Genomic DNA, 60,948 nt, shown 5'->3' with positions numbered 1-60,948 from the left:
TTCATGTTCCTTGATTCGTGTTTGGGCAATGCTGCTGCATTTCGTGGTCCCTATGTAGACTTGTCCACAGCTGCATGGTATCCGGTAGACTCCTGCAGAAGTGAGAGGATCCCTCTTGTCCTTTGCTGAACGTAGCATTTGTTGGATTTTCTTGGAGGGTCTGTAGATAGTTTGTAGTTTGTCAACTACACCCAAGAGTATTGAAGGAACTAGCGGAAGTCATTTCGGAACCATTGGCAATCATCTTTGAGAGTTCTTGGAGAGCGGGAGAAGTTCCAGCAGATTGGAGGAGGGCCAATGTGGTCCCAATCTTCAAAAGGAAAAAAAGGATGACCCAAACAACTACCGTCCGGTCAGCCTCACGTCGATACCAGGCAAGATTCTGGAAAAGATTATTAAGGGAGTGGTCTTCAAATACTTAGGAACAAATGCGGTCATCGCTAATAGTCAACATGGATTTATCAAAAACAAGTCATGCCAGACTAATGGGATCTCTTTTTTCAATAGAGTTACGAGCTGGGTAGATGCGGGGAATGCCGTGGATATAGCGTACCTGGATTTCAGTAAGGCCTTCAACAAGGTCCCCCATGACCTTCTGGCAAGGAAACTAGTCCAATGTGGGCTAGGCAAAACTACGGTGAGGTGGATCTGTAAATGGTTAAATGGACGAACCCAGAGGGTGCTCACTAATGCTTTCTCTTCATCCTGGAAAGAAGTGATGAGCGGAGTGCCACAAGCAGGGTTCCATCCTGGGCCCAATCCTGTTCAAGGGTTAGAAGACAGGATCATCAAGTTTGCAGACGACACCAAATTGGGAGGGATAGCCAATACTCCAGAGGACAGGAGCAGGATTCAAAACGATCTTGACAGATTAGAGATGGGCCAAAACTAACAAAATGAAGTTCAACGGGGACAAATGCAAGATACTCCACTTAGGCAGAAAAAACGAAATGCAAAGATACAGAATGGGGGACAATGCCTGGCTCAAGACCAGTACGTGTGAAAAAGATCTTGGAGTCTTCGTGGACAACAAGTTAAACATGAGCAAACAATGTGATGTGGTGGCAAAAAAAGCCAATGGGATTTTGGCCTGCATCAATAGGAGCATAGTGTCTAGATCTAGGGAAGTCATGCTAGCCCTCTATTCTGCTTTGGTTAGACCACACCTGGAATATTGTGTCCAATTCTGGGCACCACAATTCAAGAGAGATATTGACAAGCTGGAATGTGTCCAGAGGAGGGCGACTGAAATGATCAAGAGTCTGGAGAACAAGCCCTATGAGGAGCGGCTTAAGGAGCTGGGCATGTTTAGCCTGAAGAAGAGAAGGCTGAGAGGAGATATGATAGCCATGTATAAATATGTGAGAGGAAGCCACAGGGAGGAGGGAGCAAGCTTGTTTTCTGCTTCCGTGGAGACTAGGACACGGAACAATGGCTTCAAACTACAAGAGAGGAGATTCCATCTGAACTTCCTGACTGTGAGAGCTGTTCAGCAGTGGAACTCTCTGCCCCGGAGTGTGGTGGAGGCTTCTTCTTTGGAAGCTTTTAAACAGAGGCTGGATGGCCATCTGTTAGGGGTGATTTGAATGCAATATTCCTGCTTCTTGGCAGAAAGGGATTGGACTGGATGGCCCATGAGGTCTCTTCCAACTCTATGATTCTATGACTTCAAAGATACCATCCATTTATCTTGCCCATGGTCGGCCCCTCTTTCTTTTTCCTTCCATTTCCCCCTGCATCATTGGCTTCTCTAAGCTTTCCTTTCTTCCCATGATGTGGCCAAATGCCCTTTCAGAGAGATTTGAAATGGTATTTCTTTGTCCATATGAAGAAACCTTTCAGCAGCCAAGAAGCATATCAGTCTGTCTGTCTCTTCTTCTCTCTCCATCTCTCTGCACCTGCATAGCTTGAGCCTGAACAAAACTGCAACAGTATCCAAAAGTTCTTGGCTCTGCCATTACCCCATGCATTGCACAACCAATCGGCTTCATGCATTTTATTTTGCAGTTAACACACACACATTGAGTAATTCCTTGCATGCTCCAACATAGATGATCCTTGTGGTCTTTTCCAACTCCTGTTGCTCAGGAACCGTCACAGAGAGTGTGTGTCAGTTCCCTGGAGATGGAAGGGAAATCACCAGAGGCTGCTCAGGGGCACATCGATGAGGAAGCCAAGCCGGTGAAGGATGCCGAGATCCCTTTGCAAGGTAAGGCTTCACGGGTCTGTGAGAATGAATGTGCCACACGTAGGCTACACCTACCTTGGAGTATTCATGTAGCCTGGCACCCCTTTAACTGATATGGCTCAGTACTCTGGGATCATGGGAGCTGCAACTTATGGAGGCAGCAGTTCTCTTTGGCAGAGAAGGCTAAAGACCTCATAAAACCACAAACATGGCCCATGGGGAGAAAAGGGGATTGAGCCATTTCTTTTAGAAAACCATATTTTTTGGGGGGGGGGGGAATGGGGTGGAGGGAAGGTTACACTTGCCCAGCATCTGCTTTTGACTCTATCCAACCCATTCGCCTTCTTAAAAAAATATTTCCCATTTATTTTTTGCAGGTGGTGGAATCAAATACCCAGATCTTTCCATTACCGTGTTCCCTGCTGAAGGCCAAGCTGAGGCAGAAGATGAGCTCATTAAAGTATGCCATCTCATTTAGTTCTTCCCTAATCCAAAGTATTGGTCTGCAATAACAATAACAACTGATAGGCTGTTGGGAATTGTGGGAGTTGAAGTCCAAAACATCTGGAGGGCCCAAATGTGCCCATGCCTGCTCTAGATGGAAAATGCAAGAGGAACAGCAGCCTATTTAAGGATGCATCTACACCAGGGGTCCTCAAACTAAGGCCCGAGGGCCGGAGATGGCCCTCCAAGGTCATTTACCCGGCCCTCGCTGAGGATCAACCTAAGTCTGAAATGCCTTGAAAGCACACAACAACAACAACAACAACAACAACAACAATCTTATCTCATCAGCCAAAAGCAGACCCACACTTCCCATTGAAATACTAATAAGTTTATATTTCTTAAATTTATTCATTTAATTATTGTAAGTGTTTTTTGCACTACAAATATATGTGCAGTGTGCAGAGGAATTCATTCTTTTTTCCAAATTATAATCCGGCCCTCCAACAGTTTGAGGGACTGTGACCTGGCCCTCTGTTTAAAAAGTTTGAGGACCCCTGATCTACACTGTAGAGTTAATGCAGCAGAAGCATAAACAGATGAGTTGTTGTGACTCAGTCTGAGCCTGAATCTGAGTCTGAACTTTCTGAGCCTCCTGGGTTTTCTGAGCCTGTCTATTTGCAGGATGACAAGGAGGCTAATGGGTTACAGATTTCTGTACATGTTACAGACGGGGCTGATAGTTCATTGGAGAAACAGCAAGTCTGTTCCCTGGGGAACGGAATATGCCTTTAGATAAGGATAGTGAAACAACTCCACAAGTTCAGGTGGATCCTTTCGGTTCCCAGACTGGCCGGAGATAATGAGTTGCTTGGCCTTGATGATAAGACTGAATTAATGACTAGACAAGATCGTTTACAATTAAGAGTCCATAGAAGTTCATGTCTGGCCAGCAAGCGTGAAGCCAAAGGTCAACGCAATGCTCTTATGTTTGGGAAAACTATTTATTGATGCAGCCGACAGGCAATCCCTGTCAGTCCAACGTTACTCATGTTAACGTCTGTGGATTTACCTTGGCTTTTGGCAGCACGCCTCTGGCTTCTTGAGACTTGGATCTTGTTCCTGTTTGTACCTGTTTACCATGGACTCTTGTTTGACCGTTGCTAAGGGATTATGCTTCATGGTTTTGCTTTTGAATCTTAGGAAGTTTGCCTTTACATTTAAGACTCTGTTTTGCCTATGGAACTTTTGCATTTCTATTTCTCTGTTTTGATTTTGCTTTTTCTCAATAAACTACAAAATCTACAGCCTTGGTATGAGTTGGTGTCTTGAGCAAGGTGAAAACTACCCTGAGTTGCAACATGAGTCTCTATGTCAACGCTGTTGCGCATATGGAGGGCCTGACTCTTTTATTCATGGGCATGTCTTGCTTTTCCAGGCACTACTGGACCGCATGGATTCGAGCCTCTATTTGCAAGAGATTGAGCAGACAGTGTCCCAGGCAGACCAGCAGACCATCTCCTGCCAAGTCCGTCCGGAGAAGGATGGAAACACCCAACTGATAGGTAAGGGCAGCTGAGATCCATAACTTGTCACTTTATGAAATTGTGGGCCCTTCCACACAGCTGTAGAAAATCCACATTAAACTGGATTATATGGCAGTGTGGACACAGATAACCTAGTTCAAAGCAGATATTGATATTCTGGGTTATATGGCTGTGTGGAAGGGCCCTGAGAGTGGCCCTCCACATTCGCAGATTGTATTAAGTTTGGATTTAATTTAAATGTTCTCCTTAGGAATCTCTAGATCTCCCAGTACGATTCTGTGACCTTACTTAGGCGATCCCTCGTAGCCCGAGGATGAGAGTCCTCCAAATGTAGTGTCTTGGTGGTGGGTCCATAGGTGGCTGTGGAGCCCTATTCTTGATCCGTATGTTCTCCTGTAGTGAGGGCATCAGTTTCCAGGTGGAAGGCGGTCTTGGTCAGGGGTGCTTGATGTGCCTTTCTCTTGGCACGTTTCTCCCTTTCACTCTCCATTCGTGCCTCCTCAAATTCTGCAGCACTGCTGCTCACAGCTGACCTCCTGTTAGAGCGCTCAAGGGCCAGGGCCTCCCAGTTCTTGGTGTCTATGCCACAGTTTTTATGGTTGGTTTTAAGCCCATCTTGCTGGTTGTCTTTGCTTCTTCCAGCATGTTGACATTTATCCGCTTGCCTTCCCAAGAGATTTGCAGGATTTTTTGGAGGCAATGCTGATGGAATTCTTCCAGGAGTTGAGTGTGACGTCTGTAGAAGTCCACTTTTCGCAGGCATATAACCGGGTTGGGAGGACAATAGCTTTATAAACAAGCACCTTGGCAGAGGACAGAAGGAGGCCTTTCTGCTGGTGCTAGTACAGCAACTGTGCCTGGGTGAGGCGTGCAGTCACCCCAAAGGAGATTCATCAGAGAATGCAAGCTGTTTATGGTAATTGTGTTGATGTGAGTATTGTGCGTCATTGGACGAGTAAGTATAAAGATGTTGAGGTGGGAACATCTGACTTGCATGACGTCCTATGACAGCAACCACCGAGTTTCACAAGCAAAAGGTTGACAGATTGATTCAGGACGATGGTTGTATCACTCAGAGAGAAATTTCAAGCATAATCAGCATTTCTGTTCCCAATAATGAAATAAGATCTTGTCGGAGATTGACGCTGCCCAGCAGAAGGAATGCTAGATCAAACAGACATGGATTTGCAAATAAGGACTCTGCAAGCTTTGAGTTACAAAAGAAAACTAAGTTTTACTAAGCACACACAGCAAACACATCTTTCTTCAGTGAGCGATATACAGGAAGAGAACTAGTCAAAACCGAAAGCCAAAACACTTCTTCACATCTGCTTATCTTCTCTTGCTTGAAGCTGGCAACTCCCTTCAGATTCTCACCAGAACATAACTTATCTTACTTTCTCAAATTCACATAATCACAGCCTCAACTCTAAACATTTCTGCACAGTGTTTTCAATTCACAGTGGCATCCATATTTGCAATACATAGAAGCACATTTAAAACACATACATAACTCAATAAATCCTGACAGATCTGTGGGGACATAGAATCATAGAATCATAGAATCAAAGAGTTGAAAGAGACCTCATGGGCCATCCAGTCCAACCCCCTGCCAAGAAGCAGGAATATTGCATTCAAATCACCCCTGACAGATGGCCATCCAGGCTCTGCTTAAAAGCTTCCAAAGAAGGAGCCTCCACCACACTCCGGGGCAGAGAGTTCCACTGCTGAACGGCTCTCACAGTCAGGAAGTTCTTCCTAATGTTCAGGTGGAATCTCCTCTCTTGTAGTTTGAAGCCATTGTTCCGCGTCCTAGTCTCCAAGGAAGCAGAAAACAAGCTTGCTCCCTCCTCCCCGTGGCTTCCTCTCACATATTTATACATGGCTATCATATCTCCTCTCAGCCTTCTCTTCTTCAGGCTAAACATGCCCAGTTCCCTAAGCCGCTCCTCATAGGGCTTGTTCTCCAGACCCTTGATCATTTTAGTCGCCCTCCTCTGGATACATTCCAGCTTGTCAATATCTCTCTTGAATTGTGGTGCCCAGAATTGGACACAATATTCCAGATGTGGTCTAACCAAAGCAGAATAGAGGGGTAGCATTACTTCCTTAGATCTAGACACTATGCTCCTATTGATGCAGGCCAAAATCCCATTTGCTTTTTTTGCCGCCACATCATTTTTTTGCCACCACATCATTATGCTTCTGATGAAGACGTTGAGAAAATTGTGAGACGCTGGTTGTGGAAACAGAGTGTTGACTTCTTCCGTGACGGCTTCAGAAAACTTGTTCATCGTTGGCAGAAATGTCTCCAATTGTTTGGTGATTATGTGGAAAAGTGAATAGTGGTAGTTAAAAAGCACGTTCTAAGGATTATTTCTGCGTTTGATTTATTAAAATATTCCCATCCAAACCCATGTAAACAAAGGTGGAAGCATTACTTTTCTTTTAACCCTCGCAATTGACTCATCATCTAAAGAGCCACGCTGGAGAGTAAAGCAAAACTGATTTCATATCTGAGAACTCAGTTTCAGTTAGATTTTTTCCTGATTTGCCACACTGGCCTCTATGAACATCAGTAACAATTTGATCTCTTTGTGAGCAGATATTTTTCAAGGCTGGAGCAATGTTTGAAGACGACTCTCACTCTCTTGTTTCAGGCCTGGTCATGGCACCAAGACAGCCTTGGTCGCCTTGGTGGATGACCTCCGTAGAGAGCTGGACAGGGGGAGTGTGACTCTGTTGGTTCTCTTGGACATCTCAGCGGCTTTCGATACCATCGATCATGGTATCCTTCTGGGTCGCCTCTCTGGGATGGGCCTTGGGGGCGCGGTTTTGTCGTGGCTCCGGCCCTTCCTGGAGGGTCGATCCCAGATGGTGAAGCTGGGAGACGCCTGCTCGGACCCCTGGCCGTTGACCTGTGGGGTCCCGCAAGGCTCTATTCTGTCTCCCATGCTTTTTAACATCTACATGAAACCACTGGGAGAGGTCATCCGGAGTTTTTGAGTTAGGTGCCACCTCTATGCAGATGACACCCAACTCTACTACTCATTTCCACCAAATTCCAAGGAGGCCTCTCGGATGCTGGACGAGTGCCTGGCCGCTGTGTCTATCTGGATGAGGAGGAACAAGCTGAAGATCAATCCTGACAAGACAGAGGTCCTTCTGGTCGATCGCAAACCTGACCGGGATATAGGGTGGCAACGTGTGTTGGACGGGGTTACACTCCCCCTGAAACCACAGGTCCGCAGTTTGGGAGTCCTCCTGGACTCATCGCTTACACTTGAGGCTCAGGCGTCGGCGGTGTCTGGGAGGGCTTTCGCACAATTAAGACTCGTGTGCCAACTGCGACCGTACCTCGCGAAGGCTGATCTGGCCGGAGTGGTCCATGCCTTGGTCACCTCTAGGGTGGATTACTGTAATGCGCTCTACGTGGGGCTGCCCTTGAAAACGGCTCGGAAATTCCAACTGGTTCAACGAGCAGCAGCCAGGATGTTGACTGGCGCTCCCTACAGAGAGAGGTCAACCCACCTGTTCAGGGAGCTCCAATAGCTGCCGTTTATCTACCGAGCCCAATTTAAGGTGCAGGTGCTTACCTACAAAGCCCTGAACAGTTTGGGACCTGCCTACCTGCGTGATCGCATCTCCGTCTACGAACTCACACGCTCTCTTCGGTCATCTGGAGAGGCCCTGCTCGTAATCCCACCTGCGTCACAAGCGCACTTGGTGGGGACACAAGACAGGGCCTTTTCCGTGGTGCCCCCCGACTCTGGAACACCCTCCCCAAAGATCTTAGACAGGCCCCTACATTGGCAGTCTTCAGAAAGAACTTGAAGACCTGGCTGTTCCGATGTGCCTTTCCCGAATAGGAAACTTTCCATTACCAAGTCCCACAAGCACTTTATTAAAGCCAAGATTGCCGCACACTGCACACTGCACTTGTCCATAAGCCTCATTTCCACCTGTCACATCAGCACTTTTAACCCTTGTACCCGTACTCTGGCCCGGCCCAGTTTTATTGTGTCTTAATGGATTGTTCATTGCTTGTTGTTTTAGATTGCTTTAATTATTTTAATTTGCTTAGGTTTGTATTGTTGTATTTTTGTTGAGGCCTTGGCCTTTGTAAGCCGCATCGAGTCCTGCGGGAGATGCTAGCGGGGTACAAATAAAGTTTAATAATAATAATAATAACTGTCACTATATTCTGTTCTTACAGATGCTATTTTTATCATCCCAGTAAAAGATCCTTGAGAAGCAGCAAGGTAGCCAGTATGCATTTCTTATAGTGCTGGATTTGTTACATGACATTGCAGGGACTCAAACTTTAAGACAGTGAGAATATTGAATCGTGCCATTTTCATCTTCTTAGTAATAATAATAATAATAATAAATAATAAACTTTATTTGTACCCCGCCACCATCTCCTCAGCGGGGCCAAGCCCAACAACACAGCAATAGAATAAAATCAGAACATAAACAACAACATAATCAATTACATAAAACATACACTATAAGAATATTACAACCAATATACAGTAAAATAAAACAATTCAAGACACAAAACAATGAGCGGGCCGCATGTACAAATTAAAATACTGGGGATAAAAACAGTGGAGCAACTTATTTGTGGGGGAGGAACTCTTCCGAGATGGAGTCAAGAAAAAGGACCTTCGTATAAAGGGTGCACTGAAGACAAAATTGAGGGTAAATGGTCAAATGAGATTATCTAGTTAATCTCCAAAAGCACAGAGGAAGAGCCAGGTTTTGAGATTCCTCCTAAAACTTTCTAAGATGGGGGCTTGCCTAATCTCACCAGGCAGTGTATTCCATAGACAGGGAGCCACTGAGGAAAAGGCTCTCTCCCTTGTTCCCACAAGGTGGGGCTAAGATAATGGTAGAGGTGAAAGGATAGCCTCCCCCGAGGATCGGAGGGATTGGGCAGGTTTATGGAGGGACGAAGGCAGGCGGGTCCCAAGCCATTAAGGGCTTTATAGGTGATAACCTGTACCTTGAATTGGGCCCGGAAAATAAACGGCAGCCAATGGAGCTCCTTAAATAGGAGGTTGATTGCTCACTATAATTCGCCCCCGTTATTAATCTGGCCACCGAATGTTGAACAAGATGTAGTTTCCGGGCCGTCTTCAAGGGTAGCCCCACGTAGAGCGCATTGCAGTAATCCAATCTAGAGGTAACTAAGGCATGGACCACCGTAGTCAAGTCCAACTTCACGAGATATGGTCGCAGCTGGCGCACCAGATTTAATTATGTGAAGGCCCTCCCGGCCACTGCCGACACCTGCACACCAAGCGTCAGCACAGAGTCTGGGAGGACCCCAAACTGTGGACCTGTGTCTTCAGGGGGAGTGCAACTCCGTCCAACACAGGTTTCCACCCAATACCCCGGTCAGGCGAGCAACTGACCTGGAGGACCATGAGGCAAGACGGGAATTTCCCCTGGCCAGTCCAACAACCCCTCTCTGGCCAGTTTAACTAGCCAGGAAGGGCAAGGATCCAGCGCACATGTGGTTGCTCGCACAGACGCAAGGACCCCCCCTACATCATCCAGAAGAACAAACCAAAATCATTCCCATAAGATCGAACTGACAGGTGCCTCAGTTACCTCATCTGCTACTGCATTTAAGCTGGAGTCCAGCTCAAGACGTATCTGAGCAACTTTGCCTGCAAAATGGTGTGCAAAATCGCTGCACCAGGTTGCCGAGTTGTCAGGAAGCCCCACCACCTCAGGAGGCTGGAGGAGCTCCCCAACAACTCGGAACAACTCTGATGGTCTGTTTGCTGCAGTCGCTGTGCGGGCAGTTGAGAAAGCTTTCTTGGCTGCTCACAAAGCCACGGTAGGAGCCTTAATAGTGGCTTTAGCCCGTGCTTGGTCAGACACATCATGAGATTTCCTCCAGATGCACTCTAGACCCTTCCTCCAGCGCTTCATCACAGCCAGCTCCTCGGTGAACCAGGGAGTCGGTGCGACTCTACGCAAAGAGAGGGGACGTTCGGGAATGATCATGTCGATCACCCTGGCCAGCTCGCTATTATAGCGATCGAGCAGGGCGTCGACAGGATCGTCAGTCTCCAGGACAGTAAGATCCCCAAGGGACCTCAGGAGTCCTTCTGGATCCATAAGTCTCCTGGGACGGACCATCTTAATGGGTCCTCCACCCCTGCGGAGGTTAGAAGTCACAGCAAATCTTAAAGAAATCAGATGATGGTCGGCCCATGACACTGGAAGAATGTTTTGCTCTTCCATTCTGACCGTCCCACCATCCGCAGTGTGTCCTGCCTGATGAGTGGGGACAGATATTACTTGAGTCAGCCCCATGGTTGTCATGGCAATCATGAAATCCTGAGCTGCACTTGTTAACATGGTTTCAGCATGGATGTTAAAGTCTCCCAAAACTATAAGCTGTTGGGAGGCCAAGGCCGAATTTGAGACCACCTCTGCTAGCTCAAGCAGTGAAACTGATGGGGCGGGGAGGAGGGGTTAGGGTGATCTTTCGGCTGTCCATTCCCCGCGGGGTGGTCGGTACACCAGCAGAATCCCCAGGCTGTCTTGGGTTCCCATCTTCAAGTAGACCCACTCAAACCTCGCGGATTGCGAAACAGTGCATCTGATCAGGGCAATGGACAGCTGAAAAATCACCCTAACCCCTCCTCCCCGCCCCCTGGACCTAGCCTGCTGATGCACCCCGAAACCCGGTGGACACAGCTGGGTGAGATTTACCCCACCCAGCTCATCCAACCACGTCTCGGTGATGCATGCCAGAACCACCCTCTCATCCAGGATCAAATCCTGAATGATAGATGTCTTACCGCTGATGGATCTGGCATTCAGAAGCAGGATCTTGAGTTCAGGGGGTCTATCATTGAGACTACCACACATCCTTCTCCAGGGTCGCAAGAACTGTTGCGATTCTCTCTGCATATAGGGTGACCGATCTTAGTAAAGAGGAGACTGGCCTTAACCAGGAATACTAAGCATATATCATGAAACTGAATATGCAATTACTTTTGTAAGACTTCTTTGTGTGCAGATCTGGATTAGATTAAACCATTACAGTTACTGGATTTCTGTGAGTAATATTATTTAGGGCAGCTTTTGATGGTCTTCAAATCTTTTGTTCTTTGAAGCAAAACACTCAGAATGGGGTGATGTACATACACATACACCTAAATGATCTAAGGTGAGCAAAGATATTTTGAATCAGATGGAAAGCAAGAGATGGCATGAGAGAAGACCAAGTGGTAGAAATTAGGAAAGCAGTGCCAGAACAGAAACAAATGTCCCCTTTTTCTCTCTCTTCAGGTGATGAAATAGGGTGTTGGAAGGAGATGAAGCCACCTCAGCAGGTAGAGTCATCGCCAGCAGAAACATCTCAGAGGAGTTTGCTTATGACATCCAACATTCATAAGAAGAGATACCAGCTCAGAGGTCAGGAGTCGAAGAAGTTAGTGGAGACAGACAAGAAACACACCAAGAGCCTTATAGGTGCCAATAACAAGACCTCCACAGACACGGGGAAGCCTTTGCTCTCTAAGCATGGAAGGAAATACCATAATGTGTCCAATGAGTTTGCTGATTCAAACTCAAGAAAGAAAGATGCTGAATGTCCTGATGATGAAGAAGGAAACAAGAGCCACAGACAGTCTTTACAGAGATCTCAAAACGTTCCTACCGGAAGGAAACTGCAGAAATATGCTACTAGTAAGGATAACTTCAAATCTAGAGGGCACCTGGCATGCCACCAGCAAAGTCACACTGGACAAAAGCCACACTATAAATGCTCTCAGTGTGGCAAGCGCTTCACTCGGAGAGTCAACTTGAAGAAGCATGAAAGAATTCATACTGGTGAGAAGCCCTATGAATGTTCTCAGTGTGGCAAGTGCTTCAATCTGAGAGTTTACTTGAAGATTCATGAAAGAATTCATACTGGCGAGAAGCCTTATGAATGTTCTCAGTGTGGCAAGTGCTTCAATCAGAGAGACAGCTTGAAGAAGCATGAAAGAATTCATACTGGCGAGAAGCCTTATGAATGTTCTCAGTGTGGCAAGTGCTTCACTCAGAGAGTTAACTTGAAGAAGCATGAAAGAATTCATACTGGCGAGAAGCCCTATGAATGTTCTCAATGTGGCAAGTGCTTCAATCGGAGAGTTAACTTGAAGAATCATGAAATAATTCATACTGGCAAGAAGCCCTATGAATGTTCTCAGTGTGGCAAGTGCTTCACTCAGAGAGCCACCTTGAAGAAGCATGAAATAATTCATACTGGCGAGAAGCCCTATGAATGTTCTCAATGTGGCAAGTGCTTCAATCGGAGAGTTCACTTGAAGAGGCATCAAAGAATTCATACTGAAGGGAAACCCTTATGAATGTTCTCAATGTGGGAAATAGTTTTAACAGAGCTCAAAGTTGATTGTCCACTAGACAATCCATACTGAGAAGAAACCCTATTGTTCCCCAAATGTTGAACAGGCTTCCCTTGGCAATATCTGTTGAGTTGACACCAGACACAAGCATTTCCAATTGTTTTCATTTTCAAAACAAAAAAGAGAAGAGAAGAAGAACAAATGTTATATGCAGACAATAAAAGTTTGAGAAAAGTTGTTATAATGATATAAATAAAGAGCAGTTGCCAGAAAATACTTGCTTCATGTGTCTGTGGTTGATCTTGGTATCCAGTGTTTCTTAATGACTGTTTTATGCCACATTTCTGGTTTTGCTGACAAAACTGCATGTTTGAAACATGCCTTGTATAACAAGTGGGAGATTTTATTTTGTACAGTTAATTAGTTAGAGATGCAGACTTTCAAACAATCTTCTGGCAGGTTGGAACCCTTCATTCAGTCATCCCAAAAAAAACCCTTGGTGAAAACACACTGGCACCCCCACCCACTTAGCCTACTATTTTCCATGGCCTCTCTCAGCCTTCACTGGTAGGGAATTCACTTTTTTTTTGTGTCAGGAGCAACTTGAGAAACTGCAAGTCACTTCTGGTGTGAGAGAATTGGCTGTCTGTAAGGACGTTGCCCAGGGGATGCCTGGATGATTTGATGTTTTTATCATCTTTCTGGGAGGCTTCTCTCATATCCCCGCATGAGGAACCGGAGTTGATAGAGGGAGCTCATCCGCCTCTCCCCGGATTCGAACCTGCGACCTGTCGGTCTTCAGTCCTGCCAGCACAGGGGTTTAATCCACTGCGCCACCGGCAGCTCCATCCAAGGTATAGGGAATTCACTACACCTTGCCTTTCCAAAACATGTTTTTATTCCTGAGTATCAAGGTTTAGATTCTTTGCGCCCTCCCCTTCCTTGATGTCTTAAGTGATCCCATTTCGAGTCCAGAAGGAGAGATAATGTGCTAAGCATTACCCAAAGCGGAAAACACAGTGAAATCTTTCCCTGCTAATTTACAGCTCTTTATCGATGCCTTGGAAGTCATAGCCCTCCCTATTGTGCTTTGGTCAGACAGATGGCCATCCAGCCTCTGTTTCAAAGCCTCCAAAGGAGGAGCTTCCACCACACTCCGGGGCAGAGAGAGAGTGCCACTGCTGAACCGCTCTCACAGTCAGGAAGTTCTTCCTCGTGTTCAGGTGGAATCTCATTTCCTGTAGTTTGACGCCATTGTTCCGCATGTCTCCAGGGCTTCAGAAAACAAGCTTGATTCCTCCTCCCTATGACTTCCCCTCACATATTTATTCATGGTCCTCATCATGTCTCCTCTCAGCCTTCTCTTCTGTAGGCTAAACATGCCCCTCTCTTTAAGCCATTCCTCATAGGGCTTGTTCTTCAGGCCCTTTATTGTTTTAGTCGCCCTCTTTAGTCGACACATTCCAGCTTAGAGTCAACATCTCCCTTCAATTGGGGTGCCCAGAATGTATTTATTTACTACATTTATATACTGTTTTCCTCTCCCTAAGGGAACTCAAAGCAATTTCCAACATTATAAAGGCAACATTCAATGTCATACATACATGTGAAAATAGCAAGACAATAACATATAACTATAGACTGACATAACCAAATTAAAACATAAACATAAAATAACATATAGAGATAAAGCACAAAAACATTGGACAGATTGTGATTCCAGGTGTGATCTGACAAAGGCAGAAAAGGGATAGCAGACTCTTGATCATTTTAGTCTCCCTCCTCCGGAGACATCTCCCTTCAATTGCGGGGCCCAGAATTTGACACGGTATTCCAGGTGTGGTCTAACCAAGGCGGAATAGAGGGGTAGCATGACTTCCCTGGATCTAGACACTGTTGGTGTTCCTTCGTTCAGTTGTTTCCAACTCTTCGTGACTTCATGGACCAGTCCATGCCAGAGCTCCCTGTCGGTCGTCACCACCCCAGCTCCTTCAAGGTCAGTCCAGTCACTTCAAGGATACCATCCATCCATCTTGCCCTTGGTGGGCCCCTCTTCCTTTTTCTTTCCATTTTCCCCAGCATCATTGTCTTCTCTAAGCTTTCCTTTCTTCTCATGATGTGGCCAAAGTACTTCATCTTGGCCTCTACTATCCTTCCCTCCAGTGAGCAGTCAGGCTTTATTTCTTGAAGTATCGACTGGTTGGATCTTCTCGCTGTCCAAGGCACTCTCAGCACTTTTCTCTAACACCAGAGTTCAAAAGCATCTCTCTTCCTTTGCTCAGCCTTCCTTATGGTCCAGTTCTCACATCCATAGGTGACTACGGGGAATATCATTGCTTTAACTTCGTTGCCAGTGTGATGTCTCTATTCTTCACTATTTTATCAAGATTTGCCATTGCTCTCCTCCCAAGAAGTAAGCGTCTCCTGATTTCCTGGCTGCAGTCTGCGTCTGCAGTAATCTTTGCACCTAGAAATACAAAGTCTGTCACTGCCTCCACATTTTCTCCCTCTATTTCCCAGTTGTCAATCATTCTTGCTTCCATAATCTTGGTTTTTTTTATGTTTAACTGCAACCCAGCTTTTGTGTTTTCTTCTTTCACCTTGATTAGAAGGCTCCTCGGCTCCTCCTTGCTTTCGGCCATCAAAGTGGTGTCATCTGCATATCTAAGGTTGTTAATGTTTCTTCCAGAAATTTTCACCCCAGCCTTGCATTCCTCAAGCCCCGCACATCGCATGATGTGTTCTGCATACAAGTTGAATAGGTGGGGTGAGAGTATAAAGCCCTGCCGTACGCCTTTCCCAATCTTGAACCAGTTTGTTGTTCCACGGTCAGTTCTTACTGTTACTACTTGGTTCTTATACAGATTTTTTTCTGCCTAAGTGAAGTATCTTGCATTCGTCACTTGAACTTCATTTTGTTAGTCTTGGCTAATCATCTCTATAATCTGTTAAGATCGTTTTGAATTCTGTTCCTGTCTTCTGGGGTATTGGCACTCCCTCCCAATTTGATCTTGTCTGCAAACTTGATGATCCTGCCTTCTAACCCTTTCTCTAAGTCATTAATAAAGATCCTGAACAGGACCAGGCCCAGGACAAAATCCTGCTAATGGCACTCCACTCGTCACTGCTTTCCAGGATGAAGAGGAAGCATTGAGGAGAATCACCCTCTGGGTTTGTTCGCTTAACCAATTACAGATCAAGCTAACCGTAGTTTTGCCTAGCCCACATTTGACAAGTAAGTTTGCCAGAAGGCCATGGGGGATCTTGTCGAAGGCCTTCCTGAAATCCAGATATGCTCCATCCACAGCATTCTCTGCATCTACCCAGCTTGTAACTACTGAAAAAAGAGATCAGATTAATGTGGCATGACTTGTTTTTGAGAAATCCATGTTGACTATTACAGATGGCCACATGCCTTTCTAAGTGTTTGCAGACCACTTCCTTAATGATCTTTTCCAGGATCTTGCCATGTATCAATGTGAGGCTGACCGGACAGTAATAGTTTGAGACCTTTTTTCCCTTCTTGAAGATAGGGACCACATTTGCCATCCTCCAATCTGCTGGGATTTCTCCCGTTCTCTAAGGACTCTCAAAGATGATTACCAGTGGTTCTGAAATAACTTCTGCTAGTTCCTTCAGTACTCTTGGATGTAGTTGATCAGGTCCTGGGGACTTGAATTTGTTTAGAGTGACCAGGTATTCCTGGATTACTTGTTTCCCTGTTTGGGGGTTGGATTTTCCCCTAATCCTTCGTCCATTCCATGTTGCTGAGGTTGAGGATGGCTTTCTTTGTGTGAGAAGACTGAGGCAAAGAAAGCATTAAGTAGTTCCACCTTTTCCCTATCCCGTCAGCATTACGCCTTCTTCTCCTCCCAGAGGCCCTATCACCTCCTTGTTCTTTCTCCTACCGACGTAAGCAAATAAGCCCTTTTTATTGTTTTTAATGTCCCTGGCAAGCCTGAGCTCGTTTTGCACTTTTTAGCCTTGTGAACCTTTTCCCCACAGAAGTTGGCTCTTCGTTTGAATTTTTTCTTTAGTGATTTCTCCCTCGTTCCACTTTTTGTGAATGTCTCTTTTGAGTCTTAGCATAGTTAGAAGTTCTTTGGACATCCATTCTGGCTTCTTTGCACTTGTCTAATTTTTTATCTTTGTTGGGACTGTTTGCAATTGCGCCTTGAGTATTTGACTCTTGAAAAACTCCCATCCATCTGTAACTCCCTTGTCTTTTAGTATCACCGCTGTAGCGAATTGGTAACTCTATGTGAAATTTTAGTGCCTAGCTCTATATTTGCAGGGGTCAGATAAGGAAGAATAGAGACAGAGAGGATAGCAACAGAGGGACAGGATTTATTTGCATATGGAGGCTGATTGGTCATATGCAGATTAGCATAGCCCCAGGATTTCAACAGGTTGGGAGACAAAATGACAGTTGGGAAGAGCAGAGCTGAACATTCTAAAGGGGCGGAGTTAAGTTCAAAAAGGAGGGGAGTGAGAGGGAGAGTTTCAAAAAGGACAGTTGGTTGGGGATTGCAGTTTGTGAAGGAGAGAGAGTTAGGGATTCCTGTTCATGAGAGATAGTTAAGACACTCCTGTTAGAAAAGTAAGCAGTTAGTCAAAGAGAGTACAAGTTTTGAGAACTTAAAGAAAAGCCAGTGGTGCTTTAATCAGAAAGTAATTTTAGTCAAGTATGTGTAAAGCAAATACCATCTTGGTAAATGAGAAACATTGAAAGCCTATTTCAGGAAAGTGCACCAAGTATATTATACATGACTGTAGTTCATCTACTATCCAAGAGCATTCTGAGCCCCACCAACGATGGGATTAAATGAACCTTGGCACACAGAACTCCCATGGCCAGAAGAAAATACTGGAAGGGTTTGGTGGGCATTGACCTTGTCCCAATTATATCGTTTGTGGAGTTCATAATGTTCTTTGATTGTAGGTGAACTATAAATCCCAGCAACTACAACTCCCAAATGTAAATGTCTATTTTCTCCAAACTCCACTAGTGTTCACATGTGGGCATATTAAGTGTCCCTGCCAAGTTTGGTCCAGATCCATCGTTGTTTGAGTCCATAGTGCTCTCTTGAAGTAGGTGAACTACAACTCCCAAACTCAAGGTCAATGCCCACTAAACCCTTCCAGTATTTTCTGTTGGTCATGGGAGTTCTGTGTGCCAAGTTTGGCTCAATTCTATCATTGGTGGAGTTCAGAATGCGCTTTGATTGTAGGTGAACTATAAATCCCAGCAACTACAACTCCCACAGGACAAAATCAATACCCTCCCCCAATCCCACCAGTATTCAAATTTGGGTGTATTGAGTGTTTGTGCCAAATTTGGTCCAGTGAACTAAAATACATCCTGCATATCAGATATTTGCATTACGATTCATAACAGCAGCAAAATGACAGTTATGAAGTAGCAATGAAACTAATTTTATGGTTGGGGGTCACCATAACATGAGGAAGCGTATTAAGGGGTCGTGGCATTAGGAAGGTTGAGAACCACTGGCTTAGCCAGTATTGCACCACCTAACAAGTCTCCCAGTCCTCTGTGTGCCCAGGGGGGGAGTCTCTCATTTGGTATCAGCCATTGATTGAGGCTCTGGGTTTGAGCCTGCCACTTTTGGACTCTTGCTTGCTGAGGTGTTCCAGCGAGTATCTCTGTAGATCTTACAAAACTATTTATTGATTTAAGTCGTTGACGTGCTGGCTGATGCCCAAACAAGGGATGTGCTGGAGATGTCTCTGCCTTGGTCCTTTCACTATTGGCTGCTTCTTCCCAGCGGATGTCAGGTGGTGCAATACCAGCTAAACAGTGTAATTTCTCCAGTGGTGTAGGGCGTTGACATCCTGTGATAATGTGGCATGTCTCATTAAGAGCCACATCCCCTCTTTTAGCGTGCCCTTGCCTATACTGACACAGATATAGAAAGATTACCTAACACAGCCAACACACCAAATTTACTAGGATTAGTTCGCAGGCTGCCGTAAAACAATAGTTCACATTAAAGACCGGGGACTCAAAAGGAGGGATTTTTTAATATATATATATATATATATATATATATATATATATATATATAATTGAAAATTTCCAAATACAGTGATTATGGGAGGGACAGTTGAGGAGTGAAGGATGTTGGGAGGCAGTGTTGGAAGAGAAGGAACACAAAGGGAAAGGAAAAAAGAAAGAGAAAAAATATTTTAAAAATTATAAAATATACAGATAGATTTTTGTGTAGCACAACACCAAACATAACAACAACAAACACATGGTTCGACTTCTATTCTTCTTGGTGTTGTTCACTATTGTATATAAAAAGTTGATTTTTTTATATTGTCGAAGGCTTTCATGGCTGGAATCACTGGGTTGTTGTACGGTTTTTCGGGCTATTTCGCCATGTTCTAGAGGCATTCTCTCCTGACGTTTCGCCTGCATCTATGGGAAGCATCCTCAGAGGTAGTGAGGTCTGTTGGAACTGGGAAAAAGGTTTTATATATCTGTGGAATGACCAGGGTGGGACAAAGGACTCTTGTCTGCTGGAGCTAGGTGTGAATGTTTCAACTGACTACCTTGATTAGCATATCATGGCCTGACAGTGCTTGGAGCAAACTTTTGTTGAGAGGTGATTAGATGTCCTTGCTTATTTCCTCTCTGTTGTTGTGCTGTTGTAATTTTAGAGTTTTTTAATACTGGTAGCCAGATTTTGTTCATTTTATGTTTTCCTCCTTTCTGTTGAAAATGGTTGTAAGAGTGGTCCAGCATTTCTGTGTTCTCAAATAAAATGCTGTGTCCAGGTTGGTTCATCAGGTGCTCTGCTATGGCTGATTTCTCTGGTTGAATTAGTCTGCAGTGCCTTTCATGTTCCTTGATTCGTGTTTGGGCAAAGCTGCTGCGTTTGGTGGTCCCTCTGTAGACTTGTCCACAGCTGCATGGTATCCAGTAGACTCCTGCAGAAGTGAGAGGATCCCTCTTGTCCTTTGCTGAACGTAGCATTTGTTGGTTTTTCTTGTTGGGTCTGTAGATAGTTTGTAGTTTGATAACTACACCCAAGAGTATTGAAGGAACTAGTGGAAGTCATTTCATAGAATCATAGAATCATAGAATCAAAGAGTTGGAAGAGACCTCATGGGCCATCCAGTCCAACCCCCTGCCAAGAAGCAGGAATATTGCATTCAAATCACCCCTGACAAATGGCCATCCAGCCTCTGCTTAAAAGCTTCCAAAGAAGGAGCCTCCACCACACTCCGGGGCAGAGAGTTCCACTGCTGAACGGCTCTCACAGTCAGGAAGTTCTTCCTCGTGTTCAGATGGAATCTCCTCTCTTGTAGTTTGAAGCCATTGTTCCACGTCCTAGTCTCCAAGGAAGCAGAAATCAAGCTTGCACTCCGGGGCAGAGAGTTCCACTGCTAAAACTAACTGCCAAAACTAACAAAATGAAGTTCAACGGGGACAAATGCAAGATACTCCACTTAGGCAGAAAAAACGAAATGCAAAGATACAGAATGGGGGACAATGCCTGGCTCGAGAGCAGTACGTGTGAAAAAGATCTTGGAGTCCTCGTGGACAACAAGTTAAACATGAGCAAACAATGTGATGTGGCGGCAAAAAAAGCCAATGGGATTTTGGCCTGCATCAATAGGAGCATAGTGTCTAGATCTAGGGAAGTCATGCTAGCCCTCTATTCTGCTTTGGTTAGACCACACCTGGAATATTGTGTCCAATTCTGGGCACCACAATTCAAGAGAGATATTGACAAGCTGGAATGTGCCCAGAGGAGGGCAACTAAAATGATAAAGGGTCTGGAGAACAAGCCCTATGAGGAGCGGCTTAAGGAGCTGGGCATGTTTAGCCTGAAGAAGAGAAGGCTGAGAGGAGATGTGATAGCCATGTATAAATATGTGAGAGGAAGCCACAGGGAGGAGGGAGCAAGCTTGTTTTCTGCTTCCGTGGAGACTAGGACGCAATGGAACAATGGCTTCAAACTACAAGAGAGGAGATTCCATCTGAACATGAGGAAGAACTTCCTGACTGTGAGAGCCGTTCAGCAGTGGAACTCTCTGCCCTGGAGTATGGTGAAGGCTCCTTCTTTGGAAGCTTTTAAACAGAGGCTGGATGGCAATCTGTCAGGGGTGATTTGAATACAGTATTCCTGCTTCTTGGCAGGGGGTTGGACTGGATGGCCCATGAGGTCTCTTCCAACTCTATGACTTCAAGGATACCATCCATTTATCTTGCCCTTGGTCGGCCCCTCTTTCTTTTTCCTTCCATTTCTCCCAGCATCATTGTCTTCTCTAAGCTTTCCTTTCTTCCCATGATGTGGCCAAATGCCCTTTCAGAGAGATTTGAAATGGTATTTCTTTGTCCATATGAAGAAACCTTTCAGCAGCCAAGAAGTCTATCAGTTTGTCTGTCTCTTCTTCTCTCTCCATCTCTCTGCACCTGCATAGCTTGAGCCTGAACAAAACTGCAACAGTATCCAAAAGTTCTTGGCTCAGCCATTACCCCATGCATTGCACAACCAATCGGCTTCATGCATTTTATTTTGCAGTTAACACACACACATTGACCAATTCCTTGCATGCTCCAACATAGATGACCCTTGTGGTCTCTTCCAACTCTACGGTATTTTTTTTACCTTTGTGACCAAAACCAAAACTAAAGTAAGCACACTCACCTGAGAAAGTTCCTTTTCCTTCTTGGCGTTTCTGAAATCTTCCTTCCTGTCGCTCAGGGACCATCACAGGAAGTGTGTGTCAGTTCCCTGGAGATGGAAGGAAAATCACCAGAGGCTGCTCAGGGGCACATCGATGAGGAAGCCAAGCCGGTGAAGGATGCCAAGATCCCTTTGCAAGGTAAGGCTTCACGGGTCTGTGAGAATGAATGTGCCACACGTAGGCTACACCTACCTTGGAGTATTCATGTAGTCTGGCACCCCTTTAACTGATATGGCTCAGTACTCTGGGATCATGGGAGCTGCAACTTATGGAGGCAGCAGTTCTCTTTGGCAGAGAAGACCTCATAGAACCACAAACATGGCCCATGGGGTGAAAAGGGGTTTGAGCCATTTCTTTTAGAAAACCATATTGGGGGGGATGGGAATGGGGTGGAGGGAAGGTTACACTTGCCCAGCATCTGCTTTTGACTCTATCCAACCCATTTGCCTTCTTAAAAAAAGAATTCCCATTTATTCTTTGCAGGTGGTGGAATCAAATACCCAGATCTTTCCATTACCGTGTTCCCTGCTGAAGAACAAGCTGAGGCAGAAGATGGGATCGTTAAAGTATGCCATCTCATTTAGTTCTTCCCTAATCCAAAGTATTGGTCTGACATAACAATAACAGCTGATAGGCTGTTAGGAATTGTGGAAGTCCAAAACATCTGGAGGGCCCAAATGTGCCCATGCCTGCTCTAGATGGAAAATGCAAGAGTAATAGCAGCGTATTTAAGGATGCATCTACACCAGGGGTCCTCAAACTAAGGCCCGAGGGCCGGAGATGGCCCTCCAAGGTCATTTACCCGGCCCTCGCTCAGGGTCAACCTAAGTCTGAAATGACTTGAAAGCACACAACAAAAACATCAACAATAACAACAATCTTATCTCATCAGCCAAAAGCAGACCCACACTTCCCATTGAAATACTAATAAGATTATATTTCTTTAATTTATTCATGTAATTCATTTTAATTATTGTAAGTGTTTTTTGCACTACAAATATATGTGCGGTGTGCATAGGAATTCATTCATATTTTTTTCCAAATTATAATCCGGCCCTCCAACAGTTTGAGGGACTGTGACCTGGCCCTCTGTTTAAAAAGTTTGAGGACCCCTGATCTACACTGTAGAGTTAATGCAGCAAAAGCATAAACAGATGAGTTGTTGTGACTCAGTCTGAGCCTGAATCTGAGTCTGAACTTTCTGAGCCTCCTGGGTTTTCTGAGCCTGTCTATTTGCAGGATGACAAGGAGGCTAATGGGTTACAGATTTCTGTACATGTTACAGACGGGGCTGATAGTGTGGCTTCTGAAGGAGAAACAGCAAGCCTGTTCCCCGGGGAACGGAATATGCCTTTAGATAAGGATAGTGAAACAACTCCACAAGTTCAGGTGGATCCTTTCGGTTCCAGGACTGGCCGGAGATAATGAGTTGCTTAGCCTTGATGATAAGACTGAATTAATGACTAGACAAGCTCTTTTACAATTAAGAGTCCATAGAAGTTCACGTCTGGCCAGCAAGCGTGAAGCCAAAGGTCAACGCAATGCTCTTATGTTTGGGAAAACTGTTTAATGATGCAGCCGACAGGCAATCCCTGTCAGTCCAACGTTACTCTTCCCATGTTAAGTTCTGTGGATTTACCTTGGGTTTTGGCAGCATGCCTCTGGCTTCTTGAGACTTGGATCTTGTTCCTGTTTGTACCTGTTTACCATGGACTCTTGTTTGACCGTTGCTAAGGGATTATGCTTTATGGTTTTGTTTTTGAATCTTGGGAACTTTGCCTTTTCATTTAAGACTCTGTTTTGCCTATGGAACTTTTGCATTTCTATTTCTCTGTTTTGATTTTGCTTTTTCTCAATAAACTACAAAACCTACAGCCTTGGTATGAGTTGGTGTCTTGAGCAAGGTGAAAACTATCCTGAGTTGCAACATGAGTCTCTATGTCAATGCTGTTGCGCATATGGAGGGCCTGACTCTTTTATTGATGGGCATGTCTTGCCTTTCCAGGCACTACTGGACCGCATGGATTCAAGCCTCTATTTGCAAGAGACTGAGCAGACAGTGTCCCAGGCAGACCAACAGACCATCTTCTGCCAAGTCCGTCCGGAGAAGGATGGAAACACCCAGCTGATAGGTAAGGGCAGCTGAGATCCATGACTTGTCACTTTATGAAATTGTGGGCCCTTCCACACAGCTGTAGAAAATCTACATTAAACTGGATTATATGGCAGTGTGGACTCAGATAACCCAGTTCAAAGCAGATATTGATATTCTGGGTTATATGGCTGTGTGGAAGGGCCCTGAGAGTGGGCCCCCCACATTCGCAGATTGTATTATGTTTGGATTTAGTTTAAATGTTCTCCTTAGGAATCTCTAGATCTCCCAGTACGATTCTGTGACCTTACTTAGGCGATCCCTCGTAGCCCGAGGATGAGAGTCCTCCAAATGTAGTGTCTTGGTGGTGGGTCCGTAGGTGGCTGTGGAGCCCTATTCTTGATCTGTATGTTCTCCTGTAGTGAGGGCATCAGTTTCCAGGTGGAAGGCGGTCTTGGTCAGGGGTGCTTGATGTGCCTTTCTCTTGGCATGTTTCTCCCTTTCACTCTCCATTCGTGCCTCCTCAAATTCTGCAGCACTGCTGCTCACAGCTGACCTCCTGTTAGAGCGCTCAAGGGCCAGGGCCTCCCAGTTCTTGGTGTCTATGCCACAGTTTTTATGGTTGGTTTTAAGCCCATCTTGCTGGTTGTCTTTGCTTCTTCCAGCATGTTGACATTTATCCGCTTGCCTTCCCAAGAGATTTGCAGGATTTTTTGGAGGCAATGCTGATGGAATTCTTCCAGGAGTTGAGTGTGACGTCTGTAGAAGTCCACTTTTCGCAGGCATATAACCGGGTTGGGAGGACAATAGCTTTATAAACAAGCACCTTGGCAGAGGACAGAAGGAGGTGCTGGTGCTAGTACAGCAACTGTGCCTGGGTGAGGCGTGCAGTCACCTCAAAGGAGATTCATCAGAGAATGCAAGCTGTTTATGGTAATTGTATTGATGTGAGTACTGTGCGTCGTTGGATGAGTAAGTATAAAGATGTTGAGGTGGGAACATCTGACTTGCATGACGTCCTATGACAGCAACCACCGAGTTTCACAAGCAAAAGGTTGACAGATTGATTCAGGACGATGGTTGTATCACTCAGAGAGAAATTTCAAGCATAATCGGCATTTCTGTTCCCAATAATGAAATAAGATCTTGTCGGAGATTGACGCTGCCCAGCAGAAGGAATGCTAGATCAAACAGACATGGATTTGCAAATAAGGACTCTGCAAGCTTTGAGTTACAAAAGAAAACTAAGTTTTACTAAGCACACACAGCAAACACATCTTTCTTCAGCGAGCGACATACAGGAAGAGAACTAGTCAAAACTGAAAGCCAAAACACTTCTTCACATCTGCTTATCTTCTCTTGCTTGAAGCTGGCAACTCCCTTCAGATTCTCACCAGAACAAAACTGATCTTACTTTCTCAAGTTCACATAATCACAGCCTCAACTCTAAACATTTCTGCACAGTGTTTTCAATTCACAGTGGCATCCATATTTGCAATACATAGAAGCACATTTAAAACACATACATAACTCAATAAATCCTGACAGATCTGTGGGGAATCATTATGCTTCTGATGAAGACGTTGAGAAAATTGTGAGACGCTGGTTGTGGAAACAGAGTGTTGACTTCTTCCATGACGGCTTCAGAAAACGTGTTCATCGTTGGCAGAAATGTCTCCAATTGTTTGGTGATTATGTGAAAAAGTGAATAGTGGTAGTTAAAAAGCACGTTCTAAGGATTATTTCTGCATTTGATTTATTAAAATATTCCCATCTTTCAACCCTCATAATTGACTCATCATCTAAAGAGCCACGCTGGAGAGTAAAGCAAAACTGATTTCATATCTGAGAACTCAGTTTCAGTTAGATTTTTTCCTGATTTGCCACACTGGCATCTATGAAAATCATTGATATTTGGATCCCTTTGTCAGCAAATATTTTTCAAGGGTTGAGCAGTGTTTGAAGAGGACTCTCACTGTCATTATATTCTGTTCTTACAGATGCTATTTTTATCATCCCAGTAAAAGATCCTTGAGAAGCAGCAAGGTAGCCAGTATGCACTTCTTATAGTGCTGGATTTGTTACATGACATTGCAGGGACTCAAGCTTCAAGACAGTGAGAATATTGAATCGTGCCATTTTCATCTTCTTAGTAATAATAATAAATAATAAACTTTATTTGTACCCCACCACCATCTCCTCAGCGGGGCCAAGCCCAACAACACAGCGATAGAATAAAATCAGAACATAAACAACAACATAATCAATTACATAAAACATACACTATAAGAATATTACAACCAATATACAGTAAAATAAAACAATTCAAGACACAAAACAATGAGCATGTACAAATTAAAATACTGGGGATAAAAACAGGGAGTGAGATAGCAGTGGAGCAACTTATTTGTGGGGGAGGAACTCTTCCGAGATGGAGTCAAGAAAAAGGACCTTCGTATAAAGGGTGCACTGAAGACAAAATTGAGGGTACATGGTCAAATGAGATTATAGAGTTAATCTCCAAAAGCACAGAGGAAGAGCCAGGTTTTGAGATTCTTCTTAAAACTTTCTAAGATGGGGGCTTGCCTAATCTCACCAGGCAGTGTATTCCATAGACGGGGAGCCACTGAGGAAAAGGCTCTCTCCCTTGTTCCCACGAGGTGGGGCTAAGATAATGGTAGAGGTGAAAAGAGAGCCTCCCCCGAGGATCGGAGGGATTGGGCAGGTTTATGGAGAGAGATGCGGTCACGAAGGTAGGCAGGTCCCAAGCCATTAAGGGCTTTATAGGTGATAACCGGTACCTTGAATTGGGCCCGGAAAATAAACGGCAGCCAATGGAGCTCCTTAAATAGGGGGGTTGATTGCTCCCTATAATTCACCCTCGTTATTAATCTGGCCGCCGAATGTTGAACAAGATGTAGTTTCCGGGCCGTCTTCAAGGGTAGCCCCACGTAGAGGGCATTGCAGTAATCCAATCTAGAGGTAACTAAGGCATGGACCACCGTAGTCAAGTCCAACTTCATGAGATATGGTCGCAGCTGGCGCACAAGATTTAATTATGTGAAGGCCCTCCCGGCCACTGCCGACACCTGCGCATCAAGCGTCAGCGCAGAGTCCGGAAGGACCCCCAAAATGCGGACCTGTGTCTTCAGGGGGAGCGCAACCCCGTCCAAACACAGGTTTCCACCCAATACCCCGGTCAGGCGAGCGACTGACATGGAGGACCATGAGGCAAGATGGGAATTTCCCCTGGCTAGTCCAACAACCCCTCTCTGGCCAGTTTAACTAGCCAGGAAGGGCAAGGATCCAGCGCACATGTTGTCGCTCGCACAGACCCAAGGACCCCCTCTACATCATCCAGAAGAACAAACCAAAATCAATTCCATAAGATCGAACAGATAGGTGCCTCAGTTACCTCATCTGGTACTGCATTTAAGCTGGAGTCCAACTCAAGACATATCTGAGCAACTTTGCCTGCAAAATGGTGTGCAAAATCGCTGCACCGGGTTGCCGAGTTGTCAAGAAGCCCCACCACCTCAGGAGGCTGGAGGAGCTCCCCAACAACTCGGAACAACTCTGATGGTCTGTTTGCTGCACACGCCATGAGGGCAGTTGAGAAAGCTTCCTTGGCTGCTCACAAAGCCACGGTAGGAGCCTTAATAGTGGCTTTAGCCCGTGCTTGGTCAGACAAATCGCGTGATTTCCTCCAGATGCACTCTAGACCCTTCCTCCAGCGCTTCATCACAGCCAGCTGCTCGGTGAACCAGGGAGTCGGTGCGACTCTACGCAAAGAGAGGGGACGTTCGGGAACAATCATGTCGACCACCCTGGCCAGCTCGCTATTATAGCGATCGACCAGGGCGTCAACAGGATCGTCAGTCTCCAGGACAGTAAGATCCCCAAGGGACTCAGGAGTCCTTCTGGATCCATAAGTTTCCTGGGGCGGATCATCTTAATGGGTCCTCCACCCCTGCGGAGGTTAGAAGTCACGGCAAATCTTAAACAAATCAGATGATGGTCGGCCCATGACACTGGAAGAATGTTTTGCTCTTCCATTCTGACTGTCCCACCATCCGCAGTGTGTCCTGCCTGATGAGTGGGGACACATATTACTTGAGTCAGCCCCATGGTCGTCATGGCAACCATGAAATCCTGAGCTGCACCTGTTAATGTGGATTCAGCATGGATGTTAAAGTCTCCCAAAACTGTAAGCTGTTGGGAGGCCAAGGCCGAATTTGAGACCACCTCTGCTAGCTCAGGGGTTAGGGTGATTTTTCAGCTGTCCATTGCCCGCGGGGATTCTACGCCATCAAGGACACAATGGCTGGAGAAACTATTCATTCAAGAAATGGATGAGCTGACCTTCTGGCTGAGACAGAATAATGGAAAAGGAACTGTTATGACTGATTGGAGTATGCTTAAGAATTATATAGAGAAGGAAATGTACTGAGATGAAACCAATAGCATACTGAGATATGAGGAGAGCATAAATGTATTAGAAGTATTGAGAGAAGAAGTATTTGGAAAGTGAATGAAGAAGAGGGGAAGTCGGTTTTAGACACGGGAACTGGGGTGGGAGATCTTGGGGGAGGGGGTTGGATAGGGGGGAACTGTTTGTGTGTCTATCACCTATGCACTATGTCTCATTGTCGATATCCTTTTGTCTGAAGTTACTTGTGTGCACTTTTGTGTCGTGTCCAATTGTCTATACCCCCTTGGCCTGATGTTATCTGTGTGTTATGATTAAATGTATATTTTATAATGCAAAATCAATAAAAATTATTTTGGAAAAAGAAAAAGAACTGTCGAGGGTCAAACCCGAAGACGGGCCCTTTTTCCTTTTAAGTGGAAAGGAAAGGAAAGGAAAAAGGAACGTTCTTCCATCAATGGTGGTCCTGCAAGTTAGTTAAAAAATATTGGAAAGAGATACACAAAGCTACGCAAAAAATTATAAAATCCAGCTTCCCCCAAGCACCAGAAATATACCTATTAGGAATCACAAATATAAAATTAGATAAGAACCAAGAAAAAATACTCTTTCTTCTAAGTACAGCAGCAAAGTCTGGAAACTAAACGTAATTCCAAGTCTGGAAGAATGGTGCTTGAAAGTATTAGATATAATCCAAATGGACGCCCTCTCGCAGAGACTAAAAGGAATAAATAAATGTACAAATTGGTCGGGATTCAAAGAATATATAAAAACTAAAGAGCTCCCTTTACAGATAGATCTGTCTAGCATCTGAAGAAAAAGACCACAAAATCTCCGTCGGCTCCGAAACACAGAAACAACGGGAGATGAAGATTTCCAGAAGACTGACGAGAAGCCACCGCAGACCCCCCCCCCTTCTCCACAACCTCTCATCACCTTCAACCCCCACCCATCACAGTGTTTCACTTGTCTATCCACTCTATCCACTCACTTACCTACCCTACCCCTACCCTACCCCTACCTACCCTACCCTATCCTATCCTCCCCCAATTTGCTGTATTTATGCAAAATTTCAATAAAAAATTATTTTAAAAAAAAACCGAAGACGGGCCTAACAGAATAATATCTCATCCTGTAGGAATATAAGCAACGTTTCCTGAGGGAAGCAATGTGGGTGAGAGTGATGACCAATAGTCCGGCGAGTTTTTATGTCGTTGGAACCAGATCTCACCTTTGTAAGGCAGGGATATGGTATAGAGGTATCACCAGTGGTAATGAGGGAAGCGTGGTTGACCTAGAGAGAAAAAATATGTTGGTCTTTGCGGAAGACCACCACAGAGGTCATAGAGTGCGCCATTGAGATAGCGGCTTGATGGAAGGCCATTGGAGTGGAAACCATAGCCATTGGGGAACAAGGTGTAGTTCGAGAGCGAGAGGCACTGATATCATTGAAGAATAGGTCAGAAAAAAATGAAGTATTTGCCTAGGGAAAAGGTGATCATCCCTCATGTGATGTAGAGGGAGATAAGGATGGACCCCTCCAAACTGTCTTCATGGTGGGAGGGAGAGACACGCTAGTGTATAGTCGTAGTGTAGGAGCAGGACTGACTCCTCACGGTATCGAAGGACGGGACCGAGGAATGTCCCGAATTGTAAGAGAAAACACACCTCTTTTTAGTGGACTGGTTCATCAACTCTTTAAGTTGGAGGAAAATAGAGTCTAAATCCCAAGACAAGGACTCTTGGAAGTTTTATATATATCTCCACAATCAGAGTAGGGAACAATCAGGACCAGATAGCACCTCTCAACAATTTTTTTTGGCAGGAAGCAGGCAAGCTTTGAAGCTGCAGGACTATCCAATGCTACTAAAGGTGGCCAACTGCACCTTTATCGAGCCCTCATAGGTGTAGGGTGGGGGCGATCGTAGCCAATCCCTAGTGATCGGGTATGACGATGGCTAGTTGAGTGGTCGATACCAATAGGTTTGCACAGTGTGGAGGAAGTTGATGAGACTTGGTTGGTATCGAAGAAGTCAGGCTAGGAGTCTGACCTTTGGGTTCGGTGAGGGTTTGTCCTTAAGCCTATTGGAGAACCTGATGATTTGACTTGGCTCCTTTTGGTGGCCCATGATAAAAAATCTCTATGTCTTGGAGTCAGCATGTAGAGGAGCGTACCTGCCAGGCTCTACCCAGGGTAGTGTAACTGGCAAGGGAGGCATGATCGCCACGAAGTCTTGATCAAATCCAAATTCTTTTGGTAAGATTGGATTATCAAGGCTGGTGACGGGCCCGAGCTTCATAGCAAGGTGTCGTCGTGTTTTTATTTATTTATTTATTTATTTATAGGAGAAATAATGTGTAGTGGCAGGGGGAAGGGCCCTGTGGAGGCATTCAATCCTTAAGGCCTTTTGAAATCGTGGTCAAAAGAGAAGCAAAGTTAAGACCGTTATCCTCTCAGCATGTGGAAGTGTGGCAGAAACGAGACGAGCTGCCATTGGGGCCCGCTGTCATGCCAGTATCTATAGTTGAAGCAGGGATGGCTGCTGTTAAGCCAAATAAACCGTCCGGAGAGGTGTTGTGGCGACAAGCACCCCCCAGGAGGTGGCGCAGTGCCAAGAGGTGGCTCAGCCTGCCTGTTTAACTTTGCAGGCCATTTTTGCTCTCCTTTGTGGCAGCTTGTCTTTGGGGCGCCATTTTGTGGAAACCACATCGCATAGGGTTTCAAACTGACAAAAAAGGGCCACTCGTAGCCCCGGAGAGAAGGGACACTCTCTCGGAAGAAGGTAAGCTGATTTTGGACGGCAGCGCCCCTCTCATGAGGAGTGGGCTGAAAGTTATTGTCCCCAAGGGGAAAAGCCAGTTCCTTGGAAGGGGCGAAGTAGCCCGTCAGGAAGGAAGGCGCTGGAGACAAGCGGAGGCGAACAAGCGCATAAGGGGCAACAAGGGCCATTGGGTGAATGGCCCTGGCCTTGACCCAGGTGTTTTAGGTCGATGGAGTAGGCATCGCCATCGAACAGGTCTTTTGTTGATTTTTTGAGGGGCGGGTGGACTGAGAGTGGATCACAGCCTCACTCTTGTCGTGTTATCCAGCCCCGGAGGGTGAAACTCCATTTTTTATTTGCCATATGTCCTGATGGCAGAGAATGGAGCCCTTCCATGGTTGAGGAGGGCGGCTGGAGGATCTCACCGTTTTGATGGAGCCGGCTCTCATCCGTCTGATTAGCCAATGCGCCTGGGTAGTTAGAGCTTTTTTAACTCTAATTAGAAGGTACCGCTTTTATAGCAATATTTAAAACTGATATTGTACTATGTTAACAATATATTGTATGTATATATACCTTGTAAGCCGCTCTGAGTCCCCTTCAGGGTGAGAAGGGCGGCATATAAATGTCGTAAATAAATAAATAAACAAATAACTACTGGTGAGGTTTGGAGGCAATTTTTTTGGTCGTGTCAGGAGCGACTTGTGAAACTGCAAGTCGCTTCTGGTGTGAGAGAATTGGCTGTCTGCAAGCATGTTGCCCAGGAGAATGCCCGGATGTTTTGATGTTTTTACTATCCATGTGGGAGGCTTCTCCCATGTCCCCGCATGGGGAGCTGGAGCTGACAGAGGGAGCTCATCCATGCTCTCCCCAGATTCGAACCTGTAACCTGTCAGTCTTCAGTTATGCCGGCACAGGGGTTTAACCCACTGCGCCATTGGGGGAAATGACAGGTGATGATGGGAGTTGTAGTTTACCCACATCCTTATGCGTTTCCTAAACAATTTCTAATAAACCACACTGCAAAATAAATGCAAAATGTTTACCATGACAAAAGACTTAACCCAGCATTGACAGGCACTTAAGCTAATGCTATAGAGAAAGCTGAATTTGCAAAGAGAGAGGCAAGACCCAGCAAGAGTGAGTGTCGCAATGTAATGAAGCGAGGCCTAGAAGAGAACCCCCTTGGCCCAAATCTATGGGGAGAGAATACCTTTCTATCTACACAAAAGCTTCCTGCAAAGGCAGGCTGAATGCTCAGGAGGAAGCCAGGGAAAGGGAACAATGCCCCATTCTGGCCCCACCCAGGCTGTCCTGGCCCCACCTGCAGTGAGTGCCCTGGCTCCAGGCGAGGAGGGGAAGAACTTGGGAGTTCTGGTTTCACAAGGCCTGGAGCCTGGGCCCAGCTGAGCAGCGAGAGGGAAGAAGGCACTCCGCCGGAAGGAAAGGCCAGGCAGGAAGGAGGAAGAGGAGGAGCCTGGCCCAGGCGGAGACGCAAGGGCGCTGCTGCTGCCCCCGGTGGCCGCCCCAAGCATTGCAGCCTCTTCCCTTCCAGAGAGAGAGAGAGAGAAGCTGGTTTGGACCAAGGGAGGGAGTGGCCTTGTGGGCCTCCTCCAAGGGAAGAGACAGGGCTTCCCTTTGGGAATTATTCATTTATCCTATCAGGAGCAAACCAAGGGTACAGTTGTCATGTATTCAAGAAGCAAACAACAACAACAAAACCACAAAGTTTGCAAACTTGGCATTCTATTAAATGTCCTTTGACCAGTTGCCGGCCACTTGGAGTGCCTCTGGTGTTGCTCTGAGAAGGTCCTCCATTGTGCACGTATCTGCATTGCAGGAGGTAGTCTCTTGGTTGGTTTGTTGGTTTGTTAAAAAATGCAATACAACTGTTTGGTTTGCTCCTGACACGATAAATAAATAGTAGGTATGTACTGTCGAAGGCTTTCATGGCCGGAATCACTGGGTTGTTGTAGGTTTTTTCGGGCTTTATGGCCATGTTCTAGAGGCATTCTCTCCTGACCTTTCGCCTGCATCTATGGCAAGCATCCTCAGAGGTAGTGAGGTCTGTTGGAACTGGGAAAAAGGGTTTATATGTCTGTGGAATGACTAAGGTGGGGCAAAGGACTCTTGTCTGCTGGAGCTAGGTGTGAATGTTTCAACTGACCACCTTGATTAGCATTTGATAGCCTGGCAGTGCCTGGAGCAATCTTTTGTTGAGAAGTGATTAGATGTCCCTGGTTGTTTTCCCTCTGCTGTTTTGCTGTTTTAATTTTAGCGGGGTTTTTTTTTTTAATACTGGGAGCCAGATTTTGTTCATTTTCATGGTTTCCTCCTTTCTGTTGAAACTGTCCACCTGCTTGTGGATTTCAGTGGCTTCTCTGTGTAGTCTGACATGGTGGTTGTGAGAGTGGTCCAGCATTTCTGTGTTCTCAAATAATATGCCGTGTCCCAACCTGGTGCTCTGCTATGGCTGACTTCCCTGGTTGAAGTAGTCTGCAGTGCCTTTCATGTTCCTTGATTTGTGTTTGGGCAATGCTGCTGCGTTTGGTGGTCCCTGGCTACCAGTATTAAAAAACTCCAAAATTAAAACAGCAAAACAGCAGAGGGAAAACAATCAGACACTGCCAGGCTATCAAATGCTAATCAAGGTGGTCAGTTGAAACATTCACACCTAGCTCCAGCAGACAAGAGTCCTTTGCCCCACCTTAGTCATTCCACAGACATATAAACCCTTTTTCCCAGTTCCAACAGACCTCACTACCTCTGAGGATGCTTGCCATAGATGCAGGCGAAAGGTCAGGAGAGAATGCCTCTAGAACATGGCCATAAAGCCCGAAAAAACCTACAACAACCCACAAATAGTAGGTAGTCTGTGGTTTGCTCTTCTCCACACTCGCATGTCATGGATGCCACTTTGTGAACCCATTTTTAAGGTTGGCTCTGCATCGTGTGGTGCCAGAGCGCAGCCTGTCCAGCGCCTTCCAAGTCTCCCAGTCTTCTGTGTGCCCAGGAAGGAGTCTCTCATTTGTTATCAGCCATGGATTGAGGTTCCGGGTTTTCGCCTGCCACTTTTGGACTCTTGCTTGCTGAGGTGTTCCTGCGAATATCTCCGTAGATCTTAGAAAACTATTTCTTGATTTAAGGCCTTGGCGTGCTGACTGATATCTGAACAGGGGATGTGCCGGAGATGTCGCTGCCTTGGTCCTTTCACTGTTGGATGCTACTTCCCCAGCGGATGTCAGGTGGTGCAATACCGGCTAAGCCAGGGGTCCTCAACATTTTTAAACAGAGGGCCAGGTCACAGTCCTTCAAACTGTTGGAGGGCCGGATTATAATTTGAAAAAAAAAATTAATGAATTACAATGCACAGTGCACATATCTTTTTTGTAGTACAAAAACACCTAAAAACAATACAATAATTAAAATGAAGAACAATTTTAATAAATATAAACTTATTAGTATTTCAATGGGAAGTGTGGGCCTGCTCTTGACTGATGGCATAGGATTGTTGTTGTTCAATGTATTGTCGAAGGCTATCATGGCCGGAATCACTGGGTTGTGGTAGATTTTTTCGGGCTACGTGGCCATGGTCTAGAGCAGTGCCCAGATGTTTTTGGCCTTCAACTCCCAGAAACCCTGACAGCTGGCAAACTGGCTTTGATTTCTGGGAGTTGTAGGCCAAAAACATCTGGGGACCCCAGGTTGAGAAGCACTGGTCTAGAGGCATTCTTTCCTGACGTTTCGCCTGCATCTATGGCAAGCATCCTCAGAGGTAGTGAGGTCTGTTGGAACTGTTGCCATAGATGCAGGCGAAACGTCAGGAGATAATGCCTCTAGACCAGGGATCTTCAAACTAAGGCCCGGGGGCCGGATATGGCCCTCCAAGGTCATATGCCCGGCCCTCGCTCAGGGTCAACCTAAGTCTGAAATGACTTGAAAGCACACAACAACAACATCATCAACAACAACAATCCTATGCCATCAGTCAAGAGCAGGCCCACACTTCCCATTGAAATACTAATAAGTTTATATTTGTTAAAATTGTTCTACATTTTTAATTATTGTATTGTTTTTAAGTATTTTTTGCATTACAAATAAGATATGTGCAGTGTGCATAGAAATTATTATTTTTTTTCAAATTATAATCCGGCCCTCCAACAGTTTGAGAGACTGGGACCTGACCTGGCCCTCTGTTTAAAAAGACTAGACCATGGCCATCTGCGTGAAAAAAAACTACAACAACCCATTGTTGTTGTTGTTGTTGTTGATCTTGTGTGCTTTCAAGTGGTTTCAGAATTAGTTTGACCCTGAGCGAGGGCCGGGTAAATGACCTTAGAGGGCCATATCCGGCCCCGGGCCTTAGTTTGAGGACCCCTGCTCTAGACCATGGCTTATAGCTTGAAAAAACCTAAAACAACCCATTGTTGTTGTTGTTGTTGTGTGCTTTCAAGTGGGTTCAGAATTAGATTGACCCTGAGCGAGGGCCGGGTAAATGACCTTGGAGGGCCATATCCGGCCCCGGGCCTTAGTTTGAGGACCCCTGCTCTAGACCATGGCTTATAGCTTGAAAAAACCTAAAACAACCCATTGTTGTTGTTGTTGTTGTTGTGTGCTTTCAAGTGGGTTCAGAATTAGATTGACCCTGAGCGAGGGCCGGGTAAATGACCTTGGAGGGCCATATCCGGCCCCGGGCCTTAGTTTGAGGACCCCTGCTCTAGACCATGGCTTATAGCTTGAAAAAACCTAAAACAACCCATTGTTGTTGTTGTTGTTGTTGTGTGCTTTCAAGTGGGTTCAGAATTAGATTGACCCTGAGCGAGGGCCGGGTAAATGACCTTGGAGGGCCATATCCGGCCCCGGGCCTTAGTTTGAGGACCCCTGCTCTAGACCATGGCTTATAGCTTGAAAAAACCTACAACAACCCGTTGTTGTTGTTGTTGTTGTTGTTGTTGTGTGCTTTCAAGTGTGTTCAGAATTAGATTGACCCTGAGCGAGGGCCGGGTAAATGACCTTGGAGGGCCGTATCCGGCCCCCGGGCCATAGTTTGAGGACCCCTGGGCTTAGCAGTGCAATTTCTCCTGCGGTCTTGGGCGCAGACACCCCGTGATAATGTGGTATGTCTTGTAAAGAGCCACATCCCCTGTTTTAACGTGGTGAGAGCATTGTATGTCACCAGGGGAGAGGGGTAGTGGGGTGGGAGGAGATGAGAGAGAGGCTCAGGAGGGGCCAGGCTGGAGCCCTGATGCAGGAGCCCCTCCCTCCCTCTCTGCCTCCCTCTCTCTCTCTCTGGAAGGGAAGAGGCTGCAATGCCTGGGGCGGCCACCGGGGGCAGCAGCGCCCTTGCGGCTCCGCCTGGGCCAAGCTCCTCCTCTTCCTGCTTCCTGCCTGGCCTTTCCTTCCGGCGGAGTGCCTTCTTCCCTCTCGCTGCTCAGCTGGGCCCAGGCTCCAGGCCTTGTGAAACCAGAACTCCCAAGTCCCCCTCCTCGCCTGGAGCTAGAGCACTCACGGCAGGTGGGCCAAAACAACCATTGTGGGGGAGTGAGATATTCCCTTTCCCTGGCTTCCCCTTGAGTATTCTGTGTGCCTTTGCAGGAAGCTTTTGTGTAGATCAGTGTTTCTCAACCTGGGGGTCGGGACCCCTGGGGGGGTGTCAGAGGGGTCGCCAAAGACCATCAGAAAACACAGTATTTTCTGATAGTCATGGGGATTCCATGTGGGAAGTTTGAGCCAATTCTATGGTTGGTGGAGTTCAGAATGTTCTTTGATTGTAATGAACTATAAATCCCAGCAACTACAACTCCCAAATGTCAAGGTCTATTTTCCCCAGACTCCACTAGTGTTCGCATTTGGGCATATTGAGTATTCGTGCCAAGTTTGGTCCAGATCCACCATTGCATGAGTCCACAGTGCTCTCTGGATATAGGTGAACTACAACTCCCAAACTCAAGGTCAATGCCCATCAAACCCTTCCAGTGTTTTCCATTGGTCATGGGAGCCAAGTTTGGTTCAAATCCATCGCTGGTGGAGTTCAGAATGCTCTTTGATTATAAGTGAACTATAAATCCTAGCAACTACAACTCCCAAATTACAAAATCAATCCTCGCCCAACCCCACTAGCATTCATATTTGGGTGTATTGGGTATTTGTGCCCAGTTTGGTCCAGTGAATGAAAATGCATCCTGCATATCAGATATTTACATTATGATTTATAACTAGTAAAATGACTGTTATGAAGTAGCAATGAAAACAATATTATGGTTGGGGGTCACCACAACATATGGGACTGTATTAAGGGGTCACGCCATTAGGAAGGTTGAGAACCACTGGGTTAGGGTGATCTTTCGGCTGTCCATTGCCCGGGGGGTGGTCGGTACACCAGCAGAATCCCCAGGCGGTCTTGGGTTCCCATCTTCAAGAAGACCCACTCAAACCTTGCGGATTGCGGAACGGTGCATCTGATCAGGGCAATGGACAGTCGAAAGATCACCCGCCCCCTGGACCTAGCCTGCTGATGCACCCCGAAACCCGGTGGGCACAGCTGGGTGAGATTTACCCCACCCAGCTCATCCAACCACGTCTCAGTGATGCATGCCAGAACCACCCTCCCATCCAAGATCAAATCCTGAATGATAGATGTCTTACCGCTGACGGATCTGGCATTCAGAAGCAGGATCTTGAGTTCAGGGGGTCTATCATGGAGACTACCACACATCCTTCTCCAGGGTCGCAAGAACTGTTGCGCTTCTCCCTGGGTATAGGGTGACTGATCTTAGTAAAGAGGAGACTGGCCTTAACCAGGAATACTAAGCATATATCATGAAACTGAATATGCAATTACTTTTGTAAGACTTCTTTGTGTGCAGATCTGGATTGGATTAAACCATTACAGTTACTGGATTTCTGTGAGTAATATTATTTAGGGCAGCTTTTGATGGTCTTCAAATCCTTTGTTCTTTGAAGCAAAACACTCAGAATGGGGTGATGTACATACACATACACCTAAATGATCCAAGGGGAGCAAAGATATTTTGAATCAGATGGAAAGCAAGAGATGGCATGAGAGAAGACCAAGTGGTACAAATTAGGAAAGCAGTGCCAGAACAGAAACAAATGTCCTCTTTCTCTCTCTCTTCAGGTGACGAAATAGGGTGTTGGAAGGAGATGGAGACACCTCAGCAGGTAGAGTCATCGTCAGCAGAAACATCTCAGAGGAGTTTGCTTATGACATCCAACATTCATAAGAAGAGATACCAGCTCAGAGGTCAGGAGTCGAAGAAGTTAGTGGAGACAGACAGGAAACACACCAAGAGCCTTATAGGTGCCAATAACAAGACCTCCACAGACACGAGGAAGCCTTTGTTCTCTAAACATGGAAGAAAATACCATAATGTGTCCAATGAGTTTGCTGATCCAAACTCAAGAAAGAAAAATGCTGAATGTCCTGATGATGAAGAAGGAAGCAAGAGCCACAGACAGTCTTTACAGAGATCCCAAAACGTTCCTACCGGAAGGAAACTGCAGAAATATGCTACTAGTAAGGATAACTTCAAATCTAGAGGGCACCTGGCATGCCACCAGCAAAGTCACACTGGACACAAGCCACACTATAAATGCTCTCAGTGTGGCAAGCGCTTCACTCGGAGAGTCAACTTGAAGAAGCATGAAAGAATTCATACTGGTGAGAAGCCCTATGAATGTTCTCAGTGTGGCAAGTGCTTCAATCTGAGAGTTTACTTGAAGATTCATGAAAGAATTCATACTGGCGAGAAGCCTTATGAATGTTCTCAGTGTGGCAAGTGCTTCAATCAGAGAGACAGCTTGAAGAAGCATGAAAGAATTCATACTGGCGAGAAGCCTTATGAATGTTCTCAGTGTGGCAAGTGCTTCACTCAGAGAGTTAACTTGAAGAAGCATGAAAGAATTCATACTGGCGAGAAGCCCTATGAATGTTCTCAATGTGGCAAGTGCTTCAATCGGAGAGTTAACTTGAAGAATCATGAAATAATTCATACTGGCAAGAAGCCCTATGAATGTTCTGAGTGTGGCAAGTGCTTCACTCAGAGAGCCACCTTGAAGAAGCATGAAATAATTCATACTGGCGAGAAGCCCTATGAATGTTCTCAGTGTGGCAAGTGCTTCAATCGGAGAGTTCACTTGAAGAGGCATCAAAGAGTTCATACTGAAGAGAAACCCTTATGAAGAACAAATGTTATATGCAGTCAATAAAAGTTTGATAAAAGTTGTTATAATGATATAAATAAAGAGCAGTTGCCAGAAAATACTTGCTTCATGTGTCTGTGATTGATCTTGGTATCCAGTGTGTCTTAATGACTGTTTTATGCCACATTTCTGGTTTTGCTGACAAAACTGCATGTTTGAAACATGCCTTGTATAACAAGTGGGGGATTTTATTTTGTACAGTTAGTTAGTTAGAGATGCAGACTTTCAAACAATCTTCTGGCAGGTTGGAACCATTCATTCAGTCATCCCAAAAAAAAGCCTTGGTGAAAACACACTGGCACCCCCACCCACTTAGCCTACTATTTTCCAAGGCCTCTCTCAGCCTTCACTGGTAGGGAATTCACTTTTTTTTGTTGTGTCAGGAGCAACTTGAGAAACTGCAAGTCACTTCTGGTGTGAGAGAATTGGCTGTCTGCAAGGACGTTGCCCAGGGGACGCCTGGATGATTTGATGTTTTTATCATCCTTCTAGGAGGCTTCTCTCATGTCCCCGCATGAGGAACTGGAGTTGATAGAGGGAGCTCATCCGCCTCTCCCCGGATTCGAACCTGCGACCTGTCGGTCTTCAGTCCTGCCGGCACAGGGGTTTAACCCACTGCGCCACCGGCGGCTCCATCCAAGGTGTAGGGAATTCACTACACCTTCCCTTTCCAAAACATGTTTTTATTCCTGAGTATCAAGGTTTAGATTCTTTGCGCCCTCCCCTTCCTTGATGTCTTAAGTGATCCCATTTCGAGTCCAGAAGGAGAGATGATGTGCTAAGCATTACCCAAAGCAGAAAACACAGTGAAATCTTTCCCTGCTAATTTACAGCTGTTTATCGATGCCTTGGAAGTCATAGCCCTCCCTGTTGTGCATTGGTCAGACAGATGGCCATCCAGCCTCTGTTTCAAAGCCTCCAAAGGAGGAGCTTCCACCACACTGGGGCAGAGAGAGAGTGCCACTGCTGAACAGCTCTCACAGTCAGGAAGTTCTTCCTCATGTTCAGGTGGAATCTCATTTCCTGTAGTTTGACGCCATTGTTCCGCATGTCTCCAGGGTTTCAGAAAACAAGCTTGATTCCTCCTCCCTATGACTTCCCCTCACATATTTATCCATGGTTCTCATCATGTCTCCTCTCAGCCTTCTCTTCTGTAGGCTAAACATACCCCTCTCTTTAAGCCATTCCTCATAGGGCTTGTTCTTCAGGCCCTTGATCGTTTTAGTCGCCCTCTTTAGTCGACACATTCCAGCTTAGAGTCAACATCTCCCTTCAATTGGGGTGCCCAGAATGTATTTATTACTACATTTATATACTGATTTCTCCCCCCTAAGGGAACTCAAAGCAGTTTCCAACATTATAAAGGCAACATTCAATGTCATACATACATGTGAAAATAGCAAGACAATAACATATAACTATAGACTAACATAACCAAATTAAAACATAAACATAAAATAACATATAGAGATAAAGCACAAAGACATTGGACAGATTGTGATTCCAGGTGTGATCTGACAAAGGCAGAAAAGGGATAGCAGACTCTTGATCATTTTAGTCTCCCTCCTCCGGAGACATCTCCCTTCAATTGCGGGGCCCAGAATTTGACACGGTATTGCAGGTGTGGTCTAACCAAGGCAGAATAGAGGGGTAGCATGACTTCCCTGGATCTAGACACTGTTGTTGTTCCTTCGTTCAGTTGTTTCTGACTCTTCGTGACTTCATGGACCAGTCCATGCCAGAGCTCCCTGTCGGTCGTCACCACCCCAGCTCCTTCAAGGTCAATCCAGTCACTTCAAGGATACCATCCATCCATTTATCTTGCCCTTGGTGGGCCCCTCTTCCTTTTTCCTTCCATTTTCCCCAGCATCATTGTCTTCTCTAAGCTTTCCTTTCTTCTCATGATGTGGCCAAAGTACTTCATCTTGGCCTCTACTATCCTTCCCTCCAGTGAGCAGTCAGGCTTTATTTCTTGAAGTATCGACTGGTTGGATCTTCTCGCTGTCCAAGGCACTCTCAGCACTTTCCTCCAGCACCAGAGTTCAAAAGCATCTATCTTCCTTCGCTCAGCCTTCCTTGTGGTCCAGTTCTCACATCCATAGGTGACTACGGGGAATATCATTGCTTTAACTTCGTTGCCAGTGTGATGTCCCTATTCTTCACTATTTTATCAAGATTTGCCATTGCTCTCCTCCCAAGAAGTAAGCGTCTCCTGATTTCCTGGCTGCAGTCTGCGTCTGCAGTAATCTTTGCACCTAGAAATACAAAGTCTGTTACTGCCTCCACATTTTCTCCCTCTATTTCCCAGTTGTCAATCATTCTTGTTGCCATAATCTTGGTTTTTTTAATGTTTAACTGCAATCCAACTTTTGCGTTTTCTTCTTTCACCTTGATTAGAAGGCTCCTCGGCTCCTCCTCGCTTTCTGCCATCAAAGTGGTATCATCTGCATATCTAAGATTGTTAATGTTTCTTCCAGAAATTTTCACCCCAGCCTTGCATTCCTCAAGCCCCGCACATCGCATGATGTGTTCTGCATACAAGTTGAATAGGTGGGGTGAGAGTATAAAGCCCTGCCGTACGCCTTTCCCAATCTTGAACCAGTTTGTTATTCCACGGTCAGTTCTTACTGTTACTACTTGGTTCTTATACAGATTTTTTTCTGCCTAAGTGAAGTATCTTGCATTCATCACTTGAACTTCATTTTGTTAGTCTTGGCTAATCATCTCTATAATCTGTTAAGATCGTTTTGAATTCTGTTCCTGTCTTCTGGGGTATTGGCACTCCCTCCCAATTTGATGTTGTCTGCAAACTTGATGATCCTGCCTTCTAACCCTTTCTCTAAGTCATTAATAAAGATCCTGAACAGGACCAGGCCCAGGACAAAACCCTGCAAATGGCACTCCACTCGTCACTGCTTTCCAGGATGAAGAGGAAGCATTGGTGAGAATCACCCTCTGGGTTTGTTCACTTAACCAATTACACATCCAGCTAAGCGTAGTTTTGCCTAGCCCACATTTGACAAGTAAGTTTGCCAGAAGGCCATGGGGGACCTTGTCGAAGGCCTTCCTGAAATCCAGATATGCTCCATCCACAGCATTCTCTGCATCTACCCAGCTTGTAACTATTGAAAAAAAGAGATCAGACTAGTCTGGCATGACTTGTTTTTGAGAAATCCATGTTGACCATTACAGATGGCCACACGCCTTTCTAAGTGTTTGCAGACCACTGCCTTAATGATCTTTTCCAGGATCTTGCCACGTATCAATGTGAGACTGACCGGACAGTAATAGTTTGAGTCCTTTTTTCCCTTCTTGAAGATAGGGACCACATTTGCCCTCCTCCAATCTGCTGGGATCTGCTGGGATTTCTCCCGTTCTCTAAGGACTCTCAAAGATGATTACCAGTGGTTCTGAAATAACTTCTGCTAGTTCCTTCAGTACTCTTGGATGCAGTTGATCAGGTCCTGGGGAATTTGTTTAGAGTGACCAGGTATTCCTGGATTACTTGTTTCCCTGTTTGGGGTTGGATTTTCCCCTAATCCTTCGTCCATTCCATGTTGCTGAGGTTGAGGATGGCTTTCTTTGTGTGAGAAGACTGAGGCAAAGAAGGCATTAAGTAGTTCCACCTTTTCCCTATCCCGTCAGCATTTCCCCTTCTTCTCCTCCCAGAGGCCCTATTACCTCCTTGTTCTTTTTCCTACCTACGTAAGCAAATAAGCCCTTTTTATTGTTTTTAATGTCCCTGGCAAGCCTGAGCTCGTTTTGCACTTTTTAGCCTTGTGAACCTTTTCCCCACAGGAGTTGGCTCTTCGTTTGAATTTTTTCTTTAGTGATTTCTCCCTCGTTCCACTTTTTGTGAATGTCTCTTTTGAGTCTTAGCACAGTTAGAAGTTCTTTGGACATCCATTCTGGCTTCTTTGCACTTGTCTAATTTTTTTATCTTTGTTGGGACTGTTTGCAATTGCGCCTTGAGTATTTGACTCTTGAAAAACTCCCATCCATCTGTAACTCCCTTGTCTTTTAGTATCACCGCTGTAGCGAATTGGTAACTCTATCTGAAATTTTAGTGCATAGCTCTATGTTTGCAGGGGCAGATAAGGAAGAATAGAGACAGAGAGGATAGCAACAGAGGGACAGGATTTATTTGCATATGGAGGCTGATTGGTCATATGCAGATTAGCATAGCCCCAGGATTTCAACAGGTTGGGAGACAAAATGACAGTTGGGAAGAGCAGAGCTGAACATTCTAAAGGGGCGGAGTTAAGTTCAAAAAGGAGGGGAGTGAGAGGGAGAGTTTCAAAAAGGACAGTTGGTTGGGGATTGCAGTTTGTGAAGGAGAGAGAGTTAGGGATTCCTGTTCATGAGAGATAGTTAAGACACTCCTGTTAGAAAAGTAAGCAGTTAGTCAAAGAGAGTACAAGTTTTGAGAACTTAAAGAAAAGCCAGTGGTGCTTTAATCAGAAAGTAATTTTAGTCAAGTATGTGTAAAGCAAATACCATCTTGGTAAATGAGAAACATTGAAAGCCTATTTCAGGAAAGTGCATCAAGTATATTAGACATGACTGTAGTTCACCTACGATATATCCAAGAGCATTCTGAGCCCCACCAACGATGGGATTAAATGAACCTTGGCACACAGAACTCCCATGGCCAGAAGAAAATACTGGAAGGGTTTGGTGCGCATTGACCTTGTCCCAATTATATCGTTTGTGGAGTTCATAATGTTCTTTGATTGTAGGTGAACTATAAATCCCAGCAACTACAACTGCCAAATGTCAATGTCTATTTTCTCCAAACTCCACTAGTGTTCACATTTGGGCATATTAAGTGTCCCTGCCAAGTTTGGTCCAGATCCATTGTTGTTTGAGTCCATAGTGCTCTCTTGATGTAGGTGAACTACAACTCCCAAACTCAAGGTCAATGCCCACCAAACCCTTCCAGTATTTTCTGTTGGTCATGGGAGTTCTGTGTGCCAAGTTTGGTTCAATTTCATCATTGGTGGAGTTCAGAATGCGCTTTGATTGTAGGTGAACTATAAATCCCAGCAACTACAACTCCCACAGGACAAAATCAATACCCTCCCCCAGTCCCACCAGTATTCAAATTTGGGTGTATTGAGTGTTTGTGCCAAATTTGGTCCAGTGAACTAAAATACATCCTGCATATCAGATATTTGCATTACGATTCATAACAGCAGCAAAATTACAGTTATGAAGTAGCAATGAAACTAATTTTATGGTTGGGGGTCACCATAACATGAGGAAACGTATTAAGGGGTCGTGGCATTAGGAAGGTTGAGAACCACTGGCTTAGCCGGTATTGCACCACCTAACAAGTCTCCCAGTCCTCTGTGTGCCCAGGGGGGAGTCTCTCATTTGGTATCAGCCATTGATTGGGGCTCTGGGTTTGAGCCTGCCACTTTTGGACTCTCGCTTGCTGAGGTGTTCCAGCGAGTATCTCTGTAGATCTTACAAAACTATTTCTAGATTTAAGTCGTTGACGTGCTGGCTGATGCCCAAACAAGGGATGTGCTGGAGATGTCACTGCCTTGGTCCTTTCACTATTGGCTGCTTCTTCCCAGAGGATGTCAGGTGGTGCAATACCGGCTAAACAGTGTAATTTCTGCAGTGGTGTAGGGCGTTGACATCCTGTGATAATGTGGCATGTCTCATTAAGAGCCACATCCCCTCTTTTAGCGTGCCCTTGCCTATACTGACACAGATATAGAAAGATTACCTAACACAGCCAACACACCAAATTTACTAGGATTAGGTCGCAGGCTGCCGTAAAACAAAATAGTTCACATTAAAGACCTGGGACTCAAAAGGAGGGATTTTTTTAAAAATATATTTTTATTGAAAATTTCCAAATACAGTGATTATGGGAGGGACAGTTGAGGAGTGAAGGATGCTGGGAGGCAGTGTTGGAAGAGAAGGAACACAAAGGGAAAGGAAAAAAGAAAGAGAAAAAATATTTTAAAAATTATAAAATATACAGATAGATTTTTGTGTAGCACAACACCAAACATAACAACAACAAACACATAGTTAGACTTCTATTCTTCTTGGTGTTGTTCAATATTGTATATAAAAAGTTGATTTTATTATATTGTCAAAGGCTTTCATGGCTGGAATCACTGGGTTGTTGTAGGGTTTTTCGGGCTATTTGGCCATGTTCTAGAGGCATTCTCTCCTGACGTTTCGCCTGCATCTATGGCAAGCATCCTCAGAGGTAGTGAGGTCTGTTGGAACTGGGAAAAAGGTTTTATATATCTGCGGAATGACCAGGATGGGACAAAGGACTCTTGTCTGCTGGAGATAGGTGTGAATGTTTCAACTGACTACCTTGATTAGCGTATCATGGCCTGACAGTTCCTGGAGCAAACTTTTGTTGAAAGGTGATTAGATGTCCTTGCTTATTTCCTCTCTGTTGTTGTGCTATTGTAATTTTAGAGTTTTTTAATACTGGTAGCCAGATTTTGTTTATTTTATGTTTTCCTCCTTTCTGTTGAAAATGGTTGTGAGAGTGGTCCAGCATTTCTGTGTTCTCAAATAAAATGCTGTGTCCAGGCTGGTTCATCAGGTACTCTGCTATGGCCGATTTCTCTGGTTGAAGTAGTCTGCAGTGCCTTTCATGTTCCTTGATTCGTGTTTGGGCAATGCTGCTGCGTTTGGTGGTCCCTCTGTAGACTTGTCCACAGCTGCATGGTATCCGGTAGACTCCTGCAGAAGTGAGAGGATCCCTCTTGTCCTTTGCTGAACGTAGCATTTGTTGGATTTTCCTGGTGGGTCTGTAGATAGTTTGTAGTTTGTCAACTACACCCAAGAGTATTGAAGGAACTAGCGGAAGTCATTTCATAGAATCATAGAATCAAAGAGTTGGAAGAGACCTCATGGGCCATCCAGTCCAACCCCCTGCCAAGAAGCAGGAATATTGCATTCAAATCACCCCTGACAAATGGCCATCCAGCCTCTGCTTAAAAGCTTCCAAAGAAGGAGCCTCCACCACACTCCGGGGCAGAGAGTTCCACTGCTAAAACTAACTGCCAAAACTAACAAAATGAAGTTCAACGGGGACAAATGCAAGATACTCCACTTAGGCAGAAAAAACGAAATGCAAAGATACAGAATGGGGGACAATGCCTGGCTCGAGAGCAGTACGTGTGAAAAAGATCTTGGAGTCCTCGTGGACAACAAGTTAAACATGAGCAAACAATGTGATGTGGCGGCAAAAAAAGCCAATGGGATTTTGGCCTGCATCAATAGGAGCATAGTGTCTAGATCTAGGGAAGTCATGCTACCCATGCTCTATTCCGCTTTGGTTAGACCACACCTGGAATATTGTGTCCAATTCTGGGCACCACAATTCAAGAGAGATATTGACAAGCTGGAATGTGCCCAGAGGAGGGCAACTAAAATGATAAAGGGTCTGGAGAACAAGCCCTATGAGGAGCGGCTTAAGGAGCTGGGCATGTTTAGTCTGAAGAAGAGAAGGCTGAGAGGAGATATGATAGCCATGTATAAATATGTGAGAGGAAGCCACAGGGAGGAGGGAGCAGGCTTGTTTTCTGCTTCCGTGGAGACGCGGAACAATGGCTTCAAACTACAAGAGAGGAGATTCCATCTGAACTTCCTGACTGTGAGAGCTGTTCAGCAGTGGAACTCTGTGCCCCGGAGTGTGGTGGAAGTTCTTTGAAAGCTTTTAAACAGAGACTGGATGGCCATCTGTCAGGGGTGATTTGAATGCAATATTCCTGCTTCTTGGTAGGGGGTTGGACTGGATGGCCCATGAGGTCTCTTCCAACTCTATGATTCTATGACTTCAAGGATACCATCCATTTATCTTGCCCTTGGTCGGCCCCTCTTTCTTTTTCCTTCACAACCAATCGGCTTCATGCATTTTATTTTGCAGTTAACACACACACATTGACCAATTCCTTGCATGCTCCAACATAGATGACCCTTGTGGTCTCTTCCAACTCTACGGTATTTTTTTTACCTTTGTGACCAAAACCAAAACTAAAGTAAGCACACTCACCTGAGAAAGTTCCTTTTCCTTCTTGGCGTTTCCGAAATCTTCCTTCCTGTTGCTCAGGGACCATCACAGGAAGTGTGTGTCAGTTCCCTGGAGATGGAAGGAAAATCACCAGAGGCTGTTCAGGGGCACATCGATGAGGAAGCCAAGCCGGTGCAAGGTAAGGCTTCATGGGTCTGTGAGAATGAATGTGCCACACGTAGGCTACACCTACCTTGGAGTATTGATGTAGTCTGGCACCCCTTGAACTGATATGGCTCAGTACTCTGGGATCATGGGAGCTGCAACTTATGGAGGCAGCAGTTCTCTTTGGCAGAGAAGGCTAAAGAACTCATAAAACCACAAACATGGCCCATGGGGTGAAAAGGGGTTTGAGCCATTTCTTTTAGAAAACCATATTTGGGGGGGGGGGGGGAATGGGTGGAGGGTAGGTTACACTTGCCCAGCATCTGCTTTTGACTCTCTCCAACCCATTCACCTTCTTAAAAAAAGAATTCCCATTTATTCTTTGCAGGTGGTGGAATCAAATACCCAGATCTTTCCATTACCGTGTTTCCTGCTGAAGGCCAAGCTGAGTCAGAAGATGGGATCGTTAAAGTATGCCATCTCATTTAGTTCTTCCCTAATCCAAAGTATTGGTCTGCAATAACAATAACAGCTGATAGGCTGTTAGGAATTGTGGGAGTTGAAGTCCAAAACATCTGGAGGGCCCAAATGTGCCCATGCCTGCTTTAGATGGAAAATGCAAGAGGAACAGCAGCCTATTTAAGGATGCATCTACACCAGGGCTCCTCAAACTAAGGCCCAAGGTCATTTACCCGGCCCTCGCTGAGGATCAACCTAAGTCTGAAATGACTTGAAAGCACACAACAACAACATCAACAATAACAACAATCTTATCTCATCAGCCAAAAGCAGACCCACACTTCCCACTGAAATACTAATAAGATTATATTTCTTTAATTTATTCATGTAATTCATTTTAATTATTGTAAGTGGTTTTTTTTCACTACAAATATATGTGCGGTGTGCATAGGAATTCATTCATATTTTTTTCCAAATTATAATCCGGCCCTCCAACAGTTTGAGGGACTGTGACCTGGCCCTCTGTTTAAAAAGTTTGAGGACCCCTGATCTACACTGTAGAGTTAATGCAGCAGAAGCATAAACAGATGAGTTGTTGTGTCTCAGTCTGAGCCTGAATCTGAGTCTGAACTTTCTGGGCCTGCTGGGTTTTCTGAGCCTGTCTATTTGCAGGATGACGAGGAGGCTGATGGGTTACAGATTTCTGTACATGTTACAGACGGGGCTGATAGTGTGGCTTCTGAAGGAGAAACAGCAAGCCTCTTCCCCAGGGAACGGAATGTGCCTTTAGATAAGGATAGTGAAACAACTCCACAAGTTCAGGTGGATCCTTTCGGTTCCAGGACTGGCCGGAGATAATGAGTTGCTTAGCCTTGATGATAAGACTGAATTAATGACTAGACAAGATCGTTTACAATTAAGAGTCCATAGAAGTTCACGTCTGGCCAGCAAGCGTGAAGCCAAAGGTCAACGCAATGCTCTTATGTTTGGGAAAACTATTTAATGATGCAGCCGACAGGCAATCCCTGTCAGTCCAACGTTACTCTTCCCATGTTAACGTCTGTGGATTTACCTTGGCTTTTGGCAGCACGCCTCTGGCTTCTTGAGACTTGGATCTTGTTCCTGTTTGTACCTGTTTACCATGGACTCTTGTTTGATCGTTGCTAAGGGATTATGCTTCATGGTTTTGCTTTTGAATCTTGGGAACTTTGCCTTTACATTTAAGATTCGGTTTTGCCTATGGAACTTTTGCATTTCTATTTCTCTGTTTTGATTTTGCTTTTTCTCAATAAACTACAAAACCTACAGCCTTGGTGTGAGTTGGTGTCTTGAGCAAGGTGAAAACTACTCTGAGTTGCAACATGAGTCTCTATGTCAATGCTGTTGCGCATATGGAGGGCCTGACTCTTTTATTCATGGGCATGTCTTGCTTTTCCAGGCACTACTGGACCGCATGGATTCAGGCCTCTATTTGCAAGAGACTGAGCAGACAGTGTCCCAGGCAGACCAACAGACCATCTCCTGCCAAGTCCGTCCGGAGAAGGATGGAAACACCCAGCTGATAGGTAAGGGCAGCTGAGATCCATGACTTGTCACTTTATGAAATTGTGGGCCCTTCCACACAGCTGTAGAAAATCCACATTAAACTGGATTATATGGCAGTGTGGACTCAGATAACCCAGTTCAAAGCAGATATTGATATTCTGGGTTATATGGCTGTGTGGAAGGGCCCTGAGAGTGGGCCCTCCACATTCGCAGATTGTATTATGTTTGGATTTAATTTAAATGTTCTCCTTAGGAATCTCTAGATCTCCCAGTACGATTCTGTGACCTTACTTAGGCGATCCCTCGTAGCCTGAGGATGAGAGTCCTCCAAATGTAGTGTCTTGGTGGTGGGTCTGTAGGTGGCTGTGGAGCCCTATTCTTGATCCGTATGTTCTCCTGTAGTGAGGGCATCAGTTTCCAGGTGGAAGGCGGTCTTGGTCAGGGGTGCTTGATGTGCCTTTCTCTTGGCACGTTTCTCCCTTTCACTCTCCATTCGTGCCTCCTCAAATTCTGCAGCACTGCTGCTCACAGCTGACCTCCTGTTAGAGCGCTCAAGGGCCAGGGCCTCCCAGTTCTTGGTGTCTATGCCACAGTTTTTATGGTTGGTTTTAAGCCCATCTTGCTGGTTGTCTTTGCTTCTTCCAGCATGTTGACATTTATCCGCTTGCCTTCCCAAGAGATTTGCAGGATTTTTTGGAGGCAATGCTGATGGAATTCTTCCAGGAGTTGAGTGTGACGTCTGTAGAAGTCCACTTTTCGCAGGCATATAACAGGGTTGGGAGGACAATAGCTTTATAAACAAGCACCTTGGCAGAGGAGCAGAAGGAGGCCTCTCTGCTGGTGCTAGTACAGCAACTGTGCCTGTGTGAGGCGTGTAGTCACCCCAAAGGAGATTCATCAGAGAATGCAAGCTGTTTATGGTAATTGTGTTGATGTGAGTACTGTGCGTCGTTGGACGAGTAAGTATAAAGATGTTGAGGTGGGAACATCTGACTTGCATGACGTCCTATGACAGCAACCACCGAGTTTCACAAGCAAAAGGTTGACAGATTGATTCAGGACGATGGTTGTATCACTCAGAGAGAAATTTCAAGCATAATCAGTGTCAGGATCCAGTTTCCGGAGCCCATACTTTGGCGCCGAAAACTAGACTCCTAACGTTTCACCCTGATAAGGACCCTGCAGCTGGTGGCCTTGGAGGGAAGCAGTTGTCTGGTGGTGGGAAGCTTTTGCGCGGGGTTTTGGGTTTGGTCGGAGTTCACGTTTTGAACTGGTGGGAGTGTATATAAGGGATTGCCCGCTGCGACCAGGCAATCCCGGCTTTTCTGTGTCTGAGTATCTGATATGAAAGTTCTTTGTTTGATTACGATGGAAGTCTCGTGTCATCATTGAGCCCAGCTGTTGTGAGCTGACATTAAGCTGGGATTCCTCGCACCATCCTGCAGCAGTAGTGAGGTGCTATGATGGAAGAGGGGAGCGAATCCCCCTTGGAGGAGGAAGAAGACACCGTCCTCGGAGCGATGGGAGGAAAACTAACATCGCCTCTCGGCGAGGCCGAGGCAGAGCTGGAAAGAGTGGCGGCGCTCGCCTCCTCAACAGCATATGCTAACCCTAACGGGGTCACCCAAAGGCGAACGAGAGAGGTCACAGGAAGAGGCAGCAGCGAGATAGACTTCACCTCCCCCCAAAGGTATGGCTGCTTGGAGGAGAGAGTGGCTGCCATGGAAACCACATTAGCCATGATGTTGAGGCTGATGGATCGCCCGGCCCCCCTGCTGGAGGAATCCCAGCCCCAAGCGGAGTCGCCTTGGGAGGCGAGCGTGGGGAGCAGACAGATCTTGGGGGCAAGACGTAGGACCCAGGCACCTCCAAGTGACGGAGGAGAAGGCATGCCACGGGGAGCTGCGACAGCCCCGCAGACCTTTCCTGTAGCAGTCCCAGCCGGGGCAGGACGTGGCACGGGGCAACCCGGAGCGCTGTTCGGGCAACCCGCACAACCGGGAGGAATGGCACACGCAGGCGCCCAGGGGATGCAGCCCCAACCCCTGCAGCAGAGGAGAGAGGAGCTGCGTGCAGAATTTGGAGGGAAGTCTGAAGACCTTGATTTCTTCCTGATGCTGGTACGAGGGTATCTGGAGGATAACATGCATACTTTCAGATCGGAGGCCAGCAGAGTGAGAGCCGTAGGGGCAGCGCTGAGGGGAGGCGCAGCAAGTTGGTACGTCCAGCTCCATGCCCGACGCGACCCATGCCTGGGGTCAGCGAGAGCGTTCTTAGCTGCTTTGGAAGCGCGCTTCCAGGACCCCCTCGAGCGCATCAAGGGGAGAGATAGGTTGAAAACCATCACTCAAGGCCAGAGACGTGTATCGGAGTTTGCCGAGGAATTCCAGTTGCTCGCTGAAAGGGTCCCAGAGTGGTCAGCCCAAACCAAAGTAGAAATCTTTAAAGAGGGCTTGAGGAAGGAATTGCTGGCCTGGGCGCTCCACCGCGACGACCCGGGAACGATCCAAGGATGGATCCAACTAGCCGGGCGGGTCGAGACATCGAGCAGCAGCGGCACAGGCTGGACCGCCAAGGATGGAGAGCCGGAAGCCTGGAGGGGAGCCGCCCAAGAAAGAGCCTGCAAGCGGAGAGAGAAGCCGGCAGAACGGGTGCTTTATTTGTGGCCGTTTAGGCCATAAAGCCTCCGGCTGTTGCCAGAGGAAGGGGGGGGGATCCCCCACGGCCCAAAACGAAAGCTGCTGCTGGAAAGAAAGCGGAGGAATGTTTCCCCCTGGAGGCCTCAATGGGATCCTTGGTGAGTCACAGCCCTGGAATGTTAGTCTTCCCCATCAGGCTAGAAGGGATGGGTAAATGGGCCAGCTGCAAAGCCTTTGTAGATTGTGGATGCTCCAGGAACATAATGACTCCAGAATTAGCAGAGGAACTGGAATGCGAGAAGATAACTTTGCAGATCCCCATAGCTTTCACTCAATTAGACGGGTCGATGGCATTAGGCGCCCCGGCGAGGTTTGAAGTTAGGGGAGTGAAGTGCAAAGTGGGTGGCTGGGAGGGTGAGATAACATTTGTTATCTCCCAATTAGCAACATACAATGTAATCCTGGGGATGCCATGGCTACGAGGAGCAAACCCTTGCATAGATTGGGAGGAGAGGAGCCTGAAATTCCCAAAGACGCCAACGGGGATGGGTGGTCGAGGTGAGGAAAGCAAGCCAAAGGATTGGGTACAGGACATTCCCCCCCCCAATACCGGGACTTTGCTGATGTTTTTGATGAGAAGGAAGCTGACAGACTACCTTCCAAAAGGAGGGTTGAGGTGAAAATTGAACTGCACAAGGACGTTACACTCCCTAAAGCCAAAATCTACCCTATGTCGGCTAGGGAGATGGACGAATTGAAACAGTACATAGACAAAAACCTCGCGCGGGGGTTCATTGAGCCTTCTGATTCCCCCCTCGGGGCCCCCGTGCTATTTAGACGGAAAAAGGACAGCTCACTTTGACTGTGTGTAGACTACAGGGGGGTAAACGCCGTGAGCACGAGTACCTGTTACCCTCTACCTCTAACCAAGGACTTATTATCTAGACTGGCGGAGGGGAGGGTGTTTACGAAACTGGACTTGATTGAGGCTTACCACAAACTCAGGGTGAAACCAGAGGACAGGTGGAAAACTGCATTCTCATGTGCGCTAGGATTGTACCAATTCTGTGTTTTACCTCACGGCCTAAAAGGAGGGGGAGGAGCGTTCATGCAGATGATCAACGAAGTGTTACACCCATTATTGTACCGTGGGGTCTTTTGTTTTATTGATGATGTAATAATTTTTAGTAAAAATGAAGCGCAGCATACCCAATTGGTGAGGGAGGTACTCCAAAGGCTAAGGGGGGCAAAATTGTTCGCCAAACTAGCCAAATGTGAGTTTAATAAGAAGCAAATTGACTTCTTAGGATATAGGATATCCCACAAAGGTATTGCTATGGATCCCACGAAGGTAGAGGACGTGAAAGCATGGGAGCCTCCAACTACACGCAAACAACTACAGTCATTCTTGGGGTTCGCAAACTTTTACCGATCATTCATAAGAGATTTTGCCCAGCTCACATTACCACTCACAGAACTGCTGAAAACAAAAGGGAAGGGGGAGTCAGCCAAAACACGATCCCCGGGGGCTAAGCTAGTATGGTCAAAGGAATGTCAGGATGCCTTCGAAAAGCTAAAGTGTAGATTTACAGAGGAACCACTGTTAACACACCCTGATACGGCCAAGAAGTTCGTGCTGCATTGTGATGCATCTAATTGGGCATATGGAGCAGCACTTATGCAAAGAGATTCTGAGGGGAACTTGAAGCCTTGTGGGTTCATATCCAAAAAATTCACTGAAACAGAACACAATTGGCCGATTTGGGAAAAGGAGGCACTAGCGATAATGAGGGCATTGGAATGTTGGAGGCACCTACTAGAAGGGAACAGAATCCCATTTGAGGTGTGGACTGATCATAGAAACTTACAGTACCTAACATCCCCCCGCAAATTGTCAGCCAAATAGATTCGGTGGGGTCAGTTCTTCTCACGTTTCCAATTTGAATTAAAATTCCACAAAGGTAAAATGAACGTTGTCGCAGATACGCTCTCGCGTATGCCGAAACAGGAGGGGAAGGAAGAGCGAGGACTAGAAAGCCTCATATCAGTGCAGCGGGGGGGGGGGGGGGATGGCGGTCGTGACTAGGGCACAAGCGGAGCGCTGCAAAGAGCTGGTTGGAGTAGGAGGAGGGGGTAAGGATTGGGAAGATGAGTTGAAGCAAGCATACAAGGAAGACAAATGGCTCCAGGAGAATAAGGAAAAGGTGGAGTGGAATAGTGGATTGGGGTTCGTGAACAGAAAACCATACATTCCAAAAGTTTTGCAGGAGGAGATGATGAGGAGATGTCATGATAATAAGAGTGCGGGGCATTTTGGGGTCACAAAAATGTCCAAACTACTAGCTAGGCAATGTTGGTGGCCTAGGAGGAGGGGTGATATCAAATTATATGTTTCTAAATGTGACACTTGCGCAAAAAGCAAAACCCCCACTACAAAACCATCAGGTCTGTTACAAAAGGTGGCTCACCCCATGAGACCGTGGAGCTCAATTGCATTCGATTTTGTTGGGGAACTACCACCCAGTAGGGGCCAACGATATGTATGGACAATCCTTGACCTATTCTCAAAGCAGGCACACTTTGTGGCACTCCCTAAACTACCATCAGCAGAGAAACTAGCAGAGTTATTTGTAAAACATGTTTACCGTCTGCATGGATGTCCAGACCAGGTTATCAGTGACAGAGGGGTTCAGTTCACTGCAAATTTCTGGAAGGAATTCATGCGGCTGTTAGGGGCGGAAAGAACATTGAGCTCCGCATTCCACCCCATGACAAACGGGGGGGTGGAACGCACCCAGCAAACTTTAGGGATGTTCCTCAGATCATACACCAATCAACGTCAATCAGACTGGGTTGATCTGCTCCCGTATGCAGAACTAGCGTACAACGCAGCCCCACACTCAACAACAGGAGAGTCCCCATTTAAAGTAGTGTACGGCCAAGAGGTCTCTCCCCTTCCAAGGTTGCCAGAATGGGAGGAAAGAGAGCAGAGGAGGGAGGAGGATTGGGCAGACAGAATGAGGGCCAGCTGGGAAGGCGTGGTCACGGCATTACGGGAAGCCCAAAAGAAACACAAACTGTTCGCCGATCGGAAACGGAGGGAGGGGGACAAATTAGAGGAGGGCGAGTTGGTCTGGCTGTCAGCAAAAAACATCAGGGTGGATGCACCATCTCGAAAACTCACCCCACGGTTTCTGGGCCCATTCAGAATTTTGAATAAAATAAATGATGTCACATATAAGTTGAAGTTACCCAAAAGTTTGGGAAAAGTCCACCCCGTGTTCCATTGTGGACTACTCAAAAAGTATCAAGGCCCTCTCGATCCAGAAAGTATATAGAGATGTTTCCTGTTTTCATTTCAGGAGGAAGAAGAGGAGGAGGACGTCATGTCAGGATCCAGTTTCCGGAGCCCAGACTTTGGCACCGAAAACTAGACTCTTGACGTTTCACCCTGATAAGGACCCTGCAGCTGGTGGCCTTGGAGGGAAGCAGTTGTCTGGTGGCGGGAAGCTTTTGCGCGGGGTTTTGGGTTTGGCGGGAGTTCACGTTTTGAACTGGTGGGAGTGTATATAAGGGATTGCCCGCTGCGACCAGGCAATCCCGGCTTTTCTGTGTCTGAGTATCTGATAGTAAAGTTCTTTGTTTGATTATGATGGAAGTCTCGTGTCATCATTGAGCCCAGCTGTTGTGAGCTGACAATCAGCATTTCTGTTCCCAATAGTGAAATAAGATCTTGTCAGAGATTGACGCTGCCCAGCAGAAGGAATTCTAGATCAAACAGACACGGATTTGCAAATAAGGACTCTGCAAGCTTTGAGTTACAAAAGAAAACTAAGTTTTACTAAGCACACACAGCAAACACATCTTTCTTCAGCGAGCGACATACAGGAAGAGAACTAGTCAAAACCGAAAGTCAAAACACTTCTTCACATCTGCTTATCTTCTCTTGCTTGAAGCTGGCAACTCCCTTCAGATTCTCACCACAACAAAACTTATCTTACTTTCTCAAGTTCACATAATCACAGCCTCAACTCTAAACATTTCTGCACAGTATTTTCAATTCACAGTGGCATCCATATTTGCAATACACAGAAGCACATTTAAAACACATACATAACTCAATAAATCCTGACAGATCTGTGGGGACATCATTATGCTTCTGATGAAGATGTTGAGAAAATTATGAGATGCTGGTTGTGGTTGTGGTTGTGGAAACTTCTTCCGTGACGGCTTCAGAAAACTTGTTCATCGTTGGCAGAAATGTCTCCAGTTGTTTGGTGATTATGTGGAAAAGTGAATAGTGGTAGTTAAAAAGCACGTTCTAAGGATTATTTCTACATTTGATTTATTAAAATATTCCCATCTTTCAACCCTCATAATTGACTCATCATCTAAAGAGCCACGCTGGAGAGTAAAGCAAAACTGATTTCATATCTGAGAACTCAGTTTCAGTTAGATTTTTTCCTGATTTGCCACACTGGCATCTATGAAAATCAGTAACAATTTGATCTCTTTGTGAGCAGATATTTTTCAAGGCTGGAGCAATGTTTGAAGAAGACTCTCACTGTCACTATATTCTGTTCTTACAGGTGCTATTTTTATCATCCCAGTAAAAGATCCTTGAGAAGCAGCAAGATAGCCAGTATGCATTTCTTATAGTGCTGGATTTGTTACATGACATTGCAGGGACTCAAACTTCAAGACAGTGAGAATATTGAATCGTGCCATTTTCATCTTCTTAGTAATAATAATAGATAATAAACTTTATTTGTACCCCGCCACCATCTCCTCAGCGGGGCCAAGCCCAACAACACAGCAATAGAATAAAATCAGAACATAAACAACAACATAATCAATTACATAAAACATACACTATAAGAATATTACAACCAATATGCAGTAAAATAAAACAATTCAAGACACAAAACAATGAGCGGGCCGCATGTACAAATTAAAATACTGGGGATAAAAACAGGGAGTGAGATAGCAGTGGAGCAACTTATTTGTGGGGAAGGAACTCTTCCGAGATGGAGTCAAGAAAAAGGACCTTCGTATAAAGGGTGCACTGAAGACAAAATTGAGGGTAAATGGTCAAATGAGATTATCTAGTTAATCTCCAAAAGCACAGAGGAAGAGCCAGGTTTTGAGATTCTTCTTCAAACTTTCTAAGATGGGGGCTTGCCTAATCTCACCAGGCAGTGTATTCCATAGACGGGGGGCCACTGAGGAAAAGGCTCTCTCCCTTGTTCCCACAAGGTGGGGCTAAGATAATGGTAGAGGTGAAAGGAGATCCTCCCCCGAGGATCGGAGGGATTGGGCAGGTTTATGGAGGGAGGTGTGGTCACAAAGGCAGGCGGGTCCCAAGCCATTAAGGGCTTTATAGGTAATAACCTGTACCTTGAATTGGGCCCGGAAAATAAACGGCAGCCAATGGAGCTCCTTAAATAGGGGGTTGATTGGCCGCCGAATGTTGAACAAGATGTAGTTTCCGGGCCGTCTTCAAGGGTAGCCCCACGTAGAGCACATTGCAGTAATCCAATCTAGAGGTAGCTAAGGCATGAACCACCCTAGTCAAGTCCAACTTCACGAGATATGGTCGCAGCCGGCGCACAAGATTTAATTATGTGAAAGCCCTTCCGGCCACTGCCGACACCTGCGCATCAAGCGTCAGCACAGAGTCCGGGAGGACCCCCAAAATGCAGACCTGTGTCTTCACCGGGAGTGCAACCCCGTCCAACACAGGTTTCCACCCAATACCCCGGTCAGGCGAGCGACTGACATGGAGGACCATGAGGCAAGACGGGAATTTCCCCTGGCCAGTCCAACAACCCCTCTCTGGCCAGTTTAACTAGCCAGGAAGGGCAAGGATCCAGTGCGCATGTGGTCACTCGCACAGACCCAAGGACCCCCTCTACATCATCCGGAAGAACAAACCAAAATCAATCCCATAAGATCGAACAGACAGGTGTCTCAGTTACCTCATCTGGTACTGCATTTAAGCTGGAGTCCAGCTCAAGACGTATCTGAGCAACTTTGCCTGCAAAATGGTGTGCAAAATCGCTGCACCGGGTTGCTGAGTCGTCAAGAAGCCCCACCACCTCAGGAGGCTGGAGGAGCTCCCCAACAACTCGGAATAACTCTGATGGTCTGTTTGCTGCAGTCGCTATGCAGGCAGTCGAGAAAGCTTTCTTGGCTGCTCACAAAGCCACATTATGAGCCTTAATAGTGGCTTTAGCCCGTGCTTGGTCAGACACGTCGCAAGATTTCCTCCAGATGCACTCTAGACCCTTCTTCCAGCGCTTCATCACAGCCAGCTCCTCGGTGAACCAGGGAGTCGGTGCGACTCTACGCAAAGAGAGGGGACGTTCGGGAGCGATCATGTCGATCACCCTGGCCAGCTCGCTATTATAGCGATCGACCAGGGCGTCGATAGGATTGTCAGTCTCCAGGACAGTAAGATCCCCAAGGGACCTCAGGAGCCCTTCTGGATCCATAAGTCTCGTCGGTCCTCCACCGCTGCGGAAGTTAGAAGTCACAGCAAATCTTAAACAAATCAGATGATGGTCGGCCCATGACACTGGAAGAATGTTTTGCTCTTCCATTCTGACCGTCCCACCATCCGCAGTGTGTCCTGTCTGATGAGTGGGGACAGATATTACTTGAGTCAGCCCCATAGATGTCTTACCGCTGACGGATCTGGCATTCAGAAGCAGGATCTTCAGTTCAGGGGGTCTATCATGGAGACTACCACACTTATCCTTCTCCAGGGTCGCAAGAACTGTTGCTCTTCTCCCTGGGTATAGGGTCAAAAAAGAGGAGTCTGGCCTTAACCAGGAATACTAAGCATATATCATGAAACTGAATATGCAATTACTTTTGTAAGACTTCTTTGTGTGCAGATCTGGATTGGATTAAACCATTAGAGTTACTGGATTTCTGTGAGTAATATTATTTAGGGCAGCTTTTGATGGTCTTCAAATCTTTTGTTCTTTGAAGCAAAACACTCAGAATGGGGTGATATACATACACATACACCTAAATGATCCAAGGTGAGCAAAGACATTTTGAATCAGATGGAAAGCAAGAGATGGCATGAGAGAAGACCAAGTGGTAGAAATTAGGAAAGCAGTGCCAGAATTTATTTAGTACACTTGTATACCGCTAATATCTCAGCCTAAAACGGCGACTCATTGCGGTTTACAACATTTAAAAACAACAATATTCCAATTAAAAATATAAAACACATACATATACAATACACAGTATTGGGCCACCAATACAGACCAATGCATCTCTTAAATTAAAATCATAATCCAATTTCGTTGTCTGTGATTGCCAGTCCTTGATCAGAGATTTCATCGCATCGGATTAGCCAAATGCTTGCTCAAACATCCATGTCTTGAGTTTTTTCCGAAATACTATCAGCGAGGAGGCTGATCTTATCTCTATAGGGAGGGCATTCCAAAGCCGCGGGGCCACCACAGAAAAGGCCCTGTCTCTCGTTCCCGCCAGCCGCACCTGTGAAGCAGGCGGGATGGAGAGAAGGGCCTCTCCCGAAGATCTTAGGGTCCTGGTGGGCTGATAGGCCGAGATACGTTCGGATAGATATGTTGGGCCAGAACCGTTTAGGGCTTTAAAGGCCAATGCCAGCACTTTGAATTGGGCCCGGTAGCTAATCGGCAGCCAGTGGAGCTGGTACAGCAGAGAAGTTGTATGCTCCCTGCGCCCTGCTCCTGTTAGTACCATGGCTGCCGCCCGTTGGACTAGTTGGAGCTTCCGAGCCGTCTTCAAAGGCAACCCCACGTAGAGAGCGTTGCAGTAATCAAGGCGGGATGTAACCAGAGCGTGGACTACCGTGGCCAAGTCAGACTTCCCAAGGTACGGTCGCAGTTGGCGCACGAGTCTTAACTGTGCGAATGCTCCCCTGGTCACCGCCGAAACCTGAGGATCCAGGCTCAGCGATGAGTCCAGGATCACACCCAAACTGCGAACCTGTGTCTTCAGGGGGAGTGCGACCCCGTCTAACACAGGCTGTAACCCTATACCCTGTTCGGCCCTGCGACTGACCAGGAGTACCTCTGTCTTGTCTGGATTCAATTTCAATTTGTTCTCCCCCATCCAGACCGTCACAGCGGCCAAGCACCGGTTCAGGACCTCGACAGCCTCCTTAGTAGCAGGTGGGAAGGAGTGACAGAGTTGGACATCATCTGCGTACAGATGACACCGCACCCCGAAACTCCGGATGATCTCGCCCAGCGGCTTCATGTAGATGTTAAACAACATGGGGGACAGTATTGAACCCTGAGGAACCCCACAAAACAAAGGTTGTGGGGTAGAACAGGAGTCCCCCAGTAACACCTTCTGAGACCGACCCTCGAGGAATGACCGGAGCCACTGCAAAGCAGTACCTCCGAGACCCATTCCCGCGAGGCGTCCCAGAAGGATACCGTGGTCGACGGTATCGAAGGCCGCTGAGAGGTCGAGTAGCACCAACAGGGACACACTCCCCCTGTCGAGCTTCTGACGGAGATCATCCACTAAGGCGACCAAGGCTGTCTCGGTACCATGCCCCGGCCTAAAGCCAGACTGTGCCGGATCCAGATAATCCGTGTCTACCAAGAATGCCTGGAGTTGTGAGGCCACCACACGTTCCATGACTTTGCCCAAAAAGGGGAGATTGGAAACAGGCCGATAGTTGACGAATTGAGTGGGGTCCAGTGATGGTTTCTTCAACAGCGGTTTTATCACAGCTTGCTTTAAGCTGGCTGGAAATATGCCTTCCCGAAGGGAGGCATTAACCACCACCTTAACCCACTCGGCCAATCCCCCTCTGGCCTCCTTTAGAAGCCAGGATGGGCAGGGGTCTAGGATGCATGTGGTAGCTCTCATTCCTCCAAGCACCTTGTCCACATCCTCGGTTTGAACTAATTGAAATGAATCCATCAAAATTGGACAATCAGATGCTCGTGTTACATCCTCAGAGACTGCCGTTAATATGGTATCCAGTCCAGAGCGGATCAAAGCGACTTTGTCTGCAAAGAACTGAGCAAAGGCTTCACAGCGAGCTGCCGAGTCATCAGGGCACCCATCCTGAATGGTGGGTTTTAACAGGCCTCTGACAACTCGGAACAGTTCAGCCAGACGGTTCTTTGCAGACGCAATAGTGGCCGCAAAGAAAGTTTTCTTTGCGGCTCTTATTGCCGCGGCATATGACCTTAAAAAGGACACAAACCGTGTTCGATTTGGCTCGCTCGGATCCGAACGCCACACGCCCTCTAGTTCCCTCTTCTTTAGCTTCAACGCTGCCAGCTCCTCAGTAAACCAAGGGGCTGGTTTAGTTCGGCTACTTGAGAGGGGACG

At 46.1% G+C, this 60,948-nt stretch overlaps 1 pseudogene; it reads left to right on the top strand.

Annotated features, from left to right (window-relative positions):
• The first annotated feature begins 11,522 nt into the window (after window positions 1–11,522).
• On the top strand, window positions 11,523–38,826 carry LOC137096109 (zinc finger protein 665-like; annotated as a pseudogene).
• The last annotated feature ends 22,122 nt before the right edge of the window (window positions 38,827–60,948 follow it).

This window comes from Anolis sagrei, chromosome 2 (assembly GCF_037176765.1).
Source record: "Anolis sagrei isolate rAnoSag1 chromosome 2, rAnoSag1.mat, whole genome shotgun sequence".
In the NCBI taxonomy this organism is placed as follows: Eukaryota; Metazoa; Chordata; class Lepidosauria; order Squamata; family Dactyloidae; genus Anolis; species Anolis sagrei.
Note: the sequence above shows the minus strand (reverse complement) of the source record. Positions and strands in the feature narration are given on the sequence as shown.